The 72089-nt window shown below is 45.9% G+C and overlaps 1 protein-coding gene across 1 annotated transcript; it reads left to right on the top strand.

Moving 5' to 3' along the window:
• Nucleotides 1–22418: 22418 nt before the first annotated feature.
• Nucleotides 22419–55676, top strand: LOC120988737 (macrophage migration inhibitory factor-like). The gene is made up of 3 exons (XM_040416385.1): nucleotides 22419–22616; nucleotides 40913–41085; nucleotides 55491–55676. The coding sequence occupies exons 1-3, from the start codon at nucleotides 22509–22511 to the stop codon at nucleotides 55588–55590; spliced, it is 381 nt and encodes a 126-aa protein (XP_040272319.1). The 5' UTR covers nucleotides 22419–22508; the 3' UTR covers nucleotides 55591–55676.
• Nucleotides 55677–72089: the final 16413 nt, after the last annotated feature.

The raw sequence follows: 72089 nt of genomic DNA on the forward strand, positions 1-72089 counted from the left end.
TCCGCTCAGATAATACGCTGGAGGGGGGGCAAGACAGTACCTCCAGCGCATACTGAGCGAGCTCACGGCAGGTGTCCAGCCTGGCAACTCAGTACTCTATGTGGTCGTCGGTGATCATGCTGTCGGAACCACCGAGCCCATGTAGTCAGCCACCATGCGGGCCAGCCTCATCTCACCCATAAGATCACCTGCTCGGCTGGAGGTGCTTGGGCCAGCGACCTGCTGGGTGAGATGAGCGGGGAGAACTGGAGCGTGAGGCAGAGGGTTGGCCTGCTCCAGTTGGCAGAGCAGACAGGCCCGCAGGTGTTGCATACGGGCATCTGGCTGGCTGGGATGAACTGCTCCAGTTTCCCCTTGCAGCGAGGGTCTAAAAGGGTGGCCAACCAAAATTTATCCCTCTCCTTAATTTTCCTGACCCGGGGGTCCCTCCGGAGGCAGCGCAGCATGTGGGCAGCCATGGGGAAGAGGACAGCCCGCAGTGACTCTTCTTGGCTGCCCGGGACCAGGACGTCTTGGTCCTCCTGCTGCTGCTGCTCTCTACCCCCTGACCAGGTCCAGACTCCTAGACGTCAACAACCTCCCTTTCTCCTCCTCCTCGTCCTGGGCCTGGTCTTGGTGGAGCAGTGTTGCCTCTTCTTGCACCACCAAGGCAATCTCCCCAGCATCGAGCAGGCGTTCTAGTGTCCTGTTCAGCAGGAACACTATAAGGAGCACGTCATTGAGGCCGACATGCTCGCTGCGAACCATCTTGGTTGCCTGCTCGAATGGGGCCAACACATGGCAGACCGGGTGTATCTGCCCCCACTCCGCATTGTGATGTAGGGGAGTGGGTGTGATGGCCCAGAAGTGCATTGGTCCAGCAGGTACTCTTTCACCGCCCATCGCTGCCCCCACAACTAGAGTTGAGTGGACACCTGGATGTTCAGGTTCGGCCTAACTTGAAAAAAAATTTGGGTTCGGGACTCGAACTTGACCCCGCACCCGAACCCCAGTGAAGTCAATGGGGAACCGAACTTTTGGGCACTAAAATGGCTTTAAAATAGTCCTGGAAAGGGCTAGAGGGCTGCAAAAGGCATCAAAATGTGCTTAAGAGCATGACAACTGTTCTGCAAACAAATGTGGATAGGGAAATGACTTAAAATAACATAGAATACAGAAAAATTAAAAATAACAATCTAGATCTAGGAGTAGGAGGTTGAGGAGGCGGTGGATGGGTGGATGTAGCAGTGTAGGTGGAAGCGGCGGTGAAAGAGGAATAGGTAGCCAACACTGATTTGTGTTATTTTTTTATTTTAAATTGGGGTATCTCCCAAAATATTGGGACATATAAAATAAAACAAAGAATAAGTGCACTTGAGTACAAGAATGGATGGTTGAGGCTGGTATAAATGTCTATTCTGCACAAGGTACGGACAAGTTATGTGGGATCCATTCATCGTTCATTTTAATAAACGTAAGCTTGTCCACATTGGCTGCGGCCTGTGATAATGCTCTCTGCCGTGCTAAACACACGTTCACACTATACACTGGCTGCAGGGCAGGTCAGCACCTCCAAGGCTGACAAAGCTTTTCCACATTTGGGCCATGCTAACCCTGCCTTCTCAGGTGCTGGTGGTGCCCCAGGTGCGTTGGTGACCTCTTCCTCCTCCTCTGCCTTCGCCTTGTGCTTCCACTGTGCCCCCGCTGTCAGGTGGAAATGCTATCATCAGCGTGCACTTGTAGTCGCGCATCTTCCGATCAGTAACAGATGTTTTCACTAAATTTAGTTCCCTGTCAGCAATGCAGAGCAGGGGTTCATTCACGGCAAAAGGGGGTTCATGTCACCCAGCAATAGAACAGAGGATTTTCAGAGATTTAGACCCCTGTCACCCAGGCACAGCAGGGGTTCATTCACGGCAAAAGGGGGTTCATGTCACCCAGCAATACAACAAAGGATTTTGAGAGATTTAGGCCCCTGTCACCCAGGCACAGCAGGGGTTCATTCACGGCAAAATGGGGATCATGTCACCCAGCAATAGAACAGAGGATTTTGAGAGATTTAGGCCCCTGTCAGCAATGCAGAGCAGGGGTTCATTCACGGCAAAAGGGGGATCATGTCACCCAGCAATAGAACAGAGGATTTTGAGAGATTTAGGCCCCTGTCACCCAGGCACAGCAGGGGTTTATTCACGGCAAAAGGGGGTTCATGTCACCCAGCAATAGAACAGAGGATTTTGACAGACTTACGCCCCTGTCACCCAGGCACAGCAGGGGTTCATTCACGGCAAAATGGGGATCATGTCACCCAGCAATAGAACAGAGGATTTTGAGAGATTTAGGCCCCTGTCAGCAATGCAGAGCAGGGGTTCATTCACGGCAAAAGGGGGATCATGTCACCCAGCAATAGAACAGAGGATTTTGAGAGATTTAGGCCCCTGTCACCCAGGCACAGCAGGGGTTTATTCACGGCAAAAGGGGGTTCATGTCACCCAGCAATAGAACAGAGGATTTTGAGACATTTAGGCCCCTGTCAGCAATGCAGAGCAGGGGTTCATTCATGGCAAAAGGGGGTTCATGTCACCCAGCAATAGAGCAGAGGATTTTGAGAGATTTAGGCCCCTGTCACCCAGGCACAGCAGGGGTTTAATCACGGCAAAAGGGGGTTCATGTCACCCAGCAATAGAACAGAGGATTTTGAGAGATTTAGGCCCCTGTCAGCAATGCAGAGCAGGAGTTCATTCACGGCAAAACGGGGTTCATGTCACCCAGCAATAGAACAGAGGATTTTGAGAGATTGAGGCCCCTGTCAGCAATGCAGAGCAGGGTTTCATTCACGGCAAAAGGGGGTTCATGTCAGCCAGCAATAGAACAGAGGATTTTGAGAGATTTAGGCCCCTGTCAGCAATGCAGAGCAGGGGTTCATTCACAGCAAAAGGGGGTTCATGTCACCCAGCAATAGAACAGAGGATTTTGAGAGATTTAGGCCCCTGTCAGCAATGCAGAGCAGGGGTTCATTCACGGCAAAAGGGGGTTCATGTTACCCAGCAATAGAACAGAGGATTTTGAGAGATTTAGGCCCATGTCAGCAATGCAGAGCAGGGGTTCATTCACGGCAAAAGGGGGTTCATGTCACCCAGCAATAGAACAGAGGATTTTGAGAGATTTAGGCCCCTGTCAGCAATGCAGAGCAGGGGTTCATTCACGGCAAAAAAGGGGTTCATGTCACCCAGCAATAGTACAGAGGATTTTGAGAGATTTAGGCCCCAGTCACCCAGGCACAGCAGGGGTTCATTCACGGAAAAAGGGGGATCATGTCACCCAGCAATAGAACAGAGGATTTTGAGAGATTTAGGCCCCTGTCAGCAATACAGAGCAGGGGTTCATTCATGGCAAAAGGGGGTTCATGTCACCAAGCAATAGAACTGAGGATTTTGAGAGATTTAGGCCCCTGTCAGCAATGCAGAGCAGGGGTTCATTCACGGCAAAAGGTGGATCATGTCACCCAGCAATAGAACAGAGGATTTTCAGAGATTTAGGCCCCTGTCACCCAGGCACAGCAGGGATTCATTCACGGCAAAAGGGGGTTCATGTCACCCAGCAATAGAACAGAGGATTTTGAGAGATTTAGGCCCCTGTCAGCAATGCAGAGCAGGGGTTCATTCACGGCAAATGGGGGTTCATGTCACCAAGCAATAGAACAGAGGATTTTGAGAGATTTAGGCCCTTTGTATACGCCAGAAATGGTAAAATGTCACCCGACAATTGAAAATAAGATTTTTTTAAATTTATGGCACTAAAATTGCCACTTTTTTAAATTAAAATGGCTCTAAAATAGTCCTTGAAAAGGCTAGAAGGATGTAAAAGGCAGTAAAATGTGCTTAAGAGCATGGCAACTGCTCTGCAAACAAATGTGGATAGGGAGATAACTTAAAATGAAATAAAATAACTAAAAATTACAAATTATTAACCTGCAACTCAGAGAAGGAGGTGGATATGGAGTCGGAGGTTGAGGAGGCGGTGAATGTGGTGTTGTAGGTGAAGGCAGCAATGGAGGAGGAACAGGTAGCCAACAATGTTTTTTTAAATTTTTTATTGGGGTAGGTAGCTCCCAAAATATTGGGGCAAATAAAATAAAAGAAAACAAAGAATCATTGCACTTGACTTGAGTTCAAGAATGTATGTTTTATGGTGGTATAAATGTCTATTCTGCACAAGGTACAGACAAGTCTTGTGGGATCCAAGCCTTGTTCATTTTAATGAACATGAGCTTGTCCACGTTGGCTGTGGACAGGCGGATGCGTCTGTCTGTAATTATGCCTCCTGCCGTGCTAAATACACGTTCAGAGAGTACACTGGCTGCAGGGCAGGCCAGCACCTCCAAGGCATACAGGGCAAGCTCTGGCCATGTGGACAATTTGGAGACCCAGAAGTTGAATGGGGCAGAACCATCAGTCAGTACGTGTAGGCGTGTGCACAGGTACTGTTCCACCATGTTGTTCAAATGCTGCCTCCTGCTAACACGCTCCATATCAGTTGGGGCCGGTTGTTGCGGCGAGGTGACAAAGCTTTTCCACATGTCGGCCATGCTAACCCTGCCTTCTGAGGTGCTGGTGCTGACACAGCTGCGTTGGCGACCTCTTCCTCCTCCCCTGCCTTCGCCTTGTGCTTCCACTTGTCCCCCGGCGTCAGTTGGGAATGCTCTCAGGAGCCCGTCTACCAGCGTGCACATGTAGTCGCGCATCTTCCGATCACGCTCCAGTGAGAGAATTAAGGATGGCACATTGTCTTTGTAACGGGGATCCAGCAGGGTGGCCACCCAGTAGTCAGCACACGTTAAAATGTGGGCAACTCTGCAGTCATTGCGCAGGCACTGCACCATGTAGTCGCTCATGTGTGCCAGGCTGCCCAGAGGTAAGGACAAGTTGTCCTCTGTGGGAGGCGTATCGTCTGCGTCCTCCGTATCCCCCCAGCCATGCACCAGTGATGGGCCCGAGCTGCGTTAGATACCTCCCCGCTGTGAACATGCTTCATCCCCATCCTCCTCCTCCTCCTCAAGTAGTGGGCCCTGGCTGGCCAAATTTGTACCTGGCCTCTGCTGTTGCAAAAATCCTCTTTCTGAGCCACTTCTAAAAGACTGGCCTGAAAGTGTTAGAGATGACTCCTCTTCCTCCTCGTCCTGGGCCACATCCTCTTCCATCATCGCCCTAAGTGTTTTCTCAAGGAGACATAGAAGTGGTATTCTAACGCTGATAATGGCGTCATCGCCACTGGCCATGTTGATGTAGTACTCGAAACAGCGCAACAGGGCACACAGGTCTCGCATAGACGCCCAGTTATTGGTGGTGAAGTGGTGCTGTTCCGCAGTGCAACTCACCCGTGCGTGCTGCAGCTGAAACGCCACTATGGCCTGCTGCTGCTCGCACAGTCTCTCCAGCATGTGCAAGGTGGAGTTCCACCTGGTGGGCACGTCCAGGCATGGGATCCAGCCGGTTCTCTCCGGTTCTGCCGAACCGTTTGTTAAAATTACAGGCGGTTCGCAGGACCGGTGAGAAGCAGGGATCCCGACCCGGTCCTGCAGCTGCGCCTGCACCCCTGTATTTTTCAGCCTGCGGCCGTTACTTACAGTCAGTCAGCGTGAGCGTGGCTGTGTGTGTGTCAGCCAGTCTTCCACAGTGCTGCCGCCCTCCCCCCGCCCCCAGCCTCGCAGTCATGGCAACAAAGGGGAGTGTCTTGAGAGTGAGCAGCGCCGCGAAGCTGCCAGCCCAGAACAGAGAAGGAGAGAGGAGTCCTCTCACTGTCTGCAGAGTGCCCTAGTTGCTGACAGTCCACACCCCACACACAGCCATGAAAGATTGAAGAGCCGGCCCCTAGCCTAACAGAAAGGAGTCTGGACAGGTCAGGACTCAGGACAGCCTGGTTGGTTGAGTGTGATTTGTGTGACACTGACAAGTTGGCATTAAGGAGGGGACCACCGACCAGGGGCTGAAATTGAAATGTGACAACATAACAAAAATGGAGGGGGCCATGAATCTGTGGGGAGAAGCTATATGAGAAGTTTGAGAACATGGAGGGAGCCATGAATCTGTGGGGAGAAGCTATGTGAGAATATGGAGGGGGCCATGTGGGGAGAAGCAATGTGAGAACATGGAGGGGGCCATGTGGGGAGAAGCAATGTGAGAACATGGAGGGGGCCATGTGGGGAGAAGCAATGTGAGAACATGGAGGGGGCCATGTGGGGAGAAACAATGTGAGAACATGGAGGGGGCCATGTGGGGAGAAGCAATGTGAGAACATGGAGGGGGCCATGAATCTGTGGGGAGAAGCAATGTGAGAACATGGAGGGGGCCATGTGGGGAGAAGCAATGTGAGAACATGGAGGGGGCCATGTGGGGAGAAGCAATGTGAGAACATGGAGGGGGCCATGTGGGGAGAAACAATGTGAGAACATGGAGGGGGCCATGTGGGGAGAAGCAATGTGAGAACATGGAGGGGGCCATGTGGGGAGAAGCAATGTGAGAACATGGAGGGGGCCATGAATCTGTGGGGAGAAGCAATGTGAGAACATGGAGGGGGCCATGTGGGGAGAAGCAATGTGAGAACGTGGAGGGGGCCATGTGGGGAGAAGCAATGTGAGAACATGGAGGGGGCCATGTGGGGAGAAACAATGTGAGAACATGGAGGGGGCCATGTGGGGAGAAGCAATGTGAGAACATGGAGGGGGCCATGAATCTGTGGGGAGAAGCAATGTGAGAACATGGAGGGGGCCATGTGGGGAGAAGCAATGTGAGAACATGGAGGGGGCCATGTGGGGAGAAGCAATGTGAGAACATGGAGGGGCCATGAATCTGTGGGGAGAGTGCTCCAGATTCGGTTGTTAAAATTACAGCGGCACCAGGAGATGAGCGCTTCAATTCCAGAGTTTAGCTCCTAAGGCTTTTTAAAAGTTGAGTGGTATGTGTGTAGTGTATATATAGTGTATTTGTGTGTAGCATATATATGGTGTATGCGATCCTTGGCGGTGGAAGGACGTGCGCCAAACAGCTCTCCGCCTGGGGCCCAGCCTCCACTACATTTACCCAGTGTGCAGTTAGGGAGACATAGCGTCCCTGGCCGTGCTTACTGGTCCACGTATATATGTGGTTAGGTGGTCCTTGCCACAGATGGCGTTGCGCAGTGCACACTTGATTTTATCCGATACTTGGTTGTGCAGGGAGGGCACAGCTCTCCTGGAGAAGTAGTGGTGGCTGGGAACGACGTACTGTGGGACAGCAAGCGACATGAGCTGTTTGAAGCTGTCTGTCTCCACCAGCCTGAATGACAGCATTTCAAAGTCCAGCAGTTTAGAAATGCTGGCATTCAGGGCCAGGGATCGAGGGTGGCTAGGTGGGAATTTACGCTTTCTCTCAAAGGTTTGTGAGATGGAGAGCTGAACGCTTCCGTGTGACATGGTGGAGATGCTTGGTGACGGAGGTGGTGTTGTTGGTGGCACATCCTCTGTTTGCTGGGTGGCAGGTGCCAACGTTCCTCCAGAGGCGGAGGAAGAGGCCGAGGCAGCAGCAGAAGAGGGAGCAGGAGGGGCCTGAGCCCTTTCTTGGTTTTGAAGGTGCTTACTCCACTGCAGCCCATGTTTCGCATGTAGATGCCTGGTCATGCAGGTTGTGCTAAGGTTCAGAACGTTAATGCCTCGCTTCAGGCTCTGATGGCACAGCGTGCAAACCACTCGGGTCTTGTCGTCAGCACATTGTGTGAAGAAGTGCCATGCCAGGGAACTCCTTAAAGCTGCCTTTGGTATGCTCGGTCCCTGGTGACGATGGCCAGTAGCAGGCGAACTGTTTTGGCGATGGCTGCTCTGCTTTTGCACCCTGCTCCCGCTTTTGCTACGCTGTTGGCTCGGTATCACCACTGCCTCTTCCTCTGAACTCTGAAAGTCAGTGGCACGACCTTCATTCCATGTGGGGTCTAGGACCTCATCATCCCCTGCATCGTCTTCCACTCAGTCTTCCTCCCTGACCTCCTTTTCGGTCTGCACACTGCAGAAAGACGCAGCAGTTGGCACCTATGTTTCGTCATCATCAGAGACGTGCTGAGGTGGTATTCCCATGTCCTCATCAGGAAACATAAGTGGTTGTGCGTCAGTGCATTCTATGTCTTCCACCCATGGGGAAGGGCTAGGTGGATGCCCTTGGGAAACCCTGCCAGCAGAGTCTTCAAACAGCATAAGAGACTGCTGCATGACTTGAGGCTCATACAGGTTCACCGATATGCACGGGGTGATGTGACAGACTGATGGGCATGGGTTTCAGGCGCCACCTGTGCGCTTTCTGCAGAAGACTGGGTGGGAGATAATGTGAACATGCTAGATCCACTGTCGGCCACCCAATTGACTAGCGCCTGTACTTGCTCAGGCCTTACCATCCTTAGAACGGCATTAGGCCCGACCAAATATCGCTGTAGATTCTGGCGGCTACTGGGACCTGAGTTAGTAGGTTCAGTAGGATGTGTAGCTGTGGCAGAACAGCCACGTCCTCTCCCTGCACCAGAGGCTCCTCCAACACCACCACCACGACCATGACCGCGTCCCTTATTAGATGTTTGCCTCATAGTTAGTGTTCACAAAGCAAAGTAAAAAGTGGTTAAGGCTACTTTCACACTTGCGTTCAGAGCGGGTCCGTCTGATGTCTGCACAGAAGGATCCACTCCTATAATGCAGACGTTTGGATCCGTTCAGAACGGATCCGTCTGCATTATAGTTTAAAAAAAATTCTAAGTGTGAAAGTCGTTCAGACGGATCCGTCCAGACTTTACATTGAAAGTCAATGGGGGACGGATCCGTTTGAAAATTGAGCCATACTGTGTCAACTTCAAACGGATCCGTCTCCATTGACTTACATTGTAAGTCTGGACGGATCCGTTTGCCTCCGCACAGGCCAGGCGGACACCCGAACGCTGCAAGCAGTCTTGAGGTGTCCGCTTGCTGAGCAGAGCGGAGGCTGAACGCTGCCAGACTGATGCATTCTGAGCGGATCCGCATCCACTCAGAATGCATTAGGGCAGTACGGATGCGTTCGGGGCCGCTTGTGAGACCCTTCAAACGGAGCTCACAAGTGGAGCCCCGAACGCTAGTGTGAAAGTAGCCTAAGTATGTTAAAAATAATTAACCGCAAATATAAACCCTGATGTATGGTATTGCACTCAATTTTTTTTTTAAAACTCTATATGACAGCGGTATTTGTGGCTTAAATGTGACAGTCACTTATTCTTGTCTAATCACAGATGTGAAGTATATTAGAGGGTTTTTTACTCCAGTATGCCAAAGCCATATTTATGGCCGAAATGTGACAGTCACTTATAAACGTGTAATCCCAGATGTGCAATTTATTAGAGGCTTTTTTTTCACCGTAACCAAAAAGCCGTATTTATGGCCTAAATGTGACAGTCACTTATGCTTGTCTAATACCAGATGTGCAGTATATTAGAGGTTTTTTTTCACCCTAACCAAAAAGCTGTATTTCTGTCCTAAATGTGACAGTCACTTATGCACGTGTAATCCCAGATGTGCAGTATATGAGAGGGTTTTTTACCCCAGTATGCCAAAGCCGTATTTATGGCCTAAATGTGACAGTCACTTTTGCTTGTCTAATACCAGATGTGCAGTATATTAGAGGGTTTTTTCACCCTAACCAAAAAGCTGTATTTCTGTCCTAAATGTGACAGTCACTTATGCACGTGTAATCCCAGATGTGCAGTATATGAGAGGCTTTTTTACCCCAGTATGCCAAAGCCTTATTTCTGGCCTAAATGTGACAGTCACTTATGCACGTGTAATCGCAGATGTGCAGTATATTAGAGGGTTTTTTCACCCTAACCAAAAAGCTGTATTTATGGCCTAAATGTGACAGTCACTTATGCTTGTCTAATCCCAGATGTGCAGTATATCAGAGGCTTTTTTCACCCCAGTATGCCAAAGCCGTATTTATGGCCTAAACGTGACAGTCACTTATGCACGTGTAATCCCAGATGTGCAGTATATTAGAGGCTTTTTTCACCCTAACCAAAAATCTGTATTTCTGTCCTAAATGTGACAGTCACTTATGCACGTGTAATCCCAGATGTGCAGTATATTAGAGGATTTTTTCACCCTAACCAAAAAGCTGTATTTCTGTCCTAAAAGTGACAGTCACTTATGCTTGTCTAATACCAGATGTGCAGTATATTAGAGTTTTTTTTTTACCCTAACCAAAAAGCTGTATTTCTGTCCTAAATGTGAAAGTCACTTATGCACGTGTAATCCCAGATGTGCAGTATATTACAGGGTTTTTTCACCCTAACCAAAAAGCTGTATTTCTGTCCTAAATGTGACAGTCACTTATGCTTGTCTAATCCCAGATGTGCAGTATATCAGAGGCTTTTTTCACCCCAGTATGCCAAAGCCGTATTTATGGCCTAAACGTGACAGTCACTTATGCTTGTCTAATCCCAGATGTGCAGTATTTTAGAGGGTTTTTCCCCCCAGTATGCCAAAGCTGTATTTCTGGACTTGCAGATAGCCTATGCTGGTGCACTATCGTTGCATAAAATGGCTGCCGATCATGTATTGATATTTACTAACTGAAGAAAAAAAGTTCGTTCTCAGCAGTAGTTGGCTCAGGGCAGGCTTAAAAAAATTGTGCACTGCACCCACAAAACACTTTTTCTGTAGATCGCTGAGTACATAAACCAGATCTTGATAAGATTTCTCCCTGATCTCTCCCTCAAAGAAGCTGCAGCCTCTCCCTACACTAATCCGAGCAGAGTGACGGGCAGCGCTACGTGACTCCAGCTTAATTAGAGGCTGGGTCACATGCTGCAGTTGGCCAATCACAGCCATGCCAATAGTAGGCATGGCTGTGATGGCCTTTTGGGGCAACTAGTATGACACTTGTTGATTGGCTGCTTTGCAGCCTTTCAAAAAGCGCCATAAAAATCGCCGAACACCAAACCCAAACCCAAACTTTTACGTAAATGTTCGGGTGCCGAAAACCCAAAAGTTCGGGTTCGCTCAACTCTACCCACAACCTCTCCAGCATGTGTAAGGTGGATTTCCACCGCGTCACACTGTCCACATACAGCCTATGAGGTGGCAGGCTGTTGTCCTGCTGCAGTTTGGACAGGGACGCGTGGCAGTTGGGGAGCATCGGAAGTGGCAGGCAATCCTCCATACCCTTTGCACAATGTCACTCAACCTTAGGTATGTGCGTAGGAACTTCTGTACCACAAGGTTGAGGACATGTGCCATGCAGGGCACGTGTTTTAAACTGCTAGCATGGAGGGCGGCGAGGAGGTTGCTGCCGTTGTCACAGACAACCATACTTGCCTGGAGCCTTCGGGGTGTCAGCCACTTGTAGACCTGAGCCTGGAGGGCGGCCAGAACATCAGGTCCAGTGTGTCTCCGTTCCCCTAAGCTCACAAGCTGGAGCACGGCCTGGCAACGGACATGCCCCACACTTGTGTAGCTACGGGGATGCTTGCTGGGGGGTGTAGCTACGGGGATGCTTGCAGCAGCGGTGAAGACAGTGGCTTGAGGGAGAGCAGCAGTTCTCCCCTGGACACCCCGGGGCAGCACCATAAACTGAGATGTCGCCACATCTGATGATCCCTTCCCGGCGCCTCGGAGGGACACCCAATGGGCTATAAAACTGATATAGCGTCCCTGGCCATGTCTGCTGGTCCAGGCATCCACTGTCAGATGCACCCTGTCGATGACAGCATGATCCAGCGAAAGGGATAAATTCTGCGCAATGTGCTGGTGTAGGGCAGGGACGCCGGTCCTGGCAAAGAAATGGAGGCTGGGGACACGCCCTCTGGGTTGAACCCTTGCCAGGAGCCCATTGAGTGAACGCACACGTCAGTCCCCGGGTACATATGCCGTGGTGCGTTCAAATGCCTCGGCGACCGATGGTTGGCGCCGGACAGCAGTGCAAGCAACAGAGGAGGGTGCAGAGGTCTGGCTGTCGGTACCAGTACCTCTAGGAGAAGGAGTGGGGGAGTGGGAATGCATTGTTAGAAGAAGGTAGGGTGGCTTCAGGACAGTGGCAGGAGCTGCTGTCCCCTGCGCACTGCTGCGACCACCTTGCATCTGGTTCCCTGCCAGTGGTTGACTCTCAGGTGCCGGGTAAGGGCAGTGGTACTCAGCCGAGCAACAGACCTCCCTCTCCTCACCCTGGCATGGCACAGCTGACAGATGGCGATTGTCTGAGCGTCTTCTGCCAGGGAGAAGTAAGCCCAAACAGGCGACCTACATACCGACCTCCTGTCAGATGGGGTGGTGCTGGCTTGCGCCTGTTTGGGATCAGCATGCACAGGTGGAGGTGGCACCTCCTGCTGGCATTACCAGTGTAGCCCCTGCCACTTGGCTCCCTGGTGACTGTTTGCCTCGGGTGCCTACCTTCCTTATCAGTGCTGCTGTCACCTGACAAGGGAGGTGGCACCCATTCTTGGTCACCCTCCTCTTTGTCGCCTGCATTGTCAGACCCAAGGTCGACCAGTGGTGGACTGAGGGGAACAGCAGACGTGGAGCCCCTGACCTGGCTCCGCTGTCCCCGAGGCGACGCCTGGGTCTGACTAGGTGCGGGGGTTCTGTGGTTGAAACCACCCGCACAAGTTGGAAGGGATGTCACGCCCCAAAAAATCTGATGAGGCGGACGCCCCTGCCAGCTGCACACGTCTCTCCGTGAGTAGAGGAGCAGCCCCGTGCTGGCAGCTGTCCAGCACTGGAACCGTCTCCCCTACCACAACCACAGCTGCCGGCACACCCACTCATGATCAGCACACAATGTTTTAAAATACAAAAAAATATAGAAAGAAAATATAGAGGGAATTTAAACTAACTTTATTGGGTTTGGGAAAATGGGGCAAAAATGAAATAAAATGGACACGAAACCCTAAGACACTGACAGAAAACCAGACAGCAAAAGACTTTTGTTTTGTTTTTGTTTTCTTCACAGACGAACGATGATGACAATAATCTCTCCCTAGCACACAAAACCCTAAGGCCCCTTTCACACGGGCGAGATTTCCGCGTTGTTGCAATGCGTGAGGTGAAAGCATTGCACCCGCACTGAATCCAGACCCATTCAATTCTATGAGGCTGTACACATGAGCGTTGGTTTTCACGCATCACTTGTGCGTTGCGTGAAAATCGCAGCATGTTCTATATTCTGTGTTTTTCACGCAACGCAGGCCCCATAGAAGTGACTGGGGCTGCGTGAAAATCGCAAGCATCCGCAAGCAAGCGCGGAAGCGGTGTGATTTTCACTCACGGTTGCTAGGAGACGATCGGGATGGCGACCCGATCATTATTATTTTCCATTATAACATGGTTATAAGGGAAAATAATAGCATTCTTAATACAGAATGCATAATACAATAGGGTTGGAGGGGTTAAAAAAAATAAAAATAATTTAACTCACCTTAATCCACTTGCTCGCGCAGCCCGGCTTCTCTTCTGTCTTCATCTTTGCTATGCACAGGAAAAGGACCTTTGATGACGTCACTGCGCTCATCACATGGTCCATCACATGATCCATCACCATGGTCTGACACAGCATAGCACAACACTCCTCTCTCTCTCTCTCTCTCTCAGAACTGCAAAAAACAGCAGGAAATGGCTGCTGGGGAGGTTCTTATATACACTGCTCAAAAAAATAAAGGGAACACTTAAACAACACAATGTAACTCCAAGTCAATCACACTTCTGTGAAATCAAACTGCCCACTTAGGAAGCAACACTGAGTGACAATCAATTTCACATGCTGTTGTGCAAATGGGATAGACAACAGGTGGAAATTATAGGCAATTAGCAAGACACCCCCAATAAAGGAGTGGTTCTGCAGGTGGTGCCCACAGATCACTTCTCAGTTCCTATGCTTCCTGGCTGATGTTTTGGTCACTTTTGAATGCTGGCGGTGCTTTCACTCTAGTGGTAGCATGAGACGGAGTCTACAACCCACACAAGTGGCTCAGGTAGTGCAGCTTATCCAGTATGGCACATCAATGCGAGCTGTGGCAAGAAGGTTTGCTGTGTCTGTCAGCGTAGTGTCCAGAGCATGGAGGCACTACCAGGAGACAGGCCAGTACATCAGGAGACGTGGAGGAGGCCGTAGGAGGGCAACAACCCAGCAGCAGGACCGCTACCTCCACCTTTGTGCAAGGAGGAACAGGAGGAGCACTGCCAGAGCCCTGCAAAATGACCTCCAGCAGGCCACAAATGTGCATGTGTCTGCTCAAACGGTCAGAAACAGACTCCATGAGGGTGATATGAGGGCCCAACGTCCACAGGTGGGGGTTGTGCTTACAGCCCAACACCATGCAGGACGTTTGGCATTTGCCAGAGAACACTAAGATTGGCAAATTCGCCACTGGCGCTCTGTGTTCTTCACAGATGAAAGCAGATTCACACTGAGCACATGTGACAGACGTGACAGAGTCTTGAGATGCCGTGGAGAACGTTCTGCTGCCTGCAACATCCTCCAGCATGACCGGTTTTGCATTGGGTCAGTAATGGTGTGGGGTGGCATTTATTTGGAGGGCCGCACAGCCCTCCATGTGCTCGCCAGAGGTAGCCTGACTGCCATTAGGTACCGAGATGAGATCCTCAGACCCCTTGTGAGACCATATGCTGGTGTGGTTGGCCCTGGGTTCCTCCTAATGCAAGACAATGCTAGACCTCACTTGGCTGGAGTGTGTCAGCAGTTCCTGCAAGACAAAGGCATTGATGCTATGGACTGGCCCGCCCGTTCCCCAGACCTGAATCCAATTGAGCATATCTGGGACATCACGTCTCACTCTATCCACCAACGTCACGTTGCACCACAGACTGTCCAGGAGTTGGCAGATGCTTTAGTCCAGGTCTGGGAGGAGATCCCTCCGGAGACCGTCTGCCACCTCATCAGGAGCATGCACAGGCGTTGTAGGGAGGTCATACAGGCACGTGGAGGCCACACACACACTACTGAGCCTCATTTTGACTTGTTTTAAGGACATTACATCAAAGTTGGATCAGCCTGTAGTGTGTTTTTCCACTTTAATTTTGAGGGTGACTCCAAATCCAGACCTCCATGGGTTAAAAAATTTGATTTCCATTTTTTTTTGTGTGATTTTGTTGTCAGCACATTCAACTATGTAAAGAACAAAGTATTTCAGAAGAATATTTAATTAATTCAGATCTAGGATGTGTTATTTGTGTGTTCCCTTTATTTTTTTGAGCAGTGTATATTGAGCTATATTCAAAAAATTTGAGAATTCTCAAAGTGCCGATATTCACTATAAGAATTTGCAAGCTAGCGAGATACAACTGAATTACATCCAAGGTGAAAGGACTATATTCTAATTTGTGGTCAGGACCTAAACGAGTGGAAGATGCCCAACCACCACCCCCCTACCTAATTGGCCTGAGGTGTGCCTTGGCCTCACTAGGTCGGTATGCCTGAAAAAGGGGGCATACCCTGAATGTGATGGTTGAATGACTGAATGAAGAATGGGAATGGGTGGGCAGGGGACGTCCGAATGCCGACGTGCTGCCTGGGAGAGCCAGACTGCTTAAGACAGGTACCGGCCCCTCCCACAAATCCAGGCTAGCCTGCGGCCAGCCTTAACACTTGTGGTCAGGACCTAAACGAGTGGAAGATGCCCAACCACCACCCCCCTACCTAATTGGCCTGAGGTGTGCCTTGGCCTCACTAGGTCAGTATGCCTGAAAAAGGGGGCAAAACCCACCAGTGAGGGAAGGATTGGCCTGAGGTGCTACTCTGCCAATGTACTGAATGCTTGGACCAGCTCCGCTTGTGGCTCCGGGATATACCGTACAAAGCACCCCGAGCGCCAGCGCCCCAAGTGTTTAATGATATGCACAGGGACTCCATGCTTGGACGCTGCGGATGCCGCACCGATGCGGAAAGAATGCCCCGAGAATTGAGCCGGATTCAATCCTACACTGGTCAACAGGATGCGAATATGTTTGATGAACTGGCTGGACGTCAGTGGACCAACAGGGAATGGAAGTAATGGGTCGGTGGGGCTGTGAAGACTAAGGGCCAGCAAGAGGTTGTCCAAGACTGTCACTGGACACCATGCGTTTGTGGTCTGGAAGAACTTAACTACATGGCCGGGACCTACCTGCCTTGTTTTGTTGTGAGGCAACTGCAAATGAGTTACTGCCCATCCTGACTAAATCTCCCTTGCGGAGAGCCACCGCCCCTTGTCTGGCCTGTGTCACTTGACCTGGTCTTAAAAACCCGTAAAACGCCAAGTACATCGCCGCCTTGATCACCAGGCTGGGAAGGACTCCGAATGGTGACAATGTGAGAACTTCCGACAGGCTACGAAACGTGTCCCCCTTAATAGGTCGACGGACCGACTTGACCGTGACCTGGCTTTTTTGAATGCCTCTGAGGATGGCCTTGATCGGGTGAGCTGAAAATATAGAGGGTCTGTCTGGCTCTTGAAGTGCCAAAAAATGCTGCACCCCAGCCAAATATAGCCTAATGGTGTTGTAGGATAAAGCCAATACCGAATGACAATAAGACACGAAAGCCACCATATACTTGACCTGACCTGTGTCACCTCTAGGATATGCCAACTTAAAGTTTGAAAAAACCACCCACGCTCGGCGGTACGACCGCAACGTACTGGCCGACAAAGACTTGGTAATGAGTGAACTGGCGACCACCATCAGAGAGTCTAATCCAAGACCAGCAGCCGCCAGTCCGGTATCGGGGTGCCCACTGAGTCTGCTTCTGGGTTCTGTAAGAAAAAGCGAGAAAAATCAAAACAAGATAAAGCATCAGCTGCAACGTTGCTGACCCCGTCCAAAAACAGGGCATGAAAATGAAACCCCTGTTCCAGAGCTATCCAGGTCAATCTACGCATGAAAGACATGATGAGTAACGATTTAGATCTGCCCTTGTTAATGATCTCTGCGGTCGCCATGTTGTCAGTGTGGAAAACCACCGTGTGACCCGACCACCTATGCCCCCAGACTATAGCAGCTGCCACGATAGGATAGATCTCGAACAATGCCGACATCTGAGAAACCCCGGCAACTGTAGCACGAGTGTGGGCCATGAGCCGGCGAACCAATGTGAGCCAAATATGGCCGCAAAACCTACCGAGTCAGCCGCGTCTGAAAATACGTGTGGAGAATCAGAAGTGGCCCTCGGAATAAACATGGAAATGCCGTTCCACCCACTGAGAAATCTGTCCCACATGAACAGATCTGCTCGGGCGTTCGCATTAAGATGCACTGATGCGTCCAAATCACTGGTCTGTTGTAATAAGACTAGCAATCTTGAAATGAATGATCTACCCTGAGGAATGATCCTCATGGCAAAGTATAACATGCCCTACAGAGACTGCAATTCTCTCTTGGTGCAAACCTGAGACATGAGCAAGGAACGGACACCTGATTTGATTCTGTCGAGTTTGTCTTGTGGCAGACTGGCTGACATGGCACGTGAATCCAGAGAGATCCCCAAGAACGTGACAACCTGCGCAGGCCCTTCTGTTTTGTGTTCGGCCACTGGAATGTTTAACTCCTTGAAGACCTGCAAGAGAACCTGCAAGTCAACAGGTGCCTGTGAGGGTTCTTCGATCAACAGAAAATCATCCAGGTAGTGAATGACATTCTGGCAACCCTGTTCCAACAAAATCCATTCCAGTGCCTGCGCTAACCTGTCAAACAGACTGGGGCTGCTCTAGGAACCAAACGTCAACTTGGTGGCGAAATAGTACGCATCTCTCCATTTGATGCCATGCCACTGCCAGAGAGATGGGCTAATGGGCAGCAGTTTGAACGCATCAGAGACATCTGCTTTGGACAGCCAAGCCCCCATGCCTGTCTGAAGAATGACCTGGATAGCCTGGTCTACGGAAGTATACTTCAAGGAAAATTCCTCGGACGGAATCAACGAGTTGAGACTAGGAACGTGGGAAGAATGTGGAGCAGACAAATCATAAATCAAACGAAATTTATTGGAATATTTTCCCTGCACCACCCCCACCGGGCTCACCCTCCAAGTGCAGAAAGGAGGGGACTGGAAAGGACCAATGATGAAACCCTTGTCCAGCTCAACTGCCAAGAGTGAATCCACCAGACCAGCATGTTTAGAAGCCGACTGCAAGTTGGGGCATTCATGAGTCTGCTGGGGCAAAGTGATGAGCCCAATGTGAAACCCCCGTGAAAACCCTTCCACCAGGAATGTACGGAACGGCTGAACCGGATGAAGCCGCAGCAGCTGGTCTAGTGCCTCCACATTCACCCGGCTCAGTCATGCCGGCTTCAATGTGCAGACCGTGACCGGATGTGCCCTAAAACATGTGGCACAGACATGCAGGAGCCTGCACTGGCTGAAGTTGCAGATGGCGTAGACCACTGCAAACAACACAACAAACACCACAAAACAACAACAACAAAAAAAAAAACGAAGAAAGAAAAAGAGAAGAGAAAAAAAAAAAACAACCTGTTAACCCTACGACCTGCTGCCCGTAAGCTGACAAACAAGATGACGGAATCTAAGCCCCTCCCCTTCCCCCCCAGCAGCGTGAAACAATTGAACGAAAAGCCTTCGAGGCTGACAGGGAGTATGATAGTCGTTTCCACTGACGTATGAAGCGAGCCCGAGTTTGTGTGAATCTGTGACGTGGCAGATTAATTAAAAACGAATACTGCGGGCTAAAGAACCTACAGAAGTGGTAGGTGATGTATGTAAGTATAGGATTTGTGGAAAACAGACCGTATGACGTATGACACTAGTCTACGAGATGAAACGGGGTGTGTATGTCGTGCGAGCGTGTAGCTGTATTGGCGGATGTACCTATGCTAGAGGTGTATGGATGAAGCTTGGTGGATAAAGTTTTTTTTTTTTTTTTTTTTCTTTATTTGAACAAACCACTCTTCTTTTTTTTTTTTTTTTTTTTTTTACTTTATTTAACAATCCACTTGTGCCCTTTTTTTTTTTTTTCTTTATTCGAACAACCCACTCTTTTTTTTTTTTTACTTTATTTAACAATCCACTTGTGCCCTTTTTTTTTTTTTTTCTTTATTCGAACAACCCACCCTTTTTTTTTTTTTTTTTTTTTTTTCCGTCAAACTGCCTGATGTGCGAACTATGTGTCTAAGGTATGTATGTAGTGTATGTGATGAGTGTCAAACGTGCACAAGCAGCAACCTTGTGAGTAATCAACTCAGTAATGGCACCAGGACCCAGCTGCCAGAGTTTAACCTGCTGAGCCCAGATGACTCGCAGCTCGTCATGTATGAACTTAGATACAGGTTATGCTGAGACAGGCAATGAGCTCCAACTATGTGACAATGCTGCCCATTGGTGCCAAAACTAGAATTGCATGTGCCTGAACGCAGTGAGGAGAAGCGATCCTCCGGCACACTTCCCCCTCTCTACACACCCTCCTACCCTCCTCCACGTTGCCACGCTCCCCAAACAAACCAGTTATCTTGGAAAACGACCTGAACAGCTTGCAGACTGAAGTGAAAGGTACACCCGGCTTCTCTGAGATCCGACTCGTGCAGGACGCTTGCTGATGACGTCACACCCGGAAGTAGCAGACGTCCGAATGCCGACGTGCTGCCTGGGAGAGCCAGACTGCTTAAGACAGGTGCGGCCAGCCTTAACACATATCATTCACACCAGTTGGCGAGACACAATTAAACTATGCCAAGGTGGATATACTGCATACCAAAGAAATACATACTGTTCATTCTCCAACAATTACTGTGCATTTGCAAATAATTATTTTTAATTATGTTTACCAAGTATTTTGCATTTTAATTTGCATTTCTATTTGTATTATAGGACATGATATCAGCCGCAAGGGCCCCACGAATTAACAATATATATTATTAAGTGTGCACATATGGTTATTACAGGAGGATTGCCATACAGAGACGTATATATTATAATCCTTTTAATAACCATGTTTAACTTTCAGCTGTTGGTTGAAGGATTATTTACAAAAGATAGACATATGCAAAATTATTATTTTTGCTTTATGGAAATAATACCAGTTCTGATTAAATAGTAAAAATATATATATATATATATATATATATATATATATATCTTTCTGTGCTAAACTGCTGGTGAGTGAGAGTGCTAATTGTTCACAGTATAGATATTTAACTCTTTTGTCTGACTTTGGGCAGTCAGCCAGTTAGAGCACCCACACATCCATACATCAGTTAATGGAAAACCACGGATTTTTGTGATTCTTAAATATAAATAAAGCCCACCTGGTTTATAGTCTGGGGGGTGTCCAGATATGCTTACATATTACACAAAGCTAAGGTTAAAAAGGAGATGTTTCATGAAAACAACCCCTGTATATAAAACCTATGGATCTCGTAAAGCTGGGTTACCAAAGAGAAACGCCCTCTATGAGCCAAACTGGAGAGTCTTTGAGAGGAGCTCCCATTCTGGTAGACTCAAGGCTTGCTTGTATTACAATGCTTGGCCATTCCTGGCTGACCACAGCTTCCGGTAAAATCCGTTCTGATGAGACAACCCCTCTAGGCTAATCTTACAGTACATGTCATAATAGCAAAAAGAAATCCACGCACTTGTACTCTAAATGATAATTTCATGCCATAGAGACACTTCTAGTCTAGAAGGAAACTTTTGATAAGCAAAAATCTAACAGACTTTTGCATTTTAAGGAACATTCTCAGACTTGTCTACAGTAGTGTAACTTCACTGGGTCCCAATGCAAAAACGTTAAAGGGGTTGTGTCACTTTAGTAAGTGGCATTTATCATGTAGAGAAAGTTAATACAAGGCACTTCCTAATGTACTGTAATTGTCCATATTGCTTCCTTTGCTAGCGTGATTCATTTTTCAATCACATTATAAACTGCTCGTTTCTATGGTTACGACCACCCTGCAATCCAGCAGTGGTGGCCGTGCTTGCACAATAGGGTTGGCCTCTGGTGGTAGGTACCGTGGAAGTACACATTGGATGGTGCTTTTTTCTATAGTGTGCAAGCACGGCCACCACTGCTTGCAGGATGGTCGCATCCATGGAAACGAGCAGTGTATAATGTGATGGAAGAATAAATACAGCCAGCAAAGGAGGCAATCTATGTATATAAAAAAAGGACGTATGTGTGTATGTATGTATGTATGTATCGCGAAAACTCAAAAATGCAACCATCTATTTCAACGAAACCTGGTATACACATCCCTTGCTACCTGTAAAGAAATCTTGCGGAGGTCTTAGATCTCTGGGACGTACCGTTCCCGAGATAGTCCCAAAAAATTACCTGCATTAGCCAATAGAAGCCTGCAAGCCTTTCACTTAAATCCTAACTGCCATTTACATGGTCACATGTCCCTTATTAGCCAATAGAAGCTCGCAGGTCCTACTCCAGGTTGCCATAACAACTGATCACAGGTTTTAGCAGTTCGCAGGTCCTTAAATATTCAGTCATATGACGTATGACGGCACAACTACACTGCTACATGCATGGGGGCAGGGGCCACTATTAAAAGGACAGCCGCTGTAGAGTTCACTGTTAAAGGGGCGGTGCTGTGGAGTTCCCTGTTAAAGGGGCGGGTGCTGTGGAGTTTACTGTTAAAGGGGCGGGCACTGTGGAGTTCACTGTTAAAAGGGGGGGCGCTGTGGAGTTCACTGTTAAAGGGGCGGGCGCTGTGGAAGTCACTGTTAAAGGGGCGGTCACCGTTAAAGGGCCGGTCACTGTGAAAGCCGCTGTTATTTAATATAAAATTGCAATAAATAAATACCCGAGCAACGGGTCATAAGCTAGTATTGATAATAACAATACATTAGTAAGTGCCTTGTATTAACTTTTTCTACATAATAAATGCTATTTGCTGAAGTGACAACCCCTTTAACAGTAGTACCCCCCCCCCCCCCCCCCCCCCCCCCGTACACACACATACAAACACTCCAACTTCATGCGCAGTTTATAAAACTGGTTTTCAAGCCCAGCTGCAGTCTTTGAACCTCATATATGCTATTGGCCCTGCCACAATGATGTCAGTGCAAAAGAGTATTATAGTTTTACCTAGGAATCTGATTAGTGCACACAATGATATGATGACAGTGATGCCAAAGCACCTGGATATTATACTCTGAAAGAATAGTACAAGAAAAATATTACACTATAGGGATAATAAATCTAGTGATGTCCCAGTACATGCTTAATAAACTATGGAGTCATTGTACATGGATAATATACACCGTGAAATCACAGTACAGGGATGATAGACACAGTGAAATCTTATCACAACCTGCAATCTTGCTAATCACAAAGATATTTTTAATGTGCTGCCAATTTCATTTCAAATTGACTCCATGAAAACAGATTTGAGAAATACACGTGAGTAAATAAGCAACAGTTGGGTGTGGTGAACAGGATATATCATAGGAGCTGAACACAAGATTGCTTCATTGTCAATTTGTTTCCAAGACTGAGAACAGTCCCTCAGTTGCCTTGTATCCATTCTCGAGGATATCTTCATCATGCCTGTATTCACGCTGTACACTAATATATGTCACAGCGCAATGCCCCAGACCATCATGACTGACTTGTGGAAGCTTTTTGAACAGACATTGGATGTACCAGCTCAGGTAATACATACCTGTTTTTATTTTTTTTAACTGCCATACTTAAAGGGTATTTATCATGTAGACAAAGTTAATACAAGGCACTTACTAATGTATTGTGATTGTCCATATTGCTTTCTTTGCTGGCTTGATTCATTTTTCAATCGCATTATACACTGCTTGTTTCTAGTGGTTACAGCCACCGCTGCCTATGCATGGTCCCACCACCTGATGCATTTTCCTATAGTGTTCAACCACGGCAAAGTGGTGGCCATAACTCCTGGAAACAAGCAGTGTATGGAAAATCACAATACATTAGTAAGCACCTTGTGATAGTAAGTGCCTTGAATTTATCATGAGGGGAAAATTTTAAGTCAGTTTTACTTGAGTCTGTGTTGGAGTACTTTACGCCACATTTATCAAATGTTTCATGTTACTTGATAAATTTGTCTTATCCTTACACTTGTGTAGAAAAGCTCCTCCAGTCTTTCTACTCCACCCTCCTCCTGGAGTGAAATTGCGACTTAAAAAAAAAAAAAGTCTTAATGAGTGAAACTCATTAACATAGCTAAACCCACCCACATTACAAAGTGGTGCAAAATGCAAATCAGTTATTTGAGAAGGCAGTGGCACTCGTCATAGTGCTGCGAGCTTCTTGCTGCTTTCCCTAGGCTGAGAGACGACATACTGCCTTCTCACTGCTTACCAAGCACAGCGTGGTACATTGTAAAGTAGCTGTGCTTGGTATTGCAGCTCACTTCTATGGGGCTGAGCTGCGCCTAGGCCACATGACCGATGAACATGTTGTCAGTTGGCCTAGGGAAAGTAGTGAGAAGGCTGCAGCTCTACTGAGAGCCCCGCTGCCTCCTTAAACAGCTGATCGCAGGGGTCCCGGGTGTTAGACCCCCTCCGATCAGATACTGATGACCTGTGCAGGCGAAAAAGAGGAGACCACCCAGACTCCAGGAAGAGCTATTAAATCTCTTGATTGCCCTACAAACCTCCTGGAAGAATGCCCTCTCAAAACATTTTCTGTGCATGGCACTGGGATGCTACATCATTAGACTCAGCCTCGGGACACAATTTTGGGCTATTTGTTTTAGTCCCTGCAGCAGGAACAATCTTTCTGCCGGCAGTACCCTTCTACTTACAACACCAGCATTTCTTTGGTTTTTTTACTTTATGGGCCAAGTAGAGGGCAGGAAGGATCAGGGAAGCCATAAGCAAATCCAGAGGACTGATAGTCTTGGGAGCTGCCTGCTTGTGTTCTGTTTTCAGAGGCAGAGGAGGAAGCTCTTTGCCATCTTCTCAGATGGCTGCAGACTGTTTGCAGGAACCAATGTGAAAATGACCATGGAGAGACCAACTTTTCTTCCAGTCTCTTCAGGGATATTCCTCAACATGCCTAGAGCTATTTTCCAGGAAGCATTGGGAGGAACTATTTTCCCGGTGTATGGTAGGTGAAATATGATTGTTGCTATGGACAATCGAGCAGTCAGCCAACAAATGAGAAAATGTGTGTTGATTAGAGATGAGTGAATTTTTCAAAAATTCTATTCGGTCGGTTCACCAAATTTTCCGAAATGATTCGAATTTATTTGCGGCGATTTAAAAACAGCTATTTCTTGGCTGCAGAGAGCCTGTATAGTGGTGTAGAACACTATGCCTTGCAGTAACATGCATAGGGAGTCTGCTGTGGTACTGAAACAATACTGTGAGTCTCCCTTTGAATCCAGAGGAAAAAAAGAAGGCTGGTTTGAGAGCTGCATTTATACAAGCAGGCAAATAGCGCGAGTTTGTGAGCGTTCGCGCGTTTGAGTTCAAGTGTGTGTTTGTATTAAGTGTGTAACTTTAGATTACGTGAGGGAGTATCTGTGAGAGCTAAATTATTTGTGTGCATTGCTGAGTGGCTATGCCTGACTATAATGTGACTTGATTTGCTGCCAGGTTTATTGCATAGCAGCCGAGAGTATACTCTGATTAAATTTAATTTGTCTTCCTTCTCCAGGGTGTTGACCAGGTGAGTAATTAGGGTGAGGCTGTCTAATTAGGAGAAGTTAAATAGCCAGCTTTGAGGGCAGCTCAGTCCTTTGAATCCATAGGAAAAAAAAGCAGGCTGGTTTGAGAGCTGCATTTATACGAGCAGGCAAATAACACGAGTTTGTAAGCGTTCGCATGTTTGAGTTCAAGTGTGTGTTTGTATTAAGTGTGTGACTTTAGATTACGTGACTTGAGATTCAGGGACTTTAGGAGGGGACTACAGTAAGTTAGATTCTTATCACTGCACTATATTGTATTTTTCTCTTTCCCTTGCTTAATCCTCATTTAGTGTGTGTTCCATTATTGACAGCGCAGTCCAGTGCACATCTTGTCTAAAGTATGCAGTCCTAGAACAGCTGTTTCAGGGTGTATATCTTTGTTCAAAATGTGAGAAAATTGCCCGTTTGGAATCGCACATTGAGTATCTAAACGGGCGGATTTCAACACTGAGAAGGGTTGATAATTTGGAAAACAATAATTGCTTACTGGTAATTGTTTTTCTCGATACCCATGATGGCACCCATGCGAGGAGGACCTCCCATCCGGGACAGGAAACCTGAGGATATAAAAATGTTCACACCTCCACCACACCTCAGTGATTGCGATTACCAGTTTACAGGAAAGGGTCTCCAAGAATAAATCCTGTAATGGCTCAAAAGGATGCTGGGATAGGGCCGTAAGGACTGAATTAAGGTCCCACGGAGGAGTAAGGGGCCGCAACGAGGGATGAGCTCTGGAAGCGGCATTCAAAAATCTCTTTACCCAGGGGTGATCGGCTAACCTGCAGTCAAAAAAATAACTCAGTGCTGCCACCTGGACTTTCAAGGTGGAAGCCTTAAGCCTCTTTTCTAAGCCCACTTGTAGAAAATCTAGAATCCTAGGTATTTCAGGCTCCTTAAGGGGGTCAGGAGTGAAACCCAGGAAGGTGGGGGAAAAAAAATAGACTTTCAGGTATTTATTGACCGTGGATTCTTTCCTGCTCTTAAGTAGGGTGGACACCACTTTGTCTGACAGGCCCCTGTCTAGCCAGATGTTCCTCTCAACCTCCATGCTGTCCACTTTAGAGTATCCTGGTCGGGATGGAAGAGGGGACCCTGAAAGAGAAGAGGCTAAGAGAAGGGAGGGAGGGAGGCTAACCTCAGGAGCGCTGAAAACCAAGCCCTCTTGGGCCAATATGGAGCTACTAGGACTATGGATGCCCTTTCCCGTCCTACCTTGTATAACACCTGTGGGATGAGACAAAAGGGAGGGAAGGCATAGCCATCCTCCGGGCTCCAATCCTGAGCCAGAGCATCCACTGCTGTTGGGTAGTCTAGATGGTTGAGAGATAAAAAATCTTTCTGTTTTCCTGTTAGAACGGGACACGAAAAGGTCTATCAAGGGGACCCCAAATACCTGGACTATCTGAGAAAAGGACTCGTGGTTCAGACACCACTCCCCCTGTCTACCCGGCTCAGAAGGTCTGCTATGGAATTGTCTTTCCCTTTCAGGTGGACTGCTGAAAGAAAGAGGCTTCTGTCTTCCGCTACCCTGAAAATATTTTGGCAGAGGAGGAGGAGAGAGAGACGGGACTCTTGTGTCCCCCTGACGATTTATGTAAGAAACCGAGGTGGAATTGTCTGAGTAAAGGAGCAACGTTTGGTTTCTTAGCTATGGCAGAGCTCTGAATAGGGCCATCTGAGCTGCCTTCAACTCCTTGAAATTGGAAGACTGTCTTCTGGTCGTTAGATCCCATCTCCCCTGCTAACATCTGTTGTCTGAATGTACGCCCCATCCCCAGGGACTGGCGTCTGTCGTTATAATGGTCTGTGTCTGATAAACCCACGGGTTCCCTATCGACAGATGATCTGGGGACATCTACCATATCAGAGACGCTCTTGCTCTTGAGGACAGATGGAAATTCTGATCTAGTGATTCCTGAGACCCGTCCCATTTGTACAAAATGTCTGTCTGCAGCTCTCGAGAATAGAATTGTGCATAGGGAACTGCTGGAATGGCTGACATAATTTGACCTAGAACTGCCATAGCCTCCCTGAAAGAGCATTGGTAGGATAGGAAGAGATCCCTCGTCACCTCTATTGTCTTGGCCACTTTGTCTGGAGGAAGGAAGCTTCTCTGAAGTCTGGAGTTTAACTGTATTCCCAAAAATACACAGCTCTAAGAGGGGGTTAGACATGACTTTTTGCAGTTTATATTCCACCTCAGACTCTGTAGAGTGTCGCATACAAATAAAATGTCTTTCCTGAGTTGTTCTTCTGAATGGGAAAGAATCAAAGTCGTCAAAATATGGTACTAGAGAGATGTTGTTCATTCTTAGAAATGCAGCGACCTCTGCCACGATCTTGGTAAAGACCCTTGGGGCTTGAGAAACTCCAAAAGGGAGAGCCTTGTATTGGAGATGCCACCATTCCCTTTTTTCCCAAACTGCTGTACGTAGAAATTTCCGGGAGTTCGCCTGTATAGGGACGTGGTAATAAGCATCCTCCAAATCCAAGGTCGCCATCCAACACCCCTGGGAAAGGAGATTCACCATGGATTTTAATGTCTTCATCCTGAATCTCTTCTATCTCAGAGATTTGTTCAGAGACTTGAGATTCATGATCAACCTGAAGGAGCCATTGGGTTTCCTTACAAGAAACAAGGGGGAATAAAATCCCTTGCCTCTTTCTGCACTGGGTACCACTTCCATTACTCCTTTATCCAGGAGAGTAAGTACTTCCTTTCCCAGGGCTTCTCTTTTTTCTCTGTCTTGGGGACAGACGGTCCGAACAAATAAATCTGCAGGTAAGGACTAGAATTCTAGCCGGAACCTACTTTTTATCACATTCAGAATCCAACCATTTTTTGAGATTGTGCTCCAGGCCAGCAGAAAATAAGCAAGTCTTCCTCCTACCTGGCTTCTGGCGTCATTGGGACTTATACTTTCCTTTATTATCACTGGATTTGAAGAGAAAACCTCCCGACTTTCTGGGAAATCTCTCTCTCTCCCCTGGACCTCTGTTTACTTTTTTGATTCTTAAACCCTGATTGGCGCCCTCGAAAAAAAGGTCTTTTTTGTGGAGTAGGTAACCTCTTTTTATTGTCTGAGGCCTTCTCTAGAATATCATCTAGCAAAGACCCAAACAGCCTAAGGCCTTCGCAAGGAAGGGAGCAAAGGCGGGCTTTAGACCCTTGATCCCCCCTCCAGGGTCTTAACCAAACTGTACGCCTGGCAGCATTGGAAAGGGTGGCAGCCCTAGCGGAAAATCGGACAACATCTGTGGAGGAGTCGGCCAGAAAGTCTGCTGCTTTGTGGAAAGTCGGGAGGGAAGCTAGTAAATCCTCCCTAGGGGTTTTATCCCTAATATGGGATTCCAATTGGCCCAACCAGAGTTTTAGGGATCTAGAAACCCATGAGGCTGCAATAGCGGGTCTGAGGCTGGTGGACGCTCTTTCCCAAGATCTACTGAGGTACACGTCCGATTTTTTTGTCTAGCAGGTCATTCAGGCCCCCCAGATCCTCAAAGGGGAGATCTGCTCTTTTTGCTATTTTAGCCACAGGAGCATCTACTTAAGGGGCTTTATCCCAGACGCGGGTAATTGAATCTTCAAATGGATATTTACGCTTAACCGAATTGGGTTCTTTTAAGTCCTCTAGCTGCATCATGGATTTAACAGCTTTCAACAGGGGTTCCATGTCTTCAAGGGGAAAAAAGGACTTTCCTGCAACATCTTGATCAGAGGAAGAGATGTCAGAGGAGAGCTCCCCTGATTATATAACTTCTTCTACGTCGGACAGATCTGACTTTGGATTGTTTAACGGGGGATTTGCGACGCGAATGCATTAACGCCTTTAATGAAGATCTTACCTCAGATTTGACCAAAGCCTTAATAGATTTGGACAGGCTCTGCGATTCCTCCATTACCAATGCATGTCTGGCAAAGAGGTTTGGTCTCAGGAGGAAGGTAACAGCACCCTGCATCCCCCACACTCCTTGTGCTTGGACTTTTCTGACACCTTTTTAGGAACCTTGGGAATCTGCAGTAAACAATAACACAAACCACCAATAAATTAGGGGAAATACGGATGGATCTTACCCCCAGCGGTTGTCCCCCACTTCTCAGGACCAGTACCGGACTAGAAGGCCTCGAGGGTTGACTGGGGTCGGCGCGACCTGAATCCACAGGTTCTGCCATCTTCTGTTCGGATTCTTTGCTTGTAGGCTGGCTGTCCCCTCCTGCTGCCGCATTTGTAACGCGCCTCAGCTTCCTCCTGTCTGATTTTTTAAAACCGCACCTAATCCTGGTACTTCCGGGTTCGTGACGTGCTAGAAGTTGCGTGGCCTGCGCATGCGCAGTGGCCATCTTGGAGAAGGGCCGTGCTGCCTCTGGATAGTGTCTCGGCAACTACTGCACGCCGGACCCCCACCCAGGACCAGGGACCTCTGTAACACGGCCACAGCGGTCCCTCCAGAGGCCAGGAGGGCACAGGAGGGAAGCAGTCTTTGGCAGTTGCTCCCCCAGGAGACTTACACTGCCCGGGATGCGTCCATTGCGGTGTACGGACCTGGATCTCCCCAGGCCCTGGGAGGTGAACTTGGTAAGGATCCTCAGGATCTCCCATCCGGAGGACAGGAAACCTGAACTGAGGTGTGGTGGGGGTGTGAACATTTTTATATCCTCAGGTTTCCTGTCCCGGATGGGAGGTCCTCCTTGCATGGGTGCCGTCATGGGAGAGGGGAAAAGAGTTTGCTGCTCACTGAGCAAGCATTCTATGGGGTAGATGTGGGGGAGGGTGGTAGCTAGGAGGCTCAGGAAAGTGAGGTAGCTAGCTGGGTAACAGTTAGAAAGCGGGGTAGAGGGAAGAGTGCCAGGGAGGCTAGCCCTGATCTGACACACCCCAACAAGCTTGCATGGTTGGCAGATGAGGGGGATGTCAGTTCAGGGAGAGCACTGCTGCAGCCGGGACCAGGAGAGCAGGGCAGGCCAGACAAGTGCTGGTAGTTGGAGACTCAATTATTAGGGGTACAGATAGGGCAATCTGTTACAAAGACCGGGATCGTCGAACGTTGTGTTGTCTTCCTGGCGCTCGAGTTCGACACATCGCGGATCGGGTTGACAGATTACTGGGATGAGCTGGAGAAGATCCAGCGGTCATGGTCCATATCGGAACCAATGGCAAAGTTAGAGGTAGGTGGAGCGTCCTTAAAAATGATTTTAGGGATTTAGGTCAAAAGCTTAGGGCAAGGACCTCAAAGGTAGTATTTTCCGAAATACTACTGATACCACGAGTCACACAAGAAAGGCAGCGGGAGATTAGGGAGGTTAACAAGTGGCTCAAGAACTGGTGTAGGAAGGAGGGGTTTGGGTTCCTGGAGAACTGGGCCGACTTCTCTGTTGGCTACAGGCTCTATCGTAGGCTGTACCTCAATGGGGAAGGGGCAGCTGAAGGCTAAAAGGTTGGAGGAGAGTTTAAACTAGGGAGTGGGGGGGATTGTAATTACGTTACAGGATGGGAAGTTAGTGCAGATAGAGACCGGGGGCAAGGTAATTGGACTGGGGGAGAAATGGAAGGAGGGACTAGAACAGCTCAGAAGGAAAAGTGTAGGGTACAAAATATACATTTTGTGTTGCTGAATCCACACCATGTCTTTTTTAATGGGCAATAGGAAATACACTCACCTAAAGAATTATTAGGAACACCATACTAATACAGTGTTGGACCCCTTTTGCCTTCAGAACTGCCTTAATTCTACGTGGCATTGATTCAACAAGGTGCTGATAGCATTCTTTAGAAATGTTGGCCCATATTGATAGGATAGCATCTTGCAGTTGATGGAGATTTAAGGGATGCACATCCAGGGCATGAAGCTCCTGTTCCACCACATCCCAAAGATGCTCTATTGGGTTGAGATCTGGTGACTGTGGGGGCCATTTTAGTACAGTGAACTCATTGTCATGTTCAAGAAACCAATTTAAAATTATTCGAGCTTTGTGACATGGTGCATTATCCTGCTGGAAGTAGCCATCAGAGTATAGATACATGTTCTCATTCTGTTTACGCCAAAGTCAGACTCTACCATTTGAATGTCTAAACAGAAATCGAGACTCATCAGACCAGGCAACATTTTTACAGTCTTCAACAGTCCAATTTTGGTGAGCTCGTGCAAATTGTAGCCTCTTTTTCCTATTTGTAGTAGAGATGAGTGGTACCCGGTGGGGTCTTCTGCTGTTGTAGCCCATCCGCCTCAAGGTTGTGCGTGTTGTGGTTTCACAAATGCTTTGCTGCATACCTCGGTTGTAACGAGTGGTTATTTCAGTCAACGTTGCTCTTCTATCAGCTTGAATCAGTCGGCCCATTCTCCTCTGACCTCTAGCATCCACAAAGCATTTTTGCCCACAGGACTGCCGCATACTGGATGTTTTTCCCTTTTCAAACCATTCTTTGTAAACCCTAGAAATGGTTGTGCGTGAAAATCCCAGTAACTGAGCAGATTGTGAAATACTCAGACCGGCCCGTCTGGCACCAACAACCATGCCACGTTCAAAATTGCTTAAATCACCTTTCTTTCCCATTCTGACATTCAGTTTGGAGTTCAGGAGATTGTCTTGACCAGGACCACACCCCTAAATGCATTGAAGCAACTGCCATATGATTGGTTGACTAGATAATTGCATTAATGAGAAATAGAACAGGTGTTCCTAATAATTCTTTAGGTGAGTGTATGTGGTATATAAATTACACACATAAATCAGGGTTCATAGTTCCTTGTAACCCCAAAAGGTCTTAGGGGATCTCCATAGTTCTCGGTCCATAGTCTGTAGGAAGGAGGCTGGCCCTCAGGCTTCTCCAGCAGCCCCAGTGACGGTTCAGTCCATCACACAGTCTGTTTAGAAAGGCTCACCAAAACCGGAGAGGGGGAGGGGTCTGCCTTTATGTAAAGTCCTGTCTAAAGCCCACACTCCGGGAAGATATAAGTGAGGGACATGAACATGTGGAGTCACTGTGGGTAGAGGCAAAAACAATAATAAATTACTAATAGAAGTTTTATTATAAACCACCTAATATACCAGAGTCCACAGAAAATCTGCTACTAAACGAGATAGACGAGGCAGCAAATCATAATGAGGTGGTTATTATGGGGGACTTTAACTACCCAGATATAGACTGGGAAACTGAAACTTGGGTGTTCAGGACCTGACTAGAGGGACGGTCATACTGGACTTAGTATTAACCAATAGACCTGACAGAACAGATGTGCAGGTTGGGGGACACCTGGGAAAAAGTGACCATAAAGTAATAACCTTCCAATTATCATTCAAAGGAGTGTTTCTTCAGGGAGGAACAAAAATACCAAACTTCAAAAAAGCTAAATTTAGCCAACTAAGAGAGGCCATAGGCCTAACTAACTGGGACAAAGTCCTCAAAAATTAAAAAATACAGCCACAGAATGGGATATTTTTAAAAGCATCCTAAAATCTAATTGTGAGAGGTACATACCTTATGGGAATAAAAGGTTAAGGAACAAGATAAAACCAATGTGGAAAATAGAACTGTAAAGAAAGCAATAAATGACAAAAAGAAAGCATTTAAATCACTAAAACAGGAGGCTAGCGAGGAAGCACTGAATAACTATAAGGAAAAAAATTGAGTATGTAAAAAACAAATAAAAGCACCCAAACTACAGACCGAGAGATTAATTGCCAAAGAGACCAAAACTAACCCTAAAATGTTTTTCAATTATATAAATGGTAAAAAGTATAAATCTGAATGTGTCAGCCCTCTACAGAGTAATGAGGGGGGATTTGCAGAGAGCGATGAGGAAAAAGCAAAGCTATTTAATATTTTTTTTTCTCCACTGTATTCACTAAAGAAAATAAACTGTCAGATGAAATGCAGAATGTAAAAGTTAAAGGATAACTGTCACATTTAGACCCTAATTTCAATTTTCATATATGTAGTTGCTAATAACATGATATTCCAGAATCAGTTACTATTAGACTGACTTACCCCATATTTAATAAGATTCAGCCCTTAGCAACCAGTCTGCATAAAAATGTAATTTCACTATTCAGTTAAGATGGCCGCCACTGCCCTCACCCTGAGGCTAATCCCGCCTGCTTTCACTAGCCAGTAACAATAGCCCCCCAAAAGTGTCAGTAACCAGAGCCCTCCCCCCTAAAGGGTTAATCTCGTGCAGCACAGAGGGGTCCTCTTACCACATGTTGCTTTCATTTATACACTGAGCAGATGGCAGATCTCCCTTCCCTGCTCTGCGCTGATTCGGCTCTGCATCCTCCAGCTCTGCTGAGTGAGGGAGTGTCTGCCAAGTGCAGGGACATGGAGAAGTGCACACAGCCCAGGCACTGTTATCAGCTGCTGGGGAGAACCTGGCTTTAATCATTTACCTACAGTCCCTGGCTGTCTGTAATCTGACCTTGCAGGCTGCGTGCTTCTGCGTCCTCGGAGGACGGACCTGCATAGCAACCTGATTTTAAGCAGAGGTAAAAGTAGGCAGTAGAGGGAACTAAACTGTTGAATTAAGGGGTAATTGAATACACAGTGAAAAGGTGAAATAGGGCCACCAAGGAGATATTAATCACCACAATCCAATACTCCAAAAAAAAAAAAATGACCGTTATCCTTTAATTCCCCATTAAAAGTGCCCTGTCTGACCTAGGAAGAAGTACAGCGGCATCTTAAAAAGATTAAAATAAACAAATCGCCAGGACCAGATGGCATACATGCCCGTATCCAAAGAGAACTAAGTAATGACATAGCCAGACCCTTATTTCTGATGGTTAAGGACTCTATACTGACAGGGAGTATTCCACAGGATTGGCACATAGCAAATGAAGTACCAATATTCAAAAAGGGTCTAAAAACAGAGCCTGGAAACTATAGGCCGGTAAGTTTAACATCTGTCGTCGGTAAACTGTTTGAAGGTTTTCTAAGAGATGCTATCTTGGAGTAACTCAAGGAAAATAAGCAAATAACGCCATATCAGCATGGCTTTATGAGGGATCGGTCATGTCAAACTAATTTAATCAGTTTCTATGAGGAGGTAAGTTCTAGACTTGACAGCGGCGAATCAATGGATGTCATATATGTGGACTTCTCCAAAGCATTTGACACTGTACCGCATAAAAGGTTAGTATATAAAATGAGAATGCTTGGACTGGGAGAAAATGTCTGTATGTGGGTAAGTAACTGGCTCAGTGATAGAAAACAGAGGATGGTTATTAACAGTACACACTCAGATTGGGTCACTGTCACTAGTGGAGTACCTCAGGGGTCAGTATTGGGCCCTATTCTCTTCAATATATTTATTTATGATCTTGTAGAATGCTTGCACAGTAAAATAAAAATTTTTGCAGATGACACTAAACTGTGTAAAGTAATTGACACGGAAGAGGACAGTATACTGCTACAGAGGGATCTGGATAGATTGGAGGCTTCGGCAGATAAGTGGCAGATGATGTTTAACACTGACAAATGTAAGGTTATGCACATGGGAAGGAATAATGTAAGTCACCCGTACATACTGAATGGTAAAACACTGGGTAACACTGACATGGAAAAGGACCTAGGAATTTTAGTGAACAGCAAGCTAAGCTGTAAAAAACAGTGTCAGGCAGCTGCTGCCAAGGCCAATAAGATAATGGGTTGCATCAAAAGGGGCATAGATGCCCGTGATGAGAACATAGTCCTACCACTTTCCAAATCACTATTCAGACCACACATGGAGTACTGTGTACAGTTATCGGCTCCTGTGAACAAGGCAGAAAGAGCTGGAGTGGATACAGAGGAGGGCCACTAAAGTAATAACTGGAATGGGGGGACTACAGTACCCTGAAAGATTATCAACATAAGGGTTATTCACTTTAGAAAAAAGATGACTGAGAGGAGATCTAATTACTATGTATACATATATCAGGGGTCAGTACAGAGATCTCTCCCATTATCTATTTATCCCCAGGACTGACTGTGACAAGGTCATATCCTCTGCGTCTGGAGGAAAGAAGGTTTGTTCACAAACATAGAAGAGGGGCCTCGATGTATTTCTGGAGTATGATAATATTACAGGCTATAGCTACTAAAGATGGGCTGTTGCTAGGAGTTATTCTGATTGCCTGATTGGAGTTGGGAAGGAATTTTTTTCTCCTTAAGTGGGGAAAATTGGCTTCTACCTAACATTTGTTTCTTTGCCTTCCTCTGGATCAACTTGCAGGATAACAGGCTGAACTGGATGGACAAATGTATTTTTTTGGCCTTATATACTATGTTACTATGTTACTAGTATGACTCGCAGATGACAGGCGTCACTCTTAGAATCACTGCACACTTTACTTTTTTGGGCTGTTACGGGGCCAAAACTGACCAAATAACTCAAATATGAACTTAACCTTACAGGTCGATGTTAGCGTCAAGAAAAAGCGCAATCCTTTTACACCGTCCTCTGCTGATTCAACATAGATGTCTACAGAACCTGTTCTATTAAACGCTTATACAAGTAGAGCCCCCCTGACAGAGTGGAGAGGGTGTCAGCAGTAAGTTTGTGTTGACGTCACTGATTATTTTGCCCTTCCTTTGATCTGTCAGAATAACCTCTAAAAAACTGATCCTGTCTGTTGAGCATCCGCCTTCACTCAGTCAGCAATCCATGAGTATTGCTAATGCCCAAAAAAACAGGAGTGGATTCAAAACAGGGATGACATGTGAATGGAATATTTGCATGTCTTCTGTGTTTTGTACCCACTCCTGCTTTTGGCTACCAAATCATAAGCCAATTCTGATGGGAACATACAGGCCTTAAAGCTGCTGCACAGAGAGGATCCGTTGTTCGTCTCATTTTTCCTTCCTCCTGACAGATCAGAAGAAGGGTCAAATAAATGGTGATGTCATCCAGGCCAAAAAGGCAAAATAGTGGCCCAGTCATGAAGTGGGGAGGGTGGGAGAACAGCTTGAAGACCACAGAGTGGCCCAATGACATAGTGGTGAGGTGGAATCAGCATGAGGAGACCACAGAGTGGCCCAGTGACATAGTGGTGAGATGGCAGCAGCAGCATGAGGAGGCCACAGAGTGGCAAGGTGACAGTGTGGAGGTGGCAGCAGCATGAGGAGGCCACAGAGTGGCAAGGTGACAGTGTGGAGGTAGCAGCAGCATGAGGAGACCAGAGTCACCCGGTGACAGAGTGGGGAGGTGGATGGCAATAACAGTACCCGCTGACGAGGGTAGGTGTAAGAAGGAGCACTTGGCATCAGATGTGCGACATCAGGCAGGTGGCAGCATCAGAATAGTAGCTGAGGCAGGTAGCCAGAAGAAACCGGTCTCTTGGTTTGGGTGAGGCAGCATGGATGATCTAATCCAGGGCTGGGCATGCTGAGAGTTGTAGTTTTGCAACAGCTGGAGAGACGCAGGTTGGCCATGCCTGATCTAATCTGATGCATCAGGCAGAGGTGGGTGGAAATCCTGGCTTATCCTCACCCGATTCATCTTAACAAAAGGTCAGTCTCTCCACATTTTAGGTGGACAGGCAAGTTCTATTTGGGGTAACTATGGCCCCCGCCGCACTAAACTCCTGCTCTGATGCCACACTACTTGCCGGGAAGGACAGCTTTTCCAGGGCAAACTCGGCCAGTTGCAGCCACAAATCCAGTTTGGCTGCCCAGTAGTCCAGCGGATTTTCGATGACGAGTGGCAGGGTGCACTCCAAGTATGCCACCACCTGCTGGTTCAGGTTCTGCTCTGTCTAGCTGCTGGTGAGTAGTTCCTTCACTATGCGGGTGAAGAAAGTTGCTCATCAGCGACTGCAGACTCAGGCTGCTGCTGATGGAGCTGGTACTGCTCCTGCCACCCCACCCCTCCCCAGCAACCATGGCAGTGGAACATGAGCGCAGAGGGCCCTTCTTCCCTGGTCAGACCTACAAGAGGATGGACGATGGCGCAGATGGGCAGCGGCCAACTGACTACATAGGATGTCTATAGTAGTTCAGTTTGTCCTCCCTCTCAGCGGGTGTAAACCCCCCCCCCATTTTGGACCCATAGCGAGGGACTAACATGGTGGAGAGCCAGTAGTCATCCCTCTGGCAAATGGTGACAATTCGGCTGTCACTACGCAAGCGAGCATGCATTGGGCCATTTGCGCAAGTGACTCGGAGGGAATCCCAGCCTCCATCTCCACTGCATACTGCCACAGTGTGCCTGGGTCATCTGCCTCCTCTTCCTCATCTCCCTCTTGCTCCTCTGGCTACTCTTGCTCCTCCTCTCCTGTCACCTGTATAGAAAAACCACCCATTTCGCTACACATTGCCTGTGCTCCAATGTCCTCCTCCCCCAGTTCAGCCCCTACAGGGCTCATGTGGTGTGAGATTATGGCGCCACGTCTCCTGTCCCCTGACCAGCCAGATTTACCAGCATCTTTTCCAGGATATGAATCAGTGGAATGACATTGTTCATCCCATAGTCCTGGCGACTGGCAAAGTGGCCTCCTTAAAGGGCACGAGCAAACGGCAGGTGTCACGCATGAGCTGCCACTGGCTAACATCGAAGTTACACAGGGGAGTACCTCTGTCCACTTGGATCATTAAGAAATCGTTTATGGCCTTTCTCTGTTCGTATAGTCGGTCCAACATATGGAGGGTGGAATTCCAATCGGTGGAAACCTCGAATATCAGCCTATGTTGGGGGACGCAGTTCTGCCACTGTAGCTCAAGGAGGGTGTGCTTGGCGGTGTACGAGTGGCTGAAGTGCATGCAAAGTTCATGCCATTTTTAGGATGTCTTGCAGATGGGTGGAAGACTTCCGGAACCGCTTTACAACCAGATTGAACACGTGCGCCATGCAGGGCACATGGCTCATCCCTCCTTGATGCAGCTCCGACACCATGTTCTTCCTATTGTCTGTCACCATGGTTCCAATTTTGAGTTGTCGCTGAGAAAGCCAGGATTTGATTTCTTGATGAAGAACATGGAGGAGTTCCTCCTTAATACACCCCCAATTCACTGCAGAACGGCTAATAGGATGTACGTATCTATCCTATTAATACGCCCCGTAAATGGCTGTAGTACAATGGAACTTCACCGCTGAACTGCAAATAAAATTTTTTTTGCCACTAATACACGACAAAAAGGGCTTTAACCACTTCCCATCTGGGCCCTTTGCCCCCTTCCTGACCAGGCCAAATTTTGCAAAACTGACATATCTCACTTTATGTGGTAAGAACTTTGGAACACCTTTATTTATCCAAGTCATTCAGAGATTGTTTTCTCGTGACACATTGTACTTCATGATAGTCATAAATTTGAGTCAAAATATTTCACCTTTATTTATGAAAAAATCCCAAATTTACCCAAAAATTTGAAAAATTCGCAATTTTCTAGATTTCAATTTCTCTGCTTTCAAAACAGAAAGTGATACCTCATAAAATAGTTATTATTTAACATTTCCCATATGTCTACTTTATGTTGGCATCATTTTGGAAATGTCATTTTATTTTTTTAGGACGTTAGAAGGCTTAGAAGTTTAGAAGCAATTCTTCAAATTTGTAAGAAAATTGCCAAAACCCACTTTATAAGGACCAGTTCAGGTCTGAAGTCACTTTGTGGGGCCTACATAGTGGATACCCCCATAAATGACCCCATTGTAGAAACTACACCCCTCAAGGTATTCAAAACCGATTTTACAAACTTTGTTAACCCTTTAGGCGTTCCACAAGAATTAAAGGAAAATGGAGATCAAATTTTTAAATTTCACTTTTTTGGCAGATTTTCCATTTTAATCAATTTTTTTCTTTAACACATCGATGGTTAACAGCCAAACAAAACTCAATATTTATTACCCAGATTCTGCGGTTTACAGAAACACCCCACATGTGGTCGTAAACTGCTGTATGGGCACACGGCAGGGCGCAGAAGGAAAGGAACTCCACATGGTTTTTAGATGCCATGTCCCATTTGAAGCCCCCTGATGCACCCTTACAGTAGAAACTCCCAAGAAGTGACCCCATTTTGGAAACTAGGGGATAAGGTGCCAGTTTTATTAGTACTATTTTTGGGTACATATGATTTTTTGATCATTCATTATAACACTTTATGGGGCAAGGTGACCAAAAAATTGGTTGTTTTAGCACAGTTTCTATTTATTTATTTTTACAGCGTTCACCTGAGGGGTTCAGTCAAGTGACATTTTTATAGAGCAGATTGTTACGGACGTGGCGATACCTAATATGTATACTTTTTCTCATTTATTAAAGTTTTACACAATAATAGCATTTTTGAAACCAAAAAATTATGTTTTAATGTGTCCATGTTCTGAGAGCTATAGTTTTTTTATTTTTTGAGAGATTTTCTTATGTAGGGGCTCATTTTTTGCGGGATGAGGTGACGGTTTTATTGGTACTATTTTGTGGGACATACGCGTTTTTGATCACTTGGTGTTGCACCTTTTGTGATGCAAGGTGACAAAAATTGCTTGTTTTGACACAGTTCTTTTTATTTATTTTTTTACGGTGTTCACCCGAGGGGTTAGGTCATGTGATATTTTTATAGAGCTGGTTTTTACGGACGCGGCAATACTAAATATGTCTATTTTATTTTATTTTTTCTATTTTTTTTTTATTTTTTTATTCCTTACTTGGGATTTTTTTTTTTTTTACATGTGAACCTTTTTTTTATTTTATTTTTTCAACAGTTTATTTTATTTTTATTTTATTTTACACTTTTCGTCCCCCATAAGGTCATACAAGACCTCTGGGGGACATTTACTTCACTTTTTTTTTTTTTTTTCACTGTTGATTTCTCCTGTAACTGGGGCTGACATAGTAGCCCCAGTTACAGGACAAATGCACCCCTAGAGAGGCTGTACAGCAGCAATCCAGCGCTGTACAGCCTCACAGCAGGGCTGATCGAGGTCTCTGAGAGACCTCACACAGCCCCTGCACTCTCCGGTCCCGGCGGTCACATGACCGCCGGGCCGGAACAGGAAGCGCACAGCGCTTCCTGCTCTGCAGACACAGCGCTCGGTGAGCGCTGTGTCTGCAGCGATCGTGAAGGCAGGGACACCTGGGCACTGTCCCTGCCTTATCTCTGGGTTGCCCTGCTGTCACTGACAGCGGGCAACCCGATCAGCAGCTGCACGATTAGCGTGCAGCTGCTATTTCTGACAGGACGTTTTAAAACGTGCTGTCAGAAATAGACGTCCACCCATAGGACGTTTATATCCTATGGGCGGACGTGAGGCGGTTAATTTTCTCACTTCACCACACAACGGCTAATAAGCCCTTTTTTTCCCCCACTACTACATGCCAAAAAACGCTTTAGAACTTATAACTGTGGCCATGAACGGCAAATAAAATAAAAAAATTGCCACTAATACACGCCAAAAAGGGCTGTAATTTTCTCACTTCAACACACAATGGCTAATAAGCCCCTTTTTTCCCCTCACTAATACACGACAAAAAAAGCTTTAGAACATATATATAACTGCACCGCACATCGGCTAATAAGACGCCAATAACGAGAACGGTTTGCTGGAATTACAGAGGTATTGCACACCTGAAATGAGCAGCAGTATAATAGCAATTTGGATCCCCAGTCAGTGCAGCAAGGTGTAATAGGATTGTTCCTATTACCCAGGCTGTAAACTCCCCTACTGAACCCTGTTCTGCTTCAATACTGTGGAATAATTCCTCCCTATCCGTTCGCTACAGTTTTAATGATCTTTCCCTGAACTTCTATTGAGCAAAATATACGTTTTCAAGTTTTTCCTAGCACTGTCCCTAGCGCCTGCTGACGTCTCTCCCTGCACTAAGTACACTGGAAAATGACTGAATCCAAGATGGCAGATGGTATTTATAAGGCTGTGACTTCAAAGGGCTGGCTGCTGATTGGTTGCATACATGGCATTGTGGGTGGTCCCTCGTTCCCAGAGTTCCTTGCTCCATGTCCTAACGTGCAGCAGCCACTTTAGGAAAAAATGCGATCTGTTACCACGAAGCGTGAGGAAATTCGGATTCGGTGTGAATTGAATAATTTCTGAAATTCGGATCGAATTCCACTTCGTCAGCCTCGATTCGCTCATATCTATTGTTGATTTATTCTTTTATATGGCCATAAAATTGATACATTTGTATGTTCCCTAATAATTACACTAACTATAATTGGTTGCATACAGTACCAGTCATTGCTCCATGTAAATATAACTAAACAATCAATATTCTTAGTTGATGTTCATTTCCAGGAGAAAACGTACCAGTGTAACTGGGCCCTTACTGTATATCTTTTGTGTCTTCTTTTATAGTACATTGCAGTGATTATTCACCCTGATCAAAAAGTGATTTTTGGTGGAACAAAAGACCCCTGTGGCCTGTGCAGTCTGCAAAGAATTGGAATGGCTGATGGTCTGCGAAATGAACAATACTCCAGGATAATCTGCGAGTTTCTACAAAAACAGCTACAAATACCCCCTGACAGGCAAGTCTTGTGCACATTTTTATAATTACTGCACAAGGGGGAACAGTGACCCCAGAAAGCTGCTGAGCCACTGCAGAACGTGAACTTGACTTCAGTGCAGGAGTCAACACTGCAGGTGTTTGATAGGAGCTAACAATAAAAGTCTGAAGGTCGTAAGGCTACTTTCACACTGGCGTTTTGGCTTTCCGTTTGTGAGATCCGTTCAGGGCTCTCATCAGCTGTCCAAAACGGATCAGTTTGCATTCTAATGCATTCTGAATGGAAAAGGATCCGCTCAGAATGCATCAGTTTGCCTCCGTTCCGTCTCCATTTCGCTTTCGAGGCGGACAACAAAACGCTGCTTGCAGCGTTTTGGTGTCCGTCTGACGAAACTGAGCCAAACGGATCCGTTTTCTATGACACAATCTGGCACAATAGAAAACGGCTATGTTAAAGATAATACAAACGGATCCGTTCTGAACGGATGCAGACGGTTGTATTATCTGAACGGATCCGTCTGTGCAGATGCATGACGGATCCACACCAAACGCGAGTGTGAAAGTAACCTAATATGAATCTGTAGGAAAAGATTTTAATTTTTTTTACAAATTCTCTTCACTACAATGTAACATCTGGCTTCTGAGAGAGTTGTCCATAGCAGGCAGTCAAATTGCAACTATCATTTTTCATAGGTCCTGTGGAAAATGGCAGCTGCAACCTGATTTGTTAGGATGGGAAACTGCTGCACTGCACCAAACTGTGGATCCACAAAACACAGATACCGGCCATGCTTGTTCTGCATTTTGTGGAATGCAATGTCCGGGCCCTCCAGAGAACTGTCCTATCCTTTTCCGTAATACGAACAAGAATAGGACATGTTCTATTTTATTGCAGTGCAGCGGAATGGACATACGGATGCAGACATGACACGTGCTGTCTGAACCTTTTGCGGCCCCATTGACGTGAATAGGTCTGCATCCGACCCGCAAACAAAATGCGAATGCGGACAAAAACAGTTGTGTGCATGAGCCCTTACACTGCACAGGCCTCTCTTCGGGTAGAAATTAGACAATTTTTGCGCCAAATTCATAGATATAAAAGGCACACCTATATAAATAGCAAATCAAGCCACACTACCAGAACTAGTTTAATACTGAAAACTGTCGAACGAGGCACAAATGCCTCAAAAACAGGTGCACTTCCATTAGTAAATGCACCTAAAAAAAATTGACTATCTAAAAGAACAGGTGCAAGACACAATAATAAATGACCCCACAGTCTACATGCCACTCAGGGGCATAACTACCATAGTGGCAGACCATTCGACTGCTATGGGGCCCAGGGAAAGAGGGGGCACAGTTGGGATCATCTCTTCCACTAGGGGTGAAAACTTGGTCAGGACTCAACCCTCTAAAGGAACAACTTTTAGCAAATGAGGCAATGGAAAAAAATGGCTCAAGGGTCATTGAAAGGGATTTAGGCGGAAACCTTTCGGTCCTGTGTGGGGAGCCTGGTTAGATCCTTGCTATGGGGCCCTTACTTCTATATGCACACCACTGATGCCACTATTTATACAGGTGTGGCAAGCTGGCTGGTCTGTATCTCCTAACGTAACTTTTCTCACAGGCTCACTGGCACACAAGCATGCGCCATCTAGGAAGTGAAAGTTGGCTACACTTGATCCAGGATACCTTTCTGTTGCTGCAGGTGTTGTTGCATTTCTGCCCCTATTTAGACCCTGAGGGGGGGGGGGGGTGCCAAATTGTGAGTGACACTCCACTTACCAGCTAACTACCACGTAGGGTTTAGTTGGATTGCTTTTTTTCCAGTTGTAGTGTCTTCCGCCACTCTATGCGATCTGCATGCTACTGACCACTGGGTCCTGTCTGGTACTTACATACAGTACAGATGCATAAATTAGAATATCATCGAAAAGTTAATTTATTTCAGTAATTCAATTCAAAAAGTGAAACTCATATTATAAAGATTCATTACACACAGAGTGATCTATTTCAAGCATTTATTTATTTTAGGCCTCTTTCAGTCAAGCGTGTCCTGTGTGGAAATCAATCTCCGCGTGTGAGCGCGATTTGGATAGTGCTCGTTTTGCAGGAGCACACAGCATTTCACAGTACAGTTTATACCGCAGACTCTGCATTTCACTTAAACAGGTTGTCCCACGAAAAATATTCTCCAGTTTTCAAAGAAGCCCCTGGGGTCTGAATACTTTTGTAATTGAGTGTAATTAAAGATTTTGCATAGCCACTGAGTTAGGCCTCATGCACACGACCGTTGTGTGCATCCGTGGCCGTTGTTCCGTTTTCCGTGATTTTCTGCGGACCCATTGACTTTCACCGTTGTTCATCTGCGGCCGTGATCAGTGTTTCCTGTCAGTCAAAAAAATATGACCTGTCCTATTATGAATTTAAAACTGGGAGGTAGGAGGGTGTGCCCCCTCCTGCCTGGCAGCACCTGATCTCTTACAGGGGGCTATGATACGCACAATTAACCCCTCAGGTGCGGCACCTGAGGGGTTAATTGTGCGGATCACAGCCCCCTGTAAGAGATCTGGTGCTGCCAGGCAGCAGGGGGCAGTTATTACACAGTTCTCAGTATATTCTAATTTGAAGCGTCCCCATCACTATGGGAATGCCTCTGTGTTAGAATATACTGTCGGATCTGAGTTTTCACGATCTAACTTAAATCCGATGGTATATTCTAACATAGAGGCGTTCCCATGGTGATGGGGACGCTTCAAGTTAAAATATACCATCGGATTGGAGAAAACTCTTATCCGATGGTATAATAGGGACTCCTGACTTTACATTGAAAGTCAATGGGGGACGGATCCGTTTGCAATTGCACCATATTGTGTCAACGTCAAACGGATCCGTCCCCATTGCCTTGCATTGTAAGTCAGGACGGAACCGTTTGGCTCCGCGCGGCCAGGCGGACACCAAAGCAACTTTTTTTTCTCATGTCCGTGGATCCTCCAAAAATCAAGGAAGACCCACGGACGAAAAAACGGTCTCGGGTCACGGAACAACGGAAATCCATTTTGCGGACCGCAAAAAAAAAGTCTGTGTGCATGAGGCCTTATTCAGTTAAATGTATCTGTATAGCGCTGTTTTTTCTTATTTCTTTGTCCCGCTCACTGAGAAGGACACACATGCTCAGTTTCATCCTTTAACTGCCTCCTGAGCTGTCATAGAGCGAGAGCTACAGAAAAAAGACACGCCCCCTGAGAAACTACACTCCCCTTGAGCTGCCAGCTTGATATAAATCTAGCAGAGCAATTGGGGCAATTAATGGGGAGATCTTTGGAGCCATGTGAGGTATGGTGATACACAAGATGGGGATAGAGTTTCAAATCAAGATCAATTCATCCTACCTGGATGATGTTCCTCAATGAAGTGCCAGTGTTCAGCAAAGTTTTTACCCTATCGGCCCCTCCTCCCAAAGATTTCCAGTGTGCAGCACACATGTCTCTGAGATCAGCACTCAGGAATGAGGCCTTCTCAGCACAATGGGAGGTTGGGTATGTTATCGAACTATCCCTAGATCACTACATTACAAGGAATATCCTTACACAGAATATAGACGGTAGTATTAAAGGGGACAGAACCAATCAGGACTTAATTAACCCCTTCAAGACCAAGCAAGTTTTCCACATAAGGACCAAGCCACATTTTGCAAATCTGACATGTCACTCTGTGTGGTAATATCTATGGAACGCTTTTACTTAGCGATTCTGAGATTGTTTTCTCGTGACACATTGTACTGTTAGTGGTAAATTTTAGTCAATATATTTCACCTATATTTATAAAAAATAAAAAAAAAATTACAGAAAATTTTGAAAAATTCACAATTTTTGAAATTTGAATGTCTCTGCTTTTAAAACAGATTGTGATACCTCATAAAATAGTTGTTACTGTACATTTCGGAGATTTCTACTTCATGTTGGCATCATTTTGAAAATGTCATTTTATTTTTCAGGAAGTTAAAGGGCTTAGAATTTTAAAAGCAATTCTTAAAGTTTAAGAAAATTTCCAAAACCCACTTTTTAAGGACCAGTTCAGTTATGAAGTCACTTTGTGAGACTTAGGCCGGGTTCACACGAACGTGTGTGACCCGTGCCTGTGAAGCGGCCCGCAAATAGCGGGCCGCAATGCTTGTTCGCCGGCCGTTGGTCAGCCGCATCGGATCGCGGACCCATTCACTTTAATGGGTCCGCGATCCGGCCGTTCCGCGAAAAGATAGGACTTGTTCTATCTTTTAGCGGAACGGAACAACGGGACGTAACCCCAGGAGGCACTCCGTAGTGCTTCCGAGGGGTCCCGTCCCGTGCGGCCGTTCCGCGATTCCGGATTAGCGGACCCATTGAAGTGAATGGGTCCGCATCCGTGATGCGGAATTTACACGGAACTGTGGCCGTGTATTGCGGCCCGCGATTTGCGGGCCGCAATACGGCCACGGGTCACGCACGTTCGTGTGAACTTAGCCTTACATAGTAGAAACCACCCATAAATGACCCCATTTTAGAAACTACACCCTTCTAATTATTAAAAACTTTTACAAACTTTGCCAACCCTTTAGGTGTAACACAGCAAGGGTTAACAGCCAAAGAAAACTCAATATTTATTACCCTGATTCTGCAGTTTACAGAATCACCCCATATGTGGTCGTAAACTGCTGTATGGGCACACGGCAGGGTGCAGAGGGAAAGGAGCGCCATATAGATTTTGGAGGGCAGTTATCGCTGGAATAATTTTAAGTTGCCATGTCACATTTGAAGACCCCCTGATGCACCCCTAGAGTAGAAACTCCCAAAAATGTACCCCATTTTGTAAACTATGGGATGAGCTGACAGTTTTATTGGTACTATTTTGGGGTACTTATGATTTTTTATTGCTAGATATTACGCTTTTTGTGAGGCATGGTAACCAAAAAATGGCTGTTGTGGCACAGTTTTAGTTTTTTACAGAGTTCTCCTGACAGGATAGATCATGTGTTTTTATAGAGAAGGTTTATATGGACACGACAATACCAAATGTGTATTTTTGTTGTTTCAGTTTTACATAAAGCATTTTTGAAAACAAAAATAATGTTTTTGTGCCTTCATTTTCTGAAAGCTACATTTCTTTTTTCTGCCGATCATCTTGTGCAGGGGCTTTTTTTTTCCACATTTTTAGTGGTACCATTTTTGGGTACATATAATTCTTTGATCATTCAATATGACACTTTTTTGGGGTCAAGTTAACCAAAAAAATTGCTTTTTTGGCACAGTTTTTATTTATTTTATTTAACAGCATTCACTTGAGGGGGTATATCATGTGATATTTTTATAGAGCAGGTCATTATGGATGTAGCAATACTGAATTTGTTTATTTTTTTATTTATTTCAGTTTTATACAATAAAAGCAGAGTTCTCCTGACAGGATAGATCATGTGTTTTTATAGAGAAGGTTTATATGGACACGACAATACCAAATGTGTATTTTTGTTGTTTCAGTTTTACATAAAGCATTTTTGAAAACAAAAATAATGTTTTTGTGCCTTCATTTTTTGAAAGCTATATTTTTATTTTTCTGCCGATCGTCTTGAGTAGGTGCTCTTTTTTTGCGGAAAAAGTTGACGTTTTTATAGGTACCATTTTTTTGGGTACATAGAATTTTTTTAATAAACTTTATGTGGCAAAGTGACCAAAAAAAAGAGAGATTTTATTTTTTTATGGAATTCACCTTAGGGTTAGATCATGTGATATTTTTATAGAGCAGGTTGTTACGGACACGGCGATACCTAATATGTCTACTTTTTTTTATGTATTTCAGTTTTACACAAAAGCATTTTCTGAAAGCCATATATTATTTTTTTTTGGACGATTGTCTCATATAGGGGGTGATTTTTTGAAGGAAGAGATGATGGTTTGATTGGTATTATTTTGGGTTGCATATGAATTTTTGATCACTTGGTATTATACTTTTTGTGATGAAAGGTGACCAAAATTATTTTTTTTTTGCACTTTTTTTAATGCTCTTCACCTTAGGGGGTAAGTTATGTAATAGTTTTATAGTGCAGGACATTATGGATGTGGAGGTACCTAATATGTCTACATTTTTAAAATTTAAAAGGCATTTTTGGCACAGTTTTTATTTTTATTTTTTTACAGGCTGGATCTCCTGGGCTTCCGTAGCTGGCAGGCTCAGCGCAGCACAGCGCAGCACAGCGCAGCATGGGGGGGCGATAGAGTCAGAGGGAGCCTTCTCCCTCTGCAAACCCCACTCGTGCCGCGGCATGTGAAAGGGTTAACCGCTGTATGCGGTGATACCGGCGGATGCAGCAGGGGCCCAGCTATCAGTAACATGCACGTGAGGATGCGGCAAGAAGCCACTTTCCCTCATGTACGTGACAATGCGTGAATGTGTCAAGTATGGAAAATACCCTTACAACACAACATGAATCATGGGATAACACCTTTAATAAACAGAGCAGTTTACCACCATTATAAGTGCAGCACCACCATTATGACTCCCATGGCTACCTGTGTTGTCACCACTTACAGTATACATTCATACACATGATATACATGACATTTCAGCCACAGTAGTGCAATTTTATTTCACCTCGGTGACAGAAAATCCATAGCGTATCTGCCACGTGTGAACATCCTCGAAATGTGGGTCATTCACAAAGTCTTTTTACGCCGGTATAGGTTTCCCCCCTGCACTGCCATAGAATTCGGGTAAATTAGGAGCACCTTTGGCAGTCCTTGTATAAGGAGCAGTTTTTCACAAACATTTACACCTGTTTTCAGCTGTACATGTTAGTGCAGCGTACTCAAGTTGTGTGTAGAAAGGTGTTCCTGGGTGTAGTAGTGCAATAGACACTAACCTGAGACGGCTGACTCTCTGCATAGGCAGGTGATGGTAGGAAAATGTTCGTGACGCCAGTGCCAATTAAACGGTGGCACGCCGTTTGCGGATAGCAGGAATAACTGAGGAACCACGTGATGTTAAAACAAAACTCCAACTTTAGTAGTTTCCATATAGAGACATTAACGGAAGCACAGTTCCTTTGCATACAGTTGATTTTTCAATACGGTCGATGCAGGCAATATAGATTAAGCAAGATGACTTCAGAGTGTGAAACACAGGATTTGTAGTACAGGCAGCTTGCACTCTATTCCTGACTGATCCTGGAACATAGAAAATCTTCTCCAAGGCCCAATACCTTAACTCTGGCGTATATCCTTGGTTCTCTCTTTATAAAGTACCTCCTCTGTTATCTTGAGTACCTCTTGCTTTTCTTGACATGCCTCTGTCTCTCCCTCAGCTTCCTCAGCCTCTTTAACTGAGGTATTCCTGTTTCGGCATATGGGAATTCAGGAGGGGAACCTTCTCCTAGAATCTGGAACCCGGTTACAGGGACTGCAAAACCCACTCCTGGACCGCAGGCTTCAGGCCTGGACTTGTCTCTGACATTGTCTAATCTCTGGTTAGACTAGACTATCAACCTTAGACCAACCTTCCCTTCCCTGACTGGGCCTTATATAGACTAGGGCTCCCTAGCTCCCTCTAGTGACTAAGAGCTGGAATGACACCCCTAGCAGGCCTGTACATGCAAGTTTCACAGTAACAGGGAAATACATAGCACTACATTACATGACAATTTATAAAGATGACATATACCAACTTCCCCATAATTAAGGAGGGATGACAGCACACAAAGTGACACTTTTGTAGTGACGGGCATTACAGTCCCCGTACACTACATACCCCACTGCTTTAAGCTGAGTACGACCTCGTACTCCATCAGGACTCGCCCAACTGGAATCTCTACCTGAAACAGAAAAAGAGACATGCAGGCATACATATATGTAATTCATCTGCATTTACATTCATATCAGGTCCAATTGGCAAAAGTGAAGGTTGGTGACAAGGGGCGTCGTTCTCTTCTTCTCAGGATAGTGAATGGAACTGGGGCGCTGACCTGGCACAGCGTAACATTATAACCAGGATAGTCCATGACAATGAATAAGTCCATAATAGAACAGCAAAATAGATAAAACAGTATAAAAGTTCTTGAGGCTCAAAGAACAAACATGAGTCCGTACCCAGGTTATTTTCCTAATAAATCACAGAGGCTCTCGTGCGGTGGAGTCCATCTCTGGGCACATTCACTTTTAAAAGAGCAAAAATCTCAGAGGCTCAGGTTCTTTTGAGTCTGTCTCCGGGCACGGTTCCTTAGTATCAAGTTGCACAATAAAAGGACAGCAAAGACAAGTGCTGTAATACCCCTGATCAACCTGAAAAGGGGGTTAAGGGTAAAAGGTGCAACAAAGGAACAGGCACAACTTGGCGTGGGATAGCAAAAGCAGGCAGGAGGTCCTGGAAACAAACTTGGCTTTGTTGACTTTAATACTTCAGTGGTCAACACCCACCACTGAGCCGTGGATAAACTGGCAGCAGCAACAAACAACCAGGGAACATAGGACTCCTGTCCTGGAAGGGTTAACAGCATTTTTCGTTGGTGCAATAAATCAAAGGCCTAGCAGGCTGATTCACAGGGGTATGTCATCATTACCCGGCTCTGCTAGCAAGTACGGCCTGTAGTAGTCCTCTACAGGAGGATGTGCCCACATAACAGTGTTAGGGGGAAGCCGCAACGTGAAGGGACCCCTAATAGGTATTGGCCCCATGGGCCTAGGGGTAAACCTTTGGGTGGACCGTACCGGTCCCGGCATGATAATTGTGGGATGAAGTGGAGTGGATACCGCCGCCGCAAGCGGTTCGGTGGGCTCTGTGCAGCAATTCCCAGCAACAGGGGGTCTTCTTTGGGGCACTGGCGGAGCGGTGGCAGCAGAAGGTAGTCTACGGGTGGTGACAGGCACCCTTACCTCGTCCTTCTTCGGCGGCGTCTGGATCCTGGCGGTCGCGATCTTGCGCAGCTCCCGCAACCTCTCCTCCAGCCGGACAATCTGCTCACCGATGCTCTCCGTGTCAGAGTCGCGGTCCTCCGCTGGCACCGCCGGCGCAGGCACTGTCACCGATGGCACGGACTCGGCCTCTGCAGGTTCTGGTGATGCATCGGGTCTCCGACCCCTCCGGATGTTCTCAAAGGTATTTCGAAGTCCCTTTAGATTTTCCATCTCTTGCATGGTCTTCTCCCGACGAGGCAGCTCGGGGGAAGGGTAAGGGCTCACCCATTTTTCCAACACGGTTGGCTGCCAGAAGACGTTAGGCCCAATGAAGGAGCTCCACTCCTGGAAGGCGTGATGGGCCGGCTCTGGAGAGCGTTCCGGTTCCCCCTCGCAGCCAGAGTAGTCTTCTTCTTCTGCCTCCCAGTCCTCAGGTTCTCGCTTGGGATGGGTCACGGCAGTGGCATAAGGACCTCTCAGGCTCTCGGCAGGGGTGAACTCCACTTCCTCTCCCTCGCGGAGGCTGTGCTGATAGGAAGGGAGGTAGTTTCTCTTGACAGACCTTCTATTAACATATAAGTCTCTGCCAGTCAGGTAATCTTGTATGAACCCGTAGCCACGGGTTTTGTCAAAGGACACCACCACTCCCTTTCTCCTTTCCAGGCGGGGTTGGGTGTTGGTGTGTCTTTCATGGATTGTCTTGGTCAACTCTTCATAATAGATCTTGGTCTTTGTATTCCGCTTTATAGCGGCCTCCCGGATCTCTGCCATAAGTGACGACCACTTGAAAGAGGGTTGAAAGAAGTCTTTCCATGAGCCATAGCAGGGCTCTGGTTCTTTCTCCCGTGGGCGGCAGGCGGGTTTCTCCGGTCCCGGAGAGTAGGCCGGTGGAGCCTCCTCTGGCTCTACACCAATATCATACATTTTTGGGATCTCAGGCGCGGACGCTGCAGCAACGCTCTGTTCACTTTCCAACATGCTCGATCCTTCTTCGGAGAGCGATAGGGTCGCGTCAATTAAATCAGCCAGCTCCTCCCCTCGCACTGGGAGGCCGCCCCCCAGGTATTCCAGTATATGGAAGGCGGTGTCCATGCTGGCCGACATGCAAATGTCCAGATAAGCAGGGGCGCCTGACCTTGAACTCCTTCCCGCAACTTCCTCAGAAGGGCGCCAATTTTTCCCGCCTTTTCGGGACGAAGATGACGCAGCAATAAATTCAGCAAGCTCAGCGGCCATCTTTAGCAAGAAACGCTGTCTATTCACTGACAGCAAGCAGGATGATGAAAAGTCCACAAAACCACACTCCGATGTGGCGATTTCCTTCCTCTGTGGTAGCGCAACACTGCACAGCGCTTTTTAGAGGTTTTAGGACCACTTTTGGTATGATTTTCAGTTCACAAAGTCCACTTTAAATAAACAGGAAATTTGTCACTTTGGTCACAGGGCAACTGTATAAGGCACAAAGTTCACGCTTCTTGCACTGGAAAGCGTGCGTATCCTGTTCGTGACGCCAAAAGAGAGGTGCAGCGTACTCAAGTTGTGTGTAGAAAGGTGTTCCTGGGTGTAGTAGTGCAATAGACACTAACCTGAGACGGCTGACTCTCTGCATAGGCAGGTGATGGTAGGAAAATGTTCGTGACGCCAGTGCCAATTAAACGGTGGCACGCCGTTTGCGGATAGCAGGAATAACTGAGGAACCACGTGATGTTAAAACAAAACTCCAACTTTAGTAGTTTCCATATAGAGACATTAACGGAAGCACAGTTCCTTTGCATACAGTTGATTTTTCAATACGGTCGATGCAGGCAATATAGATTAAGCAAGATGACTTCAGAGTGTGAAACACAGGATTTGTAGTACAGGCAGCTTGCACTCTATTCCTGACTGATCCTGGAACATAGAAAATCTTCTCCAAGGCCCAATACCTTAACTCTGGCGTATATCCTTGGTTCTCTCTTTATAAAGTACCTCCTCTGTTATCTTGAGTACCTCTTGCTTTTCTTGACATGCCTCTGTCTCTCCCTCAGCTTCCTCAGCCTCTTTAACTGAGGTATTCCTGTTTCGGCATATGGGAATTCAGGAGGGGAACCTTCTCCTAGAATCTGGAACCCGGTTACAGGGACTGCAAAACCCACTCCTGGACCGCAGGCTTCAGGCCTGGACTTGTCTCTGACATTGTCTAATCTCTGGTTAGACTAGACTATCAACCTTAGACCAACCTTCCCTTCCCTGACTGGGCCTTATATAGACTAGGGCTCCCTAGCTCCCTCTAGTGACTAAGAGCTGGAATGACACCCCTAGCAGGCCTGTACATGCAAGTTTCACAGTAACAGGGAAATACATAGCACTACATTACATGACAATTTATAAAGATGACATATACCAACTTCCCCATAATTAAGGAGGGACGACAGCACACAAAGTGACACTTTTGTAGTGACGGGCATTACAGTCCCCGTACACTACATTAGTAAATTTGCCCGGGCCAATTTAATATTGATTAAATGTGGTGTCAGGTTGCATATTTAAACTTTAAAAAGCTATAATTTGGGGGGAAAAAATACTTTACATTTTTTGCACGAAATAAAACTAAAAAAGGAAACAAAAACCTAAAAAAAATGTATAAAAAAGACCAACATGTCACATAAAAAAAGTTGCAAACATTATTTTTAGCCCAACAAATAGTTACAACCATTAAACCACCACGTGCACTAAGGAGGGATTTTATCAAGCCCTGCGCGCCAGAAGTTTGGCTTCAAAAAGTTGCACATTCCAGCTCTACCTTAACATTTGGAGGGAAAATTTGGTCAGAATTTCAGAGTAGATCACTTTTGTGACACAGATATAAACAGCAACTTTATTAAAAGTTGCAAAAAAGTTGCTACTCCACGCTAGGCATCTCCCGGGTGTACTTTACTGGGCACAACCACATTGCACCAAATTTATTACTGTGCACCATTCTAGAAACTAACCTCAAAAACACCTAGAGTGAAAAATTCCACCCTAAATAACAAAAGTCTAGTCATTAAAGGGGTTATCCGGTAACAGATATTGATGACCAATCCTAAGTATAGGTGATCAATATGAGATCAGCAGGGGTCCGACACTTAGGACCCTTGCCGATTAGCTGTTAGAAGAGGTCAGGCACTCATTGAGTGCCATAGCCTCTTCCTAGGCCATGTGACGTTACCGTACATTGGTCATATGGCAAAGTTGCAGCTCAGCCCCATAGATGTGAATGGGGCTGAGCTGTAATACTCTAATAATAATAGCTGTACTATTTAAAGCACTGTGCTTGAAAAGCTGCAGGGAGATGGCTGCACTCCCAGAGTACAGCGGCTCCCTGAAACAGCTGATCGACGGGGGGGGGGGGGCTATAACTCAGCTAAGCCATGCCCCCTGTCGAAGAAAAAAGTACAGGAAGAATGTGGGGTTAACTGTGGGCGGGGGGAATGGCTTCTCTCCCCCTCAGTCAGAGACTGACATGTCCGCGGGCTCCAGGCCCTGCGCCAGACGGAGGACAGGGAGCCAAAAAACCGTCTGTCCGGCCCGTGGTTTGCGTTGGTTTATCAAACTTGTTTGTTTTGTAAAACTCTTAAAATGATCATTTATGGCTACAGTCAGTGGGAGTCATTTATTAAGGCCGCCCTTTATTAGCAATATTTTTCATTTATTTTATGGCTGGCATTGCTAACGGAAGAGACGCCTTATTTTTGCCGGGGCATGCACCTCGTCATAAATTAGGTGCATCTATGGGAGTCCTTGCACCTGCCAGAAAATCTACACCAGCCACGTAGTCTTTCAGAAACATTTACGCATTTTTTCCTGGCGTAAAATCTGTAAATATGCCGAGGCCCCAGTCCTGGCCCCTGCCACTCCTACGTTTAAAAAGTTGCAAAAAAAGGAGCCTTGCAACAATTTTACACCAAAAAGATACATAAAACTTCATAAATGACCCCCAGCTTTATTTCCCTGACGCTGCTGTAGGATTGAGCTAATTTATGACGAGACGTGTGCTTTGTCATAAAGTAGGCGCACCACCAGCAGTCCTTACTCCAGGAGTAAATAATTATTCCAGCCCCGGTTTTAAGGCGTAACTGTTCGTAAATGTGCCGTGCCTGATGTTCCAGCCCCTGCCTCTCCCAAGTTATGAACACTGTGTAAAAAAAAAAACAGTACGACAAAATATTGTCCCACAGACATAAAAAAAAAGTTGCAAAACAGGTCTTGTGACTAACTTTATGCCACAACCAAGCATAAAATGATAGTAAATGACCGGCAATGTCTTTTGTGACTGTCAGAAACCTATTTTATAAAGTATATTACATACTCTAAAGATCTAGTACGGACAGGATAGGGACAGTCTAAAACCTCCAAAAAACTTGATTGTACTTGCATGCTGTGATCTGGATGCTGGTAAATGTATGGGTCATTGCATCAATAAAATGGCCTAATTAGGCTCACAGGGTTTTATGAGGCAAGAAAATCTGCAGAACTGTTGCGGATTTTCTGGTGTGAAGTATGGTGCAGATTGGTGAAGATTTCCTGCATGAGAATCTCTCCATTCAATTCAATGGCAAACTGATTCTGCAGCAGAAAACGTTGCGGAAAAATCCACAACAAAATCCGCACATTGGAGGGACAGTCCCTACTTTTGACCTAAGTCCCTCTTTGCTCCTTAAATGTCCCTATTTTTGATCTGAGGTATAGAATTGCAGTATTATATTTACAAGATTGATGCAGAAAGTGTTTTTTTCCTATCTGTATATTAGAGCCTATCTTGTATGTTATTTCCTTATTTCATGCAATTTGAAGTTGGAAATACTTTTGAGCTATTGTGTAAAAGAAAGCTATTGAAGTGTATAAATCTGCAGGAAAAAATGGATCTTTCACACAGTGAACCCAAAGTGTCCCTTTTTGACTGTCCAAAAAGTTGGGAGGTACAGTATGTGTACCTATGAAACTGGCTGACCTGCGCTGGCTAACTGAAGACATCTGTGTTGATCCCGTGTTCTTATGTGTCATATTGCTGAGAAAAATGATGTTTTAATATATGCAAATGAGTCTCTAGTGACAGAGAGAGCAGAGCCTCTAATGGCAACCATTGCTCGTAGAGTCTCATTCGCATATATTAAAACGTAATTTTTCTCAGCAGTGCGGGCACATATGAACATGGGACCAACACAGAAGCCTTCAGCTGTCAAGTGCACGTGGTACAGGTCAGCCAGTGTCATAGGTGCAGATGCGGCGATGCCCTTTAAGGGTACACAGATTTTAGTAGCAGTTTTTGAGCCAAAGCCAGAAATGTCTATGGGGAATATAAGACTCGGGACACAAGAACTTCTTTGCTAAAAAAAAAAAAAAAAAAAAGCTTGGTCATTTTTACTTGTTAAAGAAATGGCAAACAAAATGCATGTGTGTAGGGACCCTTACCCTATCTAATGTTGTAGGGATATTGTCACATCAACTTGTATAGTTGTTTTCATTTGGTTTCCATTGTCTTTTTTAGGGTTTACATCAACTTTATTGACATCATTGGAGCTAATGTTGGCTGGAACAGTACTACCCTTGCTGGATTTGAAAATAAAAGTGGGAATACAAAGGTGTAATCGTAGCTATTTGTAGCTATAATGTACCTAAATGCTTCATCTGATTATATTGTACTTTATTCAATAAATAACCAAGATAAACAACAGTCATTCATTCAATCATTTTATGTATGGATCACAATTACAAGGTTTATATATAATAGAATTTTCGCAAATATACACGTAATTTAAAATTAGTTCAGTGGCACACCATTACAATAGCCAAGAAATTCCCAGTGTAATAATTAAACATTTTTGGCCTAAATGGCCATCAGACACTGGAATGCGTTAAGTAAGGCTCTGAACAAAAGGGCCAAAGACTAAGGCCCCTTTCATACAGGCGAGAATTCCCCGCAGGTGTAATGCGTGAGGTGAACGCCCCCATTCACTTCAATGGGGCTGTGCACATGAGTGGTAATTTTCACGCATCACTTGTGCGTTGCGTGAAAATCGCAGCATGCTCTATATTGTGCGTTTTTTATGTAACACAGGCCCCATAAAAGTGAATGGGGCTGCGTGAAAATCGCAAGCATCCTCAAGCAAGTGCGGATGCGGTGCGATTTTCACGCATGGTTGCTAGGTGACGATCAGGATGGGGACCCGATCTTTATTATTTTCCCTTATAACATGGTTATAAGGGAAAATAATAGCATTGTTAATACAGAATGATTAGTAAATTAGGGATGGAAGGGTTAAAAAAAATAATAATTAAACTCACCTCATCCACTTGTTCGCGCAGCCCAGCTTGTCTTCTTTCTTCTTCTTTGAGAACCTGGGAAAAAAGGACCTTTGGTGACGTCACTGCGCTCATCTCATGGTCTATCACCATGGTGATGGACCATGTGATGAGTGCAGTGACGTCATCAAAGGTCCTTTAGCCAGGTCCTGAAGAAAGAAGAGGAGATCCGCTAGGCGACCAAGTGGATGGGGTGAGTTAAATAATTATTTTTAACCCCTCAATGAACATTTTACTAAGCATTCTGTATTAAGAATGCTATTATTTTCCCTTATAACCATGTTATAAGGGAAAATAATAAAATCTACAGAACACCTAACCCAAACCCGAACTTCTGGGAAGAAGTCCGGGTTCGGGTCTGGGTACCAAACATGCCGATTTTTCTCACGCGCGTGCAAAACGCATTAAAACGCTTTGCACTCGCGCAGAAAAATCATGCATTTTCCCGCAACGCACCCGAATTTTGTCCGGCCCTCACACGCGACGCCCGTGTGAAAGAAGCCTAATGGAATGGCACTCTTTGGGCACATTTACTAAGACCAGCTTTTTACACCGGTCTTAGTTTTACCCTCTGTGCTGCCATAAGAATTGTCTAATTAATGGCGAGGCGAGCACCTCATCATAAATTAGGTGCATCTTTGGCAGTCTGTGCGCCTGGCGTAAAAACTATGCCTGCCAGGTTTTTCACTAATATTTGCACAAGGGGTAAGGGCTCATGCACACGTGCATGTGTTTCCTGTGCTGCCGACCAGCAGGTCCACAATATACGGTCACTGGCCGTGTGCACTCCAAATCATGGTTGCAGACCCATTGACTTGAATGAGTCTGCAATCCGCAAGATACGGAGCGGATTGGTGGCACGGATCGGAAGCACTATGAAGCGCTTCTGTGGGATTTCGGTCCGTGCATCCGCACTGGAAAAAAATAGGATCCACAAACTGCTTGCACTTGGCTGGTACTCATGTATTGCGGACCGCTACTTGCGGTCCACAGCATGGGACACACACACTCATGTGCATAAGCCCTAAGGCTAGGGCTACACGGCGACATTTATTATAATGCTAGTAAATAGTGTTGCACTACGACATGCTGCAACGTGAAAGTCGCACAGAAATCCAACTTAGAGCGATTTTTTGCGACTGTCGTGTCGCAATCACAGCATGTTGCATGTCACAGTGCAACACCATTGACTATCATGATAAAAAATGTTGAGCGACAAAAAGACGCACGACACATGTCACCATGTAGCCCTAGCTTAAATGTTAGTCAATTTGCTGGGGCTGGAGTCCTAGCCCCAGCACTGCCCCTGACACTCTCACACTCCGCCTCCATTCCCCCCAACTGGTGAACATGTTGCAAAACTGGCTTAGAAAAGGGGACTTGTGACTAAAATAATTAAAAGTCCCATAATGTGCCCTTTTGTCTACCCTTGTTGGTTAATCATGCTGCAGCCTCTCTCACTTATTTATTTACACATGGAAAACGGGGACTATCTGATAGTTACAGTTTCTCACCGAGGGCAAAAACTTGTTGGTTACATACAGTATAACAGCGCAGAGTTGGGCAGTTACACACATACAGTAGTGAGGCATAGAGTTAGCAACAACAATGAAAATTGCTGTTTGCAGAGTAACTCCACAGGTGGTTACCAACAATACCGGGACCACCTCTACACTCCATAGGCAGTTGTGTAGTGCCGTGAAACAAGGGTACTTTGGAGTCTGGATGTTTGTGGAAACTTTCACCCTATTGCTGTTATACAAAGCCAGCAACTCCCTACTTTATTGCACTTTAAAGGGTTATCTTGCACTATAATTTATGTTGTTGTTAACATTTTTACTGTATTATATTGTTGAACTGCATTTTATATGTTTATTGTAATCTATCCTGTTCATTTGCACAGTTAGGGCACTGCACTGTGGAAATGGTTAATGCGCACATAATTTTTTTTCCAGTTGATTCTCGGCATATTTGCCAGAATGCGGCTGGATCTCCGCTGGTCCCCAATATAGATAATGGGGCCAAACCGAGACTTTCAAGCTTCCGGGAATGCCAGAATGCAGAGATTTCCGACAGGCTGTTCCTGCAGGATCTCTACTGCTTGTGCGAAACTAGCCTAAAGCCTCAATCACAAATCAGTGTTTTGGTCAGTGATTTCGATCAATGATTGTGAGCCAAAACCAGGTGTGGAGGCTACATAGAGATAAAGTATAAGTTCTCATGCACACGACAGCTGGCCCCTAATAGAACAGTACTATCCTTGTCCATAATGCGGACAATAATAGGACGTGTTCTATTTTTTTTTTTTGCGGGAATGGACATACGGAAACGGAATGCTCACGGAGTAACTTCCGTTTTTTTTTTGTGGACCCATTGAAATGAATGGTTCCACATATGGACACGGAAAAAAATACGTTTGTGTGCATCAGCCCTAAAAGAAAGGTCTGCACCTGTTCGGTCTTTAGAGCTGCACCTATTTTTAGCTCAAAATTAGTGTTTAGCGAACTTCTGTTTTCAAGTTCAGCGTACGCCAAACTTGAAAACAGAAGTTCGCTCATCCCTACTCAAAATCACTGATGGAAATAACTGACCGAACACCGACTGTGAATTAGGCATAAGGCTTTAATTCCCCAAATCTTCCACTAGAAGCTTCTGGATCAGTTGGAAACTGTATAAAAGTCAAGCAGTCAGACCCCCTAGATGTCTGCAGATAGAAACCAGTGTTTAGTAGGAGAGACTCTGCCAGACTGCAAGAGTGACCAGAAGACGCTAAGATGGGTATACCCTGTTGCCAACTGAGCTGCAGACCCTAGGCCACCAGCCCTTTGGCCAGAGTATTAGCTTTCTGAAAAAGAGACAGCTAGTTCAGGCCTCTCATCAGCACAGAACCTTCACCTGGCAGGAAAGAGATTGGAGAATCCAGATCAATGCATCGCCTGTATTGTTTTGCACTTGAGTTCCTCCACTAAAGAAGCACACTGGTGAACTGCAAACCCTGAATCTCTGGAGATTCCGGCCCCATCCTCTCCAGACAACAACAACACGTGGTGACACCTCAACATTTTCTGGGAGATCCAGAACAGTGTTGGGGCCACCTTAAACCTGCTCACTGCAGTTGCCATTTGCAACAGGACACTTTCTTGACACAGGCTATAGTGCAGCTCATGATAGACTTTAGCACTATACAAATTCCTCAGTGCACTCATACCAGGAGGTTATATATGACGATCTCTGGTAACAGTAAATTTTGGGTATCTGGCTCAGGAGCACCCTCATTACAGTCTCTAGGCCAGAAGTGGAACTGCTTGCAATATACAGGAAGGCCTCTGCTCCCAAAGCAAATGCTCTTTCCAAGAGACCCATTTAGCTACACTAGTCCAGAGAAGGTCCACAGTGAAGGCAGCCAAACAGCGTCATTGGATCTCATCATCATCTTGACTCTGTGGTAGCGGAGTCCATAACCTAATTCTTAGATAACCCAAACCAGAACCTCGTACACCTTACTTGATGACACAAGTTCGTTCAACACTAATCATGACTCCTCTCAGCAGGCCTAACTCCAACCATGGATCCTCCTCACAGTTGAGCTGCAACATGGCTTTGCAGAATTCTGCCATACCCCCTCGGACTATCATCTCTAAGCTCCTCCTTTTTAAACCATAGCCACTCCTCGGAAAAAACTCTTCTGGTGCAATGCTACTGCATCCGCACATGTAACTCCAAGGTCAGCCTAGAGCCCACTGCTACACAGTGTGATGATTACAATAAAATGTCGACACGGTTGGACAGTTGCAGTCTCATAATCCCTTTGCGCCCCCTGACGTGATAGAACATCTGTGGGGCACGAGAGGTGTATGGAGCGGGGATCATCAGATGATCGTACTTTATATGCACTGTGGATATAGCACTGGGTATATCACAGAGGCACTGTGGATAACTTTTAACCTGGGGGTGGACTGGGAACTTAAAGTGTCCCATGTTGTAGGTAGGTTCAACTTGACAGAAGGCAGGAGCAACATAGGCAGAGACAAAAGAAGAAGTCGGAGCCAGCAATACCTTAGTGTAGCACAAAATACAGTCCCAGAAGTACCAAATACCACATTGCAGCACAAAATACTGCCGCTCCCTCCACAGTATTCAACTATATCACCTTTCTGAGTTTAATTCAGCAGGGCACCTGCGGCCGCTGGCCAAGTGCATAAGTACCTGATGCTTCTAGCATTAATTAAGGCCGCATGCACACGACTGTTGTTTGGGTCCTCATCCAAGCCGATGCGCACACACTCCGTTTGCTGTACGCATCTGTTGCTCTCTTCTGCCATTTTGTGGACAAGAAAAGGAATTTCTGTTATGGACGGCACATTACGTTCCAAAAATTGCGACACACGGGCAGCAACAGTGTTTTATGGATCCGCAATTTACGGACTGCAAAACACGGCGCAGTCATGTGCATGAGGCCTAATGCTGAGAGGATCAGATTGTTATGCATCCAGCTGGAGGTGTGGAGAGGGCTCAGTTGGCCCCCTGGGCATCGACCCATTGGTAAATTTCCCTGAACAAACGAAACAGAACCGTGCAAAGCTGGGTTAGGTCTCATGCACACGACCGTTGTTTGGGTCCGCATCCGAGCCGCCGTTTTGGCGGCTCGGATGCGGACCCATTCATTTCAATGGGGCCGCAAAAGATGCGGACAGCACTCCGTGTGCTGTCCGCATCCGTAGCTTCATTCCGCGGCCCCGTTAAAAAAATATAACATGTCCTATTCTTGTCCGTGCTTTACGGACAAGAATAGGCATTTATATTGCCGGCGCACGTTCCGTTCCGCAAATTGCGGAAGGCAACACGGGCAGCTTCCGTTTTTTGCGGATCCGCGGTTTGCGGACTGCAAAAAACGGCACGGCCATGTGCATGAGGCCTTATTCTGCTAGTGTGTACATATGTTGAAGGATCACTCTCTCAAGCAGGGCGGCAATGACAGATTCCTCATCAGACAATAGGGTTAAAGTCCACACAGTGCTTTATTGTGAGCACTTCAGCACCAGAACAAACATAAACATCACAAAATAAACACCTGCTCGTCTGGACTCTACCTAATACATGTGTCATCTCTATCTCACTTATAGAGGTAGTCCCTCCTGACTAAGGCCTCATGCACACGGCCGTTGTTGTGGTCCGCATCCGAGCCACATTTTTTGCGGCTCGGGTGCGGACCCATTCACTTCAATGGGGCCTCAAAAAATGTGGACAGCACTCCGTGTGCTGTCCACATCCGTTGCTCCGTTCCGTGGCCCCGCAAAAAAAAATATAGCATGTCCTATTCTTGTCCGTTTTGCGGACAAGAATAGGCATTTCTACAATGGGCCGCCCCTTCCATTCCACAAATTGCGGAAGGCACACGGACGGCTTCCGTTTTTTGCGGACCGCAAAAAACGAAACGGTCGTGTGCATGTAGCCTAAGACCTCCTGATTATGCCCCCTTTATAGGTTGCAAGGTTGTGCTCTAGGCAGGCGCCTACCCCGTCGTCCTGGCCTCTAAAGAAGAAAGGGTGAATGCTACGCTCACTGCACATGTGGCTTAACTGCTGTTTTCTGTTTCAGTCACCCTGCTTGCAGAGAAAGTGATTTGACCAAAACTTTGCAGTATATTAGGGAATTTCTTATAATGTTATGCAAAGTAACACCAAACTGGAAAATATACACCACGTTTAGCTGTACCCTGTGTCTGTATGAGATATGTTTTGCTGTGGATTTCCTGCAATAAAAAGGGCAAAATCTATTGCTGCATAAATTAACATGTGATGGTGTGCAGATTAAGGCGTCATGCACACAACCGTGGATTTGGGCCACATCTGATCTGCATTTTTTGCGGATTGGATATGGACCCATCTGTTGGAGCAAAACCCCCTACCTCTATGATTGTCGCAGTTCCAATGTATATGGATGTACGAGCGCTCGGAGAGCTGACACAGACACAAGCTGAATCAGGTTCTCTCTACTTTATTACACACAAGCATACATCTTTATAACCATACAGATAAACATAGACAAATCAGGCACCCCGCCAAGAGGTGAAAATTGAAACTAGTGATTTGATTAGTTATAAATATAAGGCAATACTTCCGCACCATACTAACAGAATTTTTAATGGTTAAAACCTTTTACAGCATCTTATCTCAAAGTTAGCATTCTTTAGCAGCACATCCCGAAACACAGAGAAAACATAACTCTATTGCACGTCAAACTCTGATAAGGGAGCGGCTACCTTGGCCTTGTAGATAGAACTCCCCACATCCTTCCAGCCGGCTCATTAATTTTCCACATATGCACAAGATGGAGGAAATACTTATACAAAATGGATTCTCATCCCTCACAATTCCCCCCTTTTGAGATATCTTGGAACTGACATCTTAACCCAGAGGTACTTCAGGTGTGATAGGCCCAACTGCCAGCCAGAGGCCAGATTCCCTCCCGGGTATCGATGCAGTTCCCAAGACCTCCCAATAATCCTGGTAGTTTCTTTTTTTGGTACAGAACCTGTTGGCGCATATAAACATAAGGTTAATCACAGCATATACTACTATTATAATCAACATTACTTGCAGTATCGTTTGTAAAATTCCCACCAACCACCCACTGGCCCCTTTGAACCAATTAGCGGGATTTAGAAATGAGAAAATGTCTCCCCACCATGAATCTTTGTCTGCACTATGTTCTTTCAACCATTTTTCCCGCATTTCCTTAATTTTCTTTATCCCTGCTCGTACTTAAAGGTTTCCTTGGGGATCTATATAGTGACAGCAGATGGGGCCTATCACTTGACACATTCCTCCTTCTTTGGCAGTGAGATAATCTAACACTAGGGTGTGCTGGTTAGTAACAATTATGAGTTGGGACTGAACATCATTAGTCTAATTCAGCATTCCTAAAACTTCCCATATCTGATCATCAAGGTAATCTGCGGATACTACTAACTTGTCCCATATCTACAGTCGTAGCCAAAAGTTTTGAGAATGACACAAATATTAGTTTTGACAAAGTTTGCTGCTAAACTGCTTTTAGATCTTTGTTTCAGTTGTTTCTGTGATGTAGTGAAATATAATTACACGCACTTCATACGTTTCAAAGGCTTTTATTGACAATTACATGACATTTATGCAAAGAGTCAGTATTTGCAGTGTTGGCCCTTCTTTTTCAGGACCTCTGCAATTCGACTGGGCATGCTCTCAATCAACTTCTGGGCCAATTCCTGACTGATAGCAACCCATTCTTTCATAATCACTTCTTGGAGTTTGTCAGAATTAGTGGGGGGGTTTTTGTCCACCCGCCTCTTGAGGATTGACCACAAGTTCTCAATGGGATTAAGATCTGGGGAGTTTCCAGGCCATGGACCCAAAATGTCAACGTTTTGGTCCCCGAGCCACTTAGTTATCACTTTTGCCTTATGGCACAGTGCTCCATCGTGCTGGAAAATGCATTGTTCTTCACCAAACTGCTGTTGGATTGTTGGAAGAAGTTGCTGTTGGAGGGTGTTTTGGTACCATTCTTTATTCATGGCTGTGTTTTTGGGCAAAATTGTGAGTGAGCCCACTCCCTTGGATGAGAAGCAACCCCACACATAAATGGTCTCAGGATGCTTTACTGTTGGCATGACACAGGACTGATGGTAGCGCTCATCTTTTTTTCTCTGGACAAGCCTTTTTCCAGATGCCCCAAACAATCGGAAAGAGGCTTCATCAGAGAATATGACTTTGCCCCAGTCCTCAGCAGTCCATTCACCAAACTTTCTGCAGAAAATCAATCTGTCCCTGATGTTTTTTTTTGGAGAGAAGTGGCTTCTTTGCTGCCCTTCTTGACACCAGGCCATCTTCCAAAAGTCTTCGCCTCACTGTGCGTGCATATTCGCTCACACCTGCCTGCTGCCATTCCTGAGCAAGCTCTGCACTGGTGGCACTCCGATCCCACAGCTTAATCCTCTTTAGGAGACGATCCTGGCGCTTGCTGGACTTTCTTGGACGCCCTGAAGCCTTCATCACTTCTGCACGCGTTTCTTTGCAGGTCACCGTGGTTAACAATGGAAGAACAATGATTTCAAGCATCACCCTCCTTTTAACATGTCAAGTCTGCCATTTTAACCCAATCAGCCTGACATAATGATCTCCAGCCTTGTGCTCGTCAACATTCTCACCTGAGTTAACAAGACAATTACTGAAATGATCTCAGCAGGTCCTTTAATGACAGCAATGAAATGCAGTGGAAAGGTTTTTTTGGGATTAAGTTCATTTTCATGGCAAAGAAGGACTATGCAATTCATCTGATCACTCTTCATAACATTCTGGAGTATATGCAAATTGCTATTATAAAAACTTAAGCAGCAACTTTTCCAATTTCCAATATTTATGTAATTCTTAAAACTTTTGGCCACGACTGTACATTTCCATCGGATAAAGGAACAGATTGCTAAAGAATTTATTTGAGATACTCATTTCTACTACATGGGGTCTTCATTGGGCCTAGGGATGCCCAGGTCTGCAGCCCTGCGGTAAAGGATATGCTTGGGGACTGCATTCACATCAACCTTATCTTGTGGTAAAATGAAAGTGGGGGGGGGTCAATCTTACTAGTGTGCACGTCCCAGATGCTCCAGGAGGGATCTAGTTGTATGCTGCTACTCCACAGGAAAAATAGAGATCACCGGGCAAAGTGTAATTGTAAGTAAAGTGGTAAAGCAATATATATGCTGCAACAGTTTATACTTTGATTGTAAAGACACTATTCCTCCCCTCCTCCGCAGTTGCTTCCTAAGCTACTTACAAAATAGGAGGAATAATTTAGACCTGTTTCTGTTATGGACCCGTAATTGTAATTCTCAGTCATCATCCCCACCTGAAGGAAAAAACATGTTATATTCCCATGACTTGTTATGAGGGGTCCTAACCAGTCCCTGCATACTACCTTGATCTGTGCTGTAGCCGTCCAGAAGCCCAAAAGAGAATTGAACTGGAAATCCAAGTTTCCCCAGATAAAGCCGTGGTATCTTTTTCCTAGGCCACTTATGCCCGTCAAAATCCCATACCCGCACTGTAGCATCTTTCTGGGCAGTCACATTTGCTTGCCACCAGGGGGCCTCCTCCCACCCTGCTATGGGGAGAGGAACTGCAGTGGAGTTATACTTTTGATCATCGAGCCCTGGTCTTCTTTGTGAAACAAACTGCCAACAAGACACATGAATAAGTTCTTTAAAAGTCAAAGGGATTTGCCAGATAAGGCATAGTTCTTTAACTCACGGGACTGTGAGTACAGATCCAACAGTCTTTAATACTGCTGTATGAGTAGTCAACAGGACTTGGAAAGGACCATCAAATCTGGGATCCAGGCCTTTCCTCACATTTCTTTTTTTATCACCACCCAGTTTCCTGGTTGCAGACTGTGTGTTCCTTCTACTAAATCTGGAAGGGAAGCACTCACTTGTTTATGGGTGTGCTCAAGCCTCTTTGTGAGGGGCCACACGTACCTTGTTAGGCTATCATTGTTCATTTGCAACTTTTGTGGAAAATACAATCCTAATCTGGGGGCGCTTCCAAACACAATCTCAAATGGGGATAATCCTGTCTTTCTGTTCGGGGTGGTCCTGACTGAGCATAAGGGTAAAGGCAAACACTCTGGCCAAGGCCGCTGAGTTTCCTGCATGGTTTTCTGAATTTTCAATTTGAGCATGCCATTGAGGCGCTCAATGCTGCCGTTGCTTTGTGGGTGGTATGCTGTATGGAAGGCTTGGGTGCCTTCCTAAAGCCTGCATCACTTCCCTTATTAATTCTCCTGTGAAGTGGGAACCCCTGTCTGATTTAATAACTTCAGAGACACCATACCTGCACACCAGTTCACTGATCAGCTTCTTTGCTGAAATGTACTTACTGAAATGTCCTCAGGTCTCAAGGCTCTCACCTGGTTGGCGTCAGCATTTAGTGGCTGAAGTACAGCTTGTTTGGCTGCCTTGTCTGCTCGATCATTGCCATTTGCTTCCACCGTGGTACATCTTGTGTGAGCCTTTACCTTAATAATAGCAACCTCCTCTGGTAATAACAGAGAGTTCATATGTTCAAGTACAGAGTGCTGATTTTAGAAAATCTCTAGCCTACCTTGAGTCCATGTAGATGTTCACCTTCTTCCCCTTGGCCAACTTCCACGCCTCAGTGAGTGCCTTCAGCTCCACCTCTGTGATTAGTAACAAAGTAGGATTCAGAGTAGTACACCTTTTGAAAGAAATGTTAGCGGGCATGAGGAGTGCACACTGGAGTCTATGTTGCCTAGCCATAGAAACATGCTTAGGTTGAACCTGTGTTAATATGCATTGTATGTCATGAGGTGTTTGTACAATCACCGGGTAGTCTAATACAATTTCAGAAGCTTCTTCTACCATTGCCTGCGCTGCCGCTACCACCCTGACACAGGAGGGGGCACCTCTGGCGACAGGATCTAATCTTGCTGAAAAGTCAGCACAGCCATGCTGTGACCCTGCATTTCTGAGCAGAACAACTGAAATTCCTCGTCATATTTTGGAATACCAAGGGCTGGGTATTCCCAGCTTCAATGTATGAAAATTATTCGCTGCCTTCTGTAAGGTGAAATGGGTCAGATGACAGTCAATCATACAGAGGCTGCATTAACATGGAGGCATGTCTAATCCAGGGGCGACAGTATGACACCAGCCCCAAAAACACCCGTAGGCTTTGTGCTCCTTTGGGCATTTGTATCCTTTCAACAGCCTCATTTCTTTCTGTGGTGAGATGGCGAACTCCCTGGGAGAGACAGTGTCCTAGAAATACAACCTTGTTTTTACAAAACTGCAGCTTCTGTTTTGAGGCTTTACACCCGTTCTGATGTAGGAAAATTAAAAGAGATATAGTTGCTTCACAGCAAATTTCATTGGTTTCAGCACACAGGAGAAAATCATCCACGTATTGTAACAGGACCACTGAGCCAGGTGGTGCCTAGTTTGTAAGGACAGATTGCAGAGCCTGTGTATACATGGTCGGGGAGTTCTGAGCTCTCTGAGGCAGGACAGTCCAAGTATACTGGTTACCCTTAAAAGTAAAAGCAAACAGATACTGACAGTCAGGATGCAGTGGGACACTAAAGAAGATATTTGCCAAATCTATCACTGTAAGGCGCCTTTCACACGGGCGAGAATTCCGTGCAGGTGCAATGCGTGAGGTGAACGCATTGCACCCGCACTGAATCCGGACCCATTCACTTCAACAGGGCTGTGCAGATGAGCGGTGATTTTCACGCATCACTTGTGCGTTGCGTGAAAATCACAGCATGTTCTATATTCTGCATTTGTCACGTAGCGCAGGCCCCATAGAAATGAATAGGGCTGCGTGAAAATCGCAAGCATCCGCAAGCAAGTGCGTACGTGGTGCGATTTTCACGCATGGTTGCTAAGAGATGATAGGGATGAGCAACCCCGGACCCCATAAAAGTCTATTCACTGTATAATTATTTTACACTGTATATAACATGGTTATAAGGGAAAATAATAGCATTCTTAATACAGAATGCTTAGTAAAATGTGCTTTGAGGGGTTAAAAAATAAAAAAAATTAACTCACCTCATCCACTTGATCGCGCAGCCGGCGTCTTCTTTCTTCTTCTTTCAGGACCTGCAAAAGGACCTTTGATGAAGTAATCGCGCTCACCATATGGTGAGCGAGGTGACGTCAGCGCAGGTCCTGCTGAATGAAGATAGAAGATCCTTCTATCTTCATTTAGCAGGACCTGCGCTAACGTCACTACGCTCACCATGTGGTGAGCGAGATTACGTCATCAAAGTTCCTTTTGCAGGTCCTGAAAGAAAAAAAAAGAAGACGCCGGCTGCGCGATCAAGTGGATGAGGTAAGTAAATTTTTTGTATTTTTTAACCCCTCAAGGTACATTTTACTAAGCATACTGTATTAAGAATGCTATTATTTTCCCTTATAACCATGTTATAAGGGAAAATAATAAAATCTACACAACACCGAACCCAAACCCGAACTTCAGTGAAGAAGTTCGGGTCTGGGTACCAAATCCAGGACACCCGTGTGAAAGAGGCCCAAAACATGTAGCAGTGGATGGAACTTGTGACAGTAAGGTATGTGGGTTTTGCGCTATTGGAGTTTGTAAAACTGTCACCTTGTTAAAGGGAACCTGTCACCAGTTTTATGGTGTCCTAACTAAGGGCAACATAAATAAGTGACTGATTCTCTTAGCAAAATGCTGGGTCACTTTCTTTAATTGACCTAGTTAATCTGCCAACATCTTGTATTGAAAAGCTCCAGCTCATAATGATGAGTCCTGAATATTCATGAGCTCCTGACTTCTGCTGCTGATTGACAGTTTTTTCTATATGAATCAGCAGCAGGTGGGCAGGGGAGTGGCTATAGCTCTGAATTAAAAATACGCTGGACTCACTGACATCACGCTGGACTCAAATCAGCTCAATAGCATGTGGCATTTGGCATATTTGTGTGTATATTATGAGGTAACCATCTGTCACACCAGTAAGTGAATACATCTAAGGTACTTTTTAGTAGTTAAGTAGTAATGGACGGCTCACTCTCTATATACATGGATAGGTGCCAATGTCCAAAATGAATCACCGCTTAAAAAACTGTAAAATAGAATAGTATTGGATCGGCACTCAAACATAAGGGTTCACGCAAAGAACCAATAAAGTAAAATAGTGAAATTTATTAAAACATAAAGACATAAAAACATACATATAAGTGATTGTGGGATGGATGAGATAATGGATGGACTATCTCATGTATCAAGTCTGTAAGGTGCAGGTATATCTGTTAGATTGGATCAAACCTAGCTAGTTGGAAAAAATGGATAATGTCCCGTTCTTATGCTAATAATTCCTGTTAGGCAGTAGAGTACTTACTATTTGATGCACAACTCTGTGGCGTCCCACATGTAAGAGCGCTTACCTCTGTGTCGATTCAATCAAATGCAAACGGTAGAGTGTAGTTGCTTACTGACATCATAAAATCGGAACTCCGTAAGATCGCTTCAATTATCGCGAGATGAGCTGTTACTTTTTCTTTCGTATAATACAGACTCTTTAATTGCGGCTAAAAATCGCAGTGAAGCTTCGATCTTGTGATCATAGATTGCTATCAGCAGCCAGCCGTTAGTAAAGTCGACCACCAGTCGGTTTTCTTTCGTTCTTTTCAGAAAGTAATTTCCTTAGTATCTTTCAATGTTGCATGGCCATGCTTACAATTTCGGACTCTTTATGAATATCCCATCGATCCCAGATGCGTTTCGAAATAAATCCCTATTTCTTCCTCAGTGGGGTTGTTCAACGAAAGGAAACCGACTGGTGGTCGACTTTACTAACGGCTGGCTACTGATAGCAATCTATGATCACAAGATCGAAGCTTCACTGCGATTTTTAGCCGCGATTAAACAGTCTGTATTATACAAAAGAAAAAGTAACAGCTCATCTCGCGATAATTGAAGCGATCTTACTGAGTTCCGATTTTATGATGTCAGTAAGCAACTACACTCTGCCGTTTGCATTTGATTGAATCGACACCGAGGTAAGCGCTCTTACATGTGGGACGCCACAGAGTTGCGCATCAAATTGTGAGTACTCTACTTATCATGCTATGAGACTGTTTGCTATGGATTTTGCCTAACAGGAATTATTAGCATAAGAACGGGACTGTCACACTGGTGACAGGTTTGAGAAGATCTGAAAGATTATCTGCTCATTAGTGATCTGACAGCATCTTTTGGTTTCACTTTGTCTGTGTGTTGCTTGTATGTCCACACCTCCTGTTCAGGTGTGGATCATGTGACCTTTACCTTCCCCTATTTAGTTGGACTCCACGCAGAACTCCTTGCTCTGGATAGCTTCTTTTGGTGTTGGAAGAGCTAGAGTGTGGTTCTAGTTGAAGTCCTGATCATCCATCATCCATCATCCTTAGAAGTTAAGTGTTCCGCTTGTTGTGTTTTGTATTGCTCCCCCCCCCCCTCTGTCGTTTACTAGGCCTCAGTGAGACGCTGGTTCCTTCACCAGGGAAGGAGCGGGTTGTCTTTGCCCTGTCATAAGTCTAGGGCATCTGAGGGCCACCAGGGTTTTCTAGGTTCCTGTGTATGGGCATCTCTACCATCGAGAGGTGCCCATACGGATAGGAGATAGGGCCAGGAGCAGGGTTTCATAGGTGGTGACCCTTTTCCTTCCCTAGCGGAGAGGCCTAGTGTCTTTTCCCTTCCGTCTTGTTGTCTTTTGGTGTTCTCCCCTACTACATCCGTGACATTATCCAGAGCCATTACCGCCATTTTTTGTTCTGATCTGTGCAGCTATGGATGCTATGACTGCACTGGTCGAACAGATGCAGAATCTGACTTTGGAGGTAGCAGACCTCCGTGCGATGGTTTTGCAGATTCAGAGTCCACAGGCTGCTGGTTCCGGTGGTGGGTTCCATGCCTGCCCTGAACCGAAGTTAGCTCTCCCGGACAGGTTTTCCGGGGGTAGTGACAATTTCATCCAGTTCAGGGAGTCATGTTAATTATACTTTAGGCTTCGTTCATACTCTTCTGGTGATGAGTGTCAACGTGTGGGTATAATTATTTCATTACTTAAAGAGGACGCACAATCTTGGGCTTTTTCTCTGCCGACCGGATCACCGTCCCTCCGGTCGGTAGATGAATTCTTTAGAGCCTTGGGTCTAATCTATGATGACCCGGATCGGATCTCTCAGGCCGAGACCAAGTTACGGGGTTTGCGGCAGGGAGAACATTCTGCGGAGACCTTTTGCTCTGAATTTAGGAGATGGGCTACGGAAACAGAGTGGAACGATTCTGCTCTCCGTAGCCAATTCTGCCAGGGTCTCTCTGAGAGACTGCAGGACACATTGGCTTTTCATGAAAATCCTGAGTAGAGTTGAGCGAACACCTGGATGTTCGGGTTCGAGAAGTTCGGCCGAACTTCCCGGAAATGTTCGGGTTCGGGATCCGAACCCGATCCGAACTTCGTCCCGAACCCGAACCCCATTGAAGTCAATGGGGACCCGAACTTTTCGGCACTAAAAAGGCTGTAAAACAGCCCAGGAAAGAGCTAGAGGGCTGCAAAAGGCAGCAACATGTAGGTAAATCCCCTGCAAACAAATGTGGATAGGGAAATGAATTAAAAAAAAAAAAAAAAAAAAAAAATGACCCAATATCAATTGGACAGAGGTCCCATAGCAGAGAATCTGGTTTCACGTCAGCAGAGAATCAGTCTCTTCATGCCATAGCAAAGAATCTGGCTTCATGTCAGCACAGAATCAGTCTCTTCATGCCATAGCAGAGAATCTGGCTTCATGTCAGCACAGAATCTGTCTTCATGTCATAGCAGAGAATCAGGCTTCACGTCACCCACCACTGGAACAGGCCACTGTCACACATTTAGGCCCCGGCACCCAGACAGAGGAGAGCGGTCCCGTAACAGAGAATCTGGCCTTATGTCAGCGCAGAATCTGTCTTCATGTCATAGCAGAGAATCAAGCTTCACGTCACCCACCACTGGAACAGGCCACTGTCACACATTTAGGCCCAGGCACCCAGTCAGAGGAGAGAGGTCCTGTAACAGAGAATCTGGCTTGATGTCAGCACAGAATCTGTCTTCATGTCATAGCAGAGAATCAGGCTTCATGTCACCCACCACTGGAACAGGCCACTGTCACACATTTAGGCCCAGGCACCCAGGCAGAGGAGAGAGGTCCCGTAACAGAGAATCTGGCCTTATGTCAGCG

The sequence above is a fragment of the Bufo bufo genome, chromosome 2, assembly GCF_905171765.1.
Source record: "Bufo bufo chromosome 2, aBufBuf1.1, whole genome shotgun sequence".
NCBI lineage: Eukaryota > Metazoa > Chordata > Amphibia > Anura > Bufonidae > Bufo > Bufo bufo.

Coding starts and splice junctions, on each gene's coding strand:
- LOC120988737 (XM_040416385.1), top strand. CDS start 22,509: ATGCCTGTATTCACGCTGTACACTAATATATGTCACAGCGCAATGCCC. Junction 22,617..40,912: donor CATTGGATGTACCAGCTCAG/GTAATACATACC, acceptor CTTCTTTTATAG/TACATTGCAGTGATTATTCA. Junction 41,086..55,490: donor CTACAAATACCCCCTGACAG/GCAAGTCTTGTG, acceptor TGTCTTTTTTAG/GGTTTACATCAACTTTATTG.